At 37.8% G+C, this 72,089-nt stretch overlaps 1 protein-coding gene across 1 annotated transcript; it reads left to right on the forward strand.

Annotated features, from left to right (window-relative positions):
* Nucleotides 1–24,682: 24,682 nt before the first annotated feature.
* Nucleotides 24,683–33,503, forward strand: LOC124153248 (protein enabled homolog). The gene is made up of 5 exons (XM_046526348.1): nt 24,683–24,722; nt 27,615–27,835; nt 29,949–30,204; nt 31,190–31,333; nt 33,487–33,503. Exons 1-5 carry the CDS (start codon nt 24,683–24,685, stop codon nt 33,501–33,503), a joined length of 678 nt encoding a protein of 225 aa, XP_046382304.1.
* The last annotated feature ends 38,586 nt before the right edge of the window (nt 33,504–72,089 follow it).

Here is a 72,089-nt window from a genome sequence, read left to right on the forward strand (position 1 = left end):
ATGATCCTGGGTACGCCCTTGTCTCTTCTCGTTCTCATCTTACCCCTCCATCACTTCGCTTTTGGAAGACTCCTTGACTTGAACTGTTCTCACATGTGCCAGTTATATAATTGGCCTCTCTTTTTTGAACCAGGAAAGAGTCGAATACTTTTGTCACATAGGCGCGATTTAAGCATACCTGAATAGAGCACTTAAATTCCCTTTTATGTAGCCTCTTGAAGGAATTCTTTTCAGTTTCTCCACCAGTTCAGATTCTGCATTGCTGACGTTTCAATTTTCGACTCGGGCATCGTCCTCAGGAGCGATGAGAGTCAAACTGAGGATTCCAATCGCCTTATACACCGTTGCCCGGAGGTCAGTTGCCACGCCAATGGTCGCCACAGTGGACTGGCTTCTTGACAGCCAATCCGTGATCCGTAGATTTTTTTAAATTCCAAAACGAGTTTCCAGGAACTGCTAATAATAGCCTGTGTCACGATTAAAATGTTGACCATCCATTTGAATTTCAATAACTGCCATTATTTATTCTGCAGATCGCGTCAAGATCTTGGCATCATCGTGCCGGCTGGCGTGGTCGTGTTGGATGCTGTGTTCAGCAGCAGCCGATTTTTCTGGTTGTCCCAACGTTAGGTGCTTTTTATGCTACTCCAATGGTGCACCCTGAATCCACTTTGTAGACTTCGCCACATTCACATGGGACTGAAAATACCAGTGGTATTTTTAATCCAGCTAGGTCTCTCAACTGGGAAGGTCTAAGATGATTTATGCAGCTCTTCTTATCGACTCTATCTCAACCACTTTCCCTTAGTAGAGACTAATTGATTTCAATCTATCGCCCTCGTTTCACTTTATTCCTTCGAATATGTTTTGATAGAGTGTCAAAGGACCAGTTGCACGCAAAGAAGATTATTCTGTGCCTTTTTACTGCATTCAGTGCAGATTTCTTAATCACACTAGTCCTTTTCTCGCCTCTTTCCCAACCTCAATCCCGTCCAAGGAGACCGTGGATTCATATCATTCTCACTCCGAAACGTGTTTGTAATCATAAGAAATATGGTTTCTAATTTTGTAAGAAATTTTACACGGCTAGAAGGAAATCCTGGAATCGTATGTACAGGATAGAAATTAGCAAGTACATAGCACCAATTGTACATTACCTTGTCTATCTCTTTCTCGTCCTCCCCCTGTTGCCGGCATCACAACCACCAACTCGATTAAAAGTAACCTTGACTGAAGAGGGGTTTCGGTGCCGAGTCATGTTGCATGTCCTTGGCTTATTTTATTTGGTTTTTAAAGGAGCTTGTGAAAGGATCGTTATGTAAGACTTAAAAGAAAAGGATATTGAAGAGTCTGATCTGGAGTGTAGCTCTTTAGACTGTGGAATGGGATGTCCATAAAGGGAGGATAGACTGCCAGAATACTTCTTGAGTGGTCCATGGAAACCAACCTTAATCGGTTGAATACTTTTATAACAATAATAATTCAACACCCGACTTACCTCGGGAAATATGCTGTTTTACTACAGACTTGACAGGTTGTGAGGAGATTCCTAGGCCGGGTGAGATCGGTCAATGCATGGTAGGGTGAATTATTTTCCTCATCAACCGAGCCTTATCCTAATTTACCTTTACGTTAGGTGAATATTTTCAGTTGTACACCGACTGAAAAAGTTCATTATTACTGCGAATAGACCCACATTTTTTTAACCTCTTAATCATTTCATAATCATATTTTTCCTCCGTGCCAACCGAGAAATGAAATTGGCGTCCGCAACAATACCTCATAACTTCCGCCCACCCTTCATATCGTCCCGCATCTACTCGATTAAAATATATCGTGTGTGTTGACTTGTTTTCCCCCTTCGCCTACTCACTATCCAACTCCACACGTTCTCATCTTGCCTCTCCTTCCTTCATTTCAAGGCTTTCAGGAGACCCCATGACTTTAACCATTTTTACTTCACCGCCTTTTGAGGCAATTTTTTTCTTTGCCAGCAGCTGCGTAGAAGGATTTCTGGGAATAATGGCATCGTGATTAAGCAAGATTTTAATTAAGGATTTCTCTATCCATGTCTTCGCCGTCTTGTCTCAATCTCAACCACAAACCCATTTGAGGCTACTCAATTTAAACCGATCTCGATTTTTCTCCCCGTATTACTAGTCAGAGTTTTTAATTTTTCAAGAAATGCGTATCACTACTCGGCAAGGAAACAATTACTGCCGAAAATTTTTGGTCCAGTAATTATTGGTAAAAAAAATTGGTTTTCCTTGAATGTGTCGTTTTCTTTTCCTGTTTCAATAAATACCTGAAATTTTCCATGATTTAAAAATTTATTACGACCTAGGTTTCAATCTTACTACGTTGTATTCAGTTTACAACTTTACATTGCAAGTATTACGAGTATTTATGGAAATATGGAAAAATTTCAATCCATTACGCTTGATTCATCGGATTTTGTTCCTCTTTTTCCTCTATCATAACAACTCCCCTTTCTGAAGAACATTTTATTCTAAATAGGACGGATACCCTCTCGATATGTCTTCTTTGGTGACGCATCACTAGTCAAAAATGTATGCAATCATCTTGAAATTTTCGGAGCGTATAAATTAAACCGTGTCCTATTCTTTCCAGTATCTGAAATTTTGTAAATTTTCATTTTCATTTTTTCTTGGATATAAATTTTTTAATATTTAAGGTAATCGGATAGGTTGAAAATGGCAATTGTATAGGCTCAAATCAGTTCTAAGAATCGAACGTGATAAAACAGAAATTAATAAATTATGCCTGAAATTATTGTCAGCAATAGTTAACGCATACAATTTTAAAAACGATAGTCAATGAAATAATTGGTGATTATCATTCCTTGGCTTCCCGACATCGTGATTACATGACCATTCCTTTCACTTTCGAATCCATAAATTTTCTCTTTCATTCTCTCCATACCCCATGGGTACCTACTTCTTTTCCTTGACCCCTATTCATTCCCCTGCCTATTCTCACTGCTCTCTCTCCAATCAGCGTTTTCCCACGAGGACAATGAATCATGTCGTAGACGCGCAAATAAGCGCTGTGCACAGTCACGCTGGAGCACCTAGAAGATCTGTCTGGAAGAAATTATGTTCTCTGCACTCCGTAACTTGGTCGAAGATATCGTATATTTTCTGTTGCACGACCTGTATTTGTTTGCTTCTGGTTTTCATTATCACTGCTAAGAATCTCCAACATCAAATTCTGGATTCCAAATCACCTCAATCATATCTTTTTTCAAGATGATAAAATCTCAAGAGGAAATGGGCTGTAGTGTCACTTTTTTCAGACATATTGGCCTCTGAGAGCTATTTCAAGAAATATTTCCCATATTTTGTCATTATTTTGTTACTTAATGACTTTTATTTCTCATGAAAAACACTGAATATTTAGTTTTTTAACTTCGGGAATAATATCCAAAGATTGTAGTCTATTTCATTAACATTTTGAAAATAGCATACATTTTATTACTTTTTATCGCCCTAGGATTTGATTAGTAATTGTATAACTGCTTCCTCTATACTTAATCCATTTACAGAACAGACTGAGGTAACTAATTCCAGTCCCCTATATTTGCATTATAATTTAAGTTCTTATAGAATGTCAACTTTATTCCGCAAGGTTCCATTGGCTAGAAACACCATTTTAAGAGGTAAAGCACTAATGAAAATGCAATTTAAACCCATTTTTTCCCTCAGCAGCATTATGAAAGCCTATCCCATCTGATTAAAGGGGACTTTGGGGAGCATAAACTATAAGTGGAAGGAATAATAAAACAGGAATGCATAACTGGCCAAATGCAATGCATAAAATAACAAAATTTAACGTTGACTTCTCATAACCAAGTTACTACTAATTTTTAATAAAGCTACAATCTGTATGCAAATCAACTATGAACAATCAAAGTGACACAAGGCTGATGTTAATGAATTAATAGTGAAGTAAGTTGTGGTAATAGTTATTGCATATTGTTGTAAACATTTTGGGAATATAAATTTATAATGCATGATATTAAGTTTGAAATATTTGTGGCTAAAGATATTTATAAGGATATAATTATTATATACATTATAGGGAAGGGTAATTAAAATACAGGTATATTAACGACTCGTCATGAGAAATAATTATATTTCATCTTGATAATTACAGGAGGGTGTCTTCAATATATTAACCACGAACTCAGAGTTTCACAAAGTAAACTCGAAAACCACTGGAATGCGTAGTTTTTTTATTACATTTTATCCTTCTTTTATGTGGGTTATTTTTTTATTTTTAATATCATTTCACATATCCTATGGTATATTTTTCATTTGTTTTTTGAATCATCATTTAAAATCGTAGAATACATTTTATTTGTTCATTCGTGCGATAATAGCATTAACAGCCCCTTTGAATTTTCCCTGTGAGTGACATTCACTTTTGCAGGCTTTTCATTTCTCCGATATTTGACCCTTTTGCCCCCATCCTTATAGCAAAACCGACTCCTGTTATTTTTTTCCTCCCACTCCTGTCTCCTTACATAATCCGCTCTATCACCCTCTTCCGTATTTTGACAACCCTTTGTCATGGAAAAGTCGAAAGTGTAACAATCCTTACGTTTTATTAGACGAGTTCTTGTGTCGAACACGCTCGTATTCGTCAATTTTCTGGAGAGTAAGACACGCTCTCTTCCCCAATTACGGAACACGTTGAAAAAAACTCATATCGCTCATGGCAGCCTGTTATGGCCCTTATTCGACGGCTTTTCCCCTTGCTTTCGTGTGCACGAAGTTTTGAATTCCCCGTTGTCGTTCCATTTATAGGATGGTGAGGGCACTCATGAACGACAAACCTTTTTTTGAGGGATCCGTTTGTAGATACTTGTGCCGGAATATCTTCCCCTCAGCACTGCTGCTTTCTGTAGGTCTCTGCGAATATTTTTACAGTCAAATCCAAATTCCCACTACTTTGACTCGTTGTGAAAAATGTCTACCGTTGAATACATGCTAAAATTTCTTTTTCCTTGACACCTTTAATTATAAGTTCCTGTCTTTCCGTCGCGAATTGTTTTTATTATCGTTAGGTACTCTTATTTTTACTTCGTCAAAGTGAATAACACCTTACGTTTTTAACCAATTCAATTTTTAACCAGCTTTCGGAGCTGATCATGTTTATAAATAAAAATTCGGATATTTAACAAGCGAAAAATGCAAAATATGCATTCCCTAAGACAAGTTAAAATAAAATGAAATCATTCCTGTTGAGGAAATTATCTTCTTTAAAGATGCAGAATGGTGCAAATTTTCTCAAAAATGTGACTCGGAAGCGATGAAGAGCACTAAAGATTGCGTACCTAATTTAATTTGGAAGAATATCTGAAATTTTGTCGATTTTTTCGTGGCTACCATCCTTTTTATTGTAAGACGCATTTTTCTCGAGTTATACAGGCTGGGATTTTTAGAACGAAAAAAAAGGTAGTGCGTCACAAGTAAGCAAACGGGTGAATGCGTCGTGGTGTTTTCGAAATTACAGCAAATATTTTTGGCAGGAAAATACTGTTTTGAATCTCTAATTGATGTACAGATCAGTCAACTTTTCTATTAATCATGGATAGCAAGACGTAAAACCATAGGGATAATTTAAGCATCGTTCATCGTGAGTTAAGCAGTATTACAAAGAGATGTTTAAGTGTGATCCATTCATCAAGGAATTCATTGGATAGAAAGGCTACAGGGAAGCCACACCCGACAGACTAAATGCAGTTCTGGTGTTTAAGCCGCGATAGGCTGTACTTATGTAAATTAGGGTGCGAATATTGACATGGCATAATGCAGTTGCCAAAATGCAGTTATCTGCGCTGCGGTTATGTACCGCACAAGATATTAATTTTATCCACAGCCAAGGTTTCTCCTTTTATTGGATCGATCTATGTAAGAACACAGTAAACTCGGAGTGTAATCGGAATGTAACTCGGAATGTAAATCGGAATGTAAATCGCAGAGTAAACGATGTTGCTGATTTAAAATTTAAGCTATCTGTATAATATTTTAAGCGTTCACTAGCATTGTAAAGAATTTTTCAGTAAGTTCATTTGGGTATTTTGAAATGTAATAGAATTTTACGTAGTTTCTAATACGAACTTTGAGTATGTTTGGTCGGGTCCACTCTCACAAAATGTGAATCGATTTTATCCCTTCTATTTTTCTCTAAGGGGGTCTTTTCTCTGACACCAACAACAGGCCGTTCTGTTACGTTCGAAAGGTTTTAATTTCAATCAGTTATGAACGTAGTATCTTATTATTGGAAATGCTGACATTGCTATAAAATACTGGTATATTGTTCACTATTATAAAGAGTGTCTTTGTTAAAATTTTGCCTCATACATCCTTGTGGCTGATTCCTCTTACGGAGCCCTCTTATCGCTTGTTTCAAATAGAATACCGAGTCGGAAACATCAATGACGTGAACTACTTTTGAGTTCTTTGAATTATTATATTCAATTTATATTGGTACCGCTTCGTGGAGAAATTAGGGTCAACCTTTACCTCTTCAAATATCTATTATTGCTTCCATCAGCCTAATTCATGATTTAATGGTCAATGGAGGTCAGAGTTTTCTGATTGGAGATGAATATATCAGAAAATCAAAAAAGAAAAGGAAAAAAACGTGGTTATTATCTTCCATAGCTGTACGTACCGTTATCTATTGGGAAGTCAAATGATGCAAAATGAAGTACGATAAAAATAATTGAGGCCATTGGTCTTCATTGCGTATTTATCTGATGATTTAAAAAAAAAACTTTTAAATTTCACATTAATGATTTTAATGTCGATCAGTTTCGCCGCTGTGCGATATCTTCAGGTGCAAATACAGGATATAGGAAGAGTATGATCTATACACAGAGTCAGTGCGGGTGGAATACTCGTGGTGGGGAAGGTACAAAGGAATGTATGGTGGTATTTCAGCCATACAAGTTTCAAAATGGGAGGGGCACAATTGTACACAACCGGAGGAAAGCAATGTTAAAAAATGGTACGTGAGGGTTGACATGCACGGCTGTGGAGGGGTGGCCGTATAGGTCACCCTAATCCTCCACCTCCCATATCGTAACATTGAGTGCCTCCCATTTTGTATTGGTATCCTAAACTGGCCGAAATTAAAATCATTAATGTGAAATTTACAAGGTTTTGAATTCAACATGAAGCAATTTCACAAAGTCATGCCTCAACGTATTTATTTTGTCAACTGTCAACGTATTTATTTTGTTGTCACTGCTCAATTTCATGGTTATACGTGGCGTACGGTCTTCAATTTCCTATTATATGCGGTATATCTTATAACAAATAAATGATCCACCAAATCTAAGATCTTTCTATTTCCAATGAGTGTAAAAATCATTTCGTAAGTTGAAGGCCCGTGCATGCCTTTATGCATTTTAAGTCTGTTTTCAAATATTCTGTGTTTCTGCGTGTCCAGCGATTTCTATCAGTTTGCATTCAGCGTACTATCTTGCATTTTTCGCCGTGCACGGGCAGCATTTCCTGGTTGCTTTTCCCCTGTTTTCTTTTGCCACGTAGATTGGTGTTCTGCATGATGATCTCAAAGTTTTCTGCGTGGAAAGACCTTGGCTGATCCTTAATTGCCAGTTAAGAGTTTTAGATATTTTCCCCCTCATTAAACCCTTGACTGTTCAAGTACACGCCCATTCGGTCCGAGGTCCCTGTAGCTGGAGCGAAGGCCTAAGAATTTCCTTGAAGTGGCAATGTGCACCGCATATACTACTTCATGTTGGCTCGAGCGTGTTATACATCATATCAAACTTCTTCATCTACGCTTCGTCGTAACGCGCGTGTCCGGCGCCTTGCAATAAATGCTCTGGTAAAAAGCGCACTGCGCCGCAATACAGGATATGTATGCATAACAAAATTTAGATTTATAATCAAATTCCAAAAATTGCGGCGAGGAAGTCGTAAAGTACTTCCTGTCGCGAAGGGCGCCATTGAAATAATTAGCGTCGCACTGCGTACTGCCAATAAGGAAGAGAGTGCTTATTATGCATGAATAAAAAATTCTCACGTGCAGCGAAATTTAATTTGTGGATTGCCCTGTGAACAATAATTTTAATAATATTCGCCCGCGAGGGAGAAGGTTCAGTAATTACAAAAACCGTGCGTGCCATGAGATTATTTATTCCACATAAATACATTGTCGGCCGATGAATTTCTGCGTATTGGTGTTTGCAGCTTGGCAGTGCGAAGGAAACGAAGTTTCAATTTCCACTTCTTTATTCTAAGGAACCTTCGACAGAAAATTATTTTTAAAGCCCTTGCGAGCATTCTCGAGCCGAGGCTTAGAAGCTTCTTTCTCTTCTTCGATATGCAGCGCCAATCTCCTCCACTGGTTGACCTAATGGCGCTACACCCTTTAACCATACTTGCATCGAGACAGCGGATGAGCTATGAATTTATCCCACCACTTTCATCACCTTATAAAAGTGTACACAAATCATGGATCAGCTCAAGAATCTTAGACGCTAAATTAAAATTATCCGTATATTTTCACCAGAAATATAAATTTGTTTTTGATTTTGTCTGGGCTTAATTTTTATATCGATGAAAGGTAACAAATTGTGACATTTTCTTCAAGATATTCCATGACCATTAGGAATGACCTGATTTTTTTTCTTTATTCAAGGGTACCCAACAATGGAAAGTCACTTCATGTACGTTCAATTCTCATCCTGAAAAATAAATAATCACTGTGCCAAGAAAATTTGACGATTATTTTAACATAAGTGTGGCAAAGTCCAATTGAAGATTTTGGATTTATTGCTTCGGCAAGTGAACGGATAATTAATTTTCACTTGATATATCTTTTGCGAAGTTAGGAAGGAATTCTGAGGTGCATTAAGTTATGAAAGACGATAAACCCGCAGAGGAAAAACCATTAGGTTTTCAGAAAAGATTGATAAAGGACCGTAAACGATATTAAATACCTGCGAAGTTATGAGTAGGTCAATAATGTCTTTAACAATTTGTTAATTGTTGATTTATCCCTAAATTATGCTCTTGGTTTATGAAATAAAAAATCGATTTCTATGCTCATTCCTGGACACCATGTTCTTGAACTCTTAATGTATATGGGTACTTATTGATTTAAAAAGATTGAGATTTTCAGAAAAAAATATATTCATAAGACCTAATTATGTTGATAAAGCCTCTTAATCGGATTAAGATCGTCAATGCAGTGTTTAGTCATAAGAGAACGTGATTCTGGTGGAGAATGAATAAGGTTTGTAGCTGGGATAATGTGACTGAGGATACGATTCTCATCCTCCAATTTCATCGGCATCACATGATTGCCCCGCGCTTGATTTGTAATTCCGTGAATGCCTATCAATTACCATGCATGCTTAAAGGCCCAGGTACGCTCGATCTTCCATTGTCCCAAGCATATTGAATCAGTCCACTGTTATGACTGGTATTAAATTGCGGTCCACAATGTCCTCCCGCCTTGCTAAGGACCCAATTTCATTCTGATGTTTGCCGTAACCACTCGATCTAATTGCAGCCATCCAGCCGGATCGCTAATTACGCCCTCATGGGCACCCGTCCTGGATAGTCGTGCTTCATTGCCCTGCGTCGGGCCCCTGGACAGGAGGATGGGTATTTTGCCGGGTAATCTGTTACAATCCGGGGACCCAGGCCTGCGCAATCACTTGGCCAAGGCAAACCCTCTATGAACACAAAGCCAACCATACAATCTCCCTCCCTACCCAGGCCCTGAATCAACGCCACCACACACTCCTATGTGCCCCAATCTCAGGAGTCAGCCCTACTCTCCGTGAAATTGTTATGCATAAAGATACTTCTTTTAATTATTCAAATACCATCAATTTCAAATGAAGGATAGTCTTATTTTACGACTTCTTATTTGCTAATTCATACAGGATTGCAAGTGTTGGAAAGAAAACCAATCTTCTCTGAAGAACAGAACCCCGTAGGTCAAGACAGGAATGACAATCATGATCATTTTGATGTGCATGTATTATAAATATGCGTATTCTAAAAAAATGATGTTAGCATATTTGTTTTTTATTTTGAACAGATAAACTAAGCAAGCTTTCATAAAATTTAAGTTAATAGTAAGGTAACTGATTTAAGTATTCATCAGTGCCGTCATGGCAAAATTAGCAGTGCCGGAACGCACTTTCCTTAACTTTCTTTAAAGAGTGAAATATTACTCTGGGCGTATGTCTATCCAGCCCATATGTTTTGCTAGCATAAAATGAAAATTTCTCTCGATGGTATTAATCTCAGTAACTATCGCATTTGAACAACATTTTTGAAGCTGTAACTGCAGCAATTTATTTCTTTAGAAATTTTTTCCAGTCTCCAAATTTATTTCATCCCATTATGTTATTCCTTTATTTCCCCGATTATTCGATTCGTTTTATTTTTTTCATTACATTTCTTAATATTCACAAATTAAGGTGCATCAACTCTTTAAGCAATTTTAATCAGTGGAATTACATTTATTCTTATTTTTACATAAAAGTAATTTAATGGCTGACTAACGAAAGCTGAGAACTATTTTCATATTTAGACTTTTGGAAGGATAAATTTATCTTTTGGTGATGGAACAAATTATTATTAGAGGAATTATACGACAATAAAACATTGTATGATGTCATGATTTATTACTATGCCAACTTTTATTCGCAATTCTTTCCTGAGATTCGATAAATTGTCCCATCAACATTGAATTTATGCTGTTATTAAAATTTTAAATGTTGTTGGCCATTCATAGCTGCCTGTGGATGGGATAAGACGGCTAGGAGAGATATAGTTCGATCATAAGGTATGGGGGTTTTCGATCCGTACTTTGCCAAAACAATCCCGCGGATTCCTCACCTGAACGAGCAGTCGTCCAAGATGAGTTCGCGTCACGTCTTCAGCGAGCATCCTTATGCATGAGTACGCGCATGCGCAGTGGATTGTCATTCGTATATATTTCGTGGAGCACCCACGGTGCAGATGTGTGAAAGGGAATCTCTCTCATGGTTTGGAACGGGAGGCTGCTTATCATGCGCATTTTTTCCCTCACCGCCGCTGTCGCGAAATTTCTTCCGGAGATAATGGCAGGATGCTTACGAGTGGGGCTTTACGAGTTGAAAAGTGACGGCGGTGATAATGCCATCTCCCCTCGCGATGCAAATCCTTCAAGATAACCGAGGAAGCCTTTTTTTCGCCTTCACAATCCCCTCATCCACCAAACGTACCATCCTTCTCCAGCTGTACACATCACATCAACGAAGAAGAAATCTATCTGTGCTTCTGTTTTCTTTTTTTCGGATTCTGTGGAAATCTCTCGTAGTGAATTCACCGATCCAATACCAATTGTTTCTGAGTCAGTTATTCTTCATGAGAAACAAAATATCTCAGGGAAATATAATTTTTTATTGTAATATAAGTGAATTATCTTATTCAGTTGTTATGCTACTCATCCAAGGTGTTCAACATAAGATCACTGCATGCTAATTTTGTCTGCATTTTGCGATATCATTTTGTCTTCCCTTCCCCAGTCTTTTAGCGAGTATGATTGCCAACTACATTTTGTTGCAAGAACAGTATTTGTTCATATTGTTTTATCCTCACCTCGATCTGTCTTGATTGTGTAACTGGTACAACGCCAGGCTGGTGCTGAGGAGATCCCAGTTCGAATCTCTTTTGAGCCAAAAGATTTTCTCATTTCGAATTTCATAATTGGAGTAAATAACTTCGAACGTAAGCGCGTAACTCTTTGGGCGCACCCACAACTTGCTAAATACGGTTAGCAAAGGTAAAGATCTTTGCTCTTACTTTTCACGAGTCTCTGTATTTTTTACGGTTCTTCAATAGCAATTGTTTTTATATGTTTTTCGATTAATATGTATTTTATTTGTAATTTCATTCATTGAATGTTGACGGATTATCTTAAAGACGGCAATACAAAAATGAAAATACTTAATTTTGGAGAGGTTGAAAGTGACTCTTGGTATACACATATCTCGGTAGAATGAATTTGAATCATTGCACATTTACTGATTCCATTCGCACTGAATTTTTTATGGAATTCCAAGATGCATTTGGTAATTTTGCGCGTAGCTACGATCGATGCGCAGGAAGACGATTCTAAAATGCAATTGAAACAATCACTATTCGATCCACTTTCTATTTTTGATTAGTATTTCAAGGTACGTATCATTATGAGTCCAGTATTCTGCATCGAACCCTAACACTATTCCGAAGATACACTTTGTATTCTCTGGCACGTGGAACTGCAGCTTCTTAGCATTCAAGACCAACTCTTCCTTCACATGGAATATATTTTCGTAAACACGGCATTGCCGTCGAATTCAAATGAACATTGACGGTTTAGTTCTCATTGAATTTATGGGGACGAGGATTTAGGCAAGTAGAAAGATTATTCAGATTCATCTACATCTACGTATTTCCACGCAAGCAGTCTCAAGAGACGTGAGTCGGGTGGTACGAATCCCAGCAAAAAAACAAATAAAAAAAGAAACTCTCTAGCAAAATCTCGCCTGACATATATTCGGAGTTCTCTATAGTTCATAAAAACCTTCCATCATTTAGGTTAAAAACGAAAGAACGACAGTTTCACTGCTAATTCGGGAAAAGAGGTGATTTATATACGTAATGAGCAAAAGAGGACCTACTACGCTTCTTTGTGGGACACCTAATAACACTTAAACTACAACAGAGCTAATTCCGTAAAGAACCACTTTTTGCCTCCGATGACTCAGTAACTCGCGCGTAACTGTTTTGTTTGACCCGCATGACTGTAATGTGCATAAAAAATTTTGGATTAGTATCGTGTCCAAAGCTATCTTTAAATCTAGAAAAAAACGTGTCAACTTTTCTTGCCCAGATTTCAGAACGTCATTCCGGTTGCTGGAGGAGAGAGGGGGTGCTAGTCGGGTTTATACTGTCTATTGGGTAGGAGGAATGAGTGAAAATATTCCATGCATAGAGTGGAATCCGTGCTAACCACTTTAACGAGAAATACTTTTTCGGTTCACTATTTTCATTCTGGGCAATCCATGAGCCTCGAATTGCGTAGTCCAAAAAAGATTTGAAAGGGATATGGACTATGGACGACATCTGTAGGCCCCTATTCGTATATTTTTGAACTTGTACGATAATACGAATAAATACGAATAAATACGAGGAAAGAAATGGTGAATTGTTTGTGTAGATTTCTGTGATTATAATACATACCTAACATCATACCTGTAAATTGTTATTTAAACTTTGAAGGGAAACTTGGAACATTTTTGTTGTAACTTATCGAGCGTTTTTCATGCAGTAATTGAGTGGCTTGTGGCGCTATGTTTTCAATGGAATGGGATCAGCAGGCTTTACTCTTTCCATTACAAGTCTGAAGTAAACCTGGAAGGAATAAAAAACTTTTGCACTTTGTTACATACTTGCGATCTGTAAAAATGCGCTCCTTGGCCTAAAGATGATGAATTTCTATCAGAAATTAGAATTCGTGTACTTAAAAAAAATTTAGGAGACAGTATCCTTGTCATTAAATAAATTGGTTAGGTTTTTTTTAGCATAAAATTTCGAATTCATTCCTGGCTTGGACCACTTTCTGCTTTATTTCATTATCTTATCGTCGCTTGCTTTTTGTGTCACGAGATACGAGGGGTGAGTTTTGAAGACTTAAACCCACTTTTCTACTTACCCACTCCAGCCATTCCCGACATATAAGCCCCCTTATCAAGATGCGGTGGGTGCCATCTCCCTATAGTGCTATAAGCCACCCATCTATTCAAGATGTAAATTTGACATTATCTCGTATCTTATTATAAAACATATTGTTCATGAATATCGTACCCACTTTGAAAAACAATTCGGTTCTTTGATATCCGGTTTTTGGTTTCTATGCTTCATTACCATTTGAATGTTTCTGTAACAAAAGAAGAGCAATATTTACAGTGGTGTATATCCCCAAGATATTTTTCAATATTAAAAAATATAAAATACTGCAATATATTTACTTCTGATTGCAATTTTTTTAAACGAGCAATGAAGTTTGCATTTTGCGGATTCAACGGCATCGTCGTTAAGGAGCGGACAACGGGTTATTCAGCTGGGAAATGAAAACATTCCAATGGCCGTAACTGAGGACCTCATCGAAGGCATAAACAAAACACTGTGTTGGTATGCTGGAACGGGAAGATTTCAGTGACCAGCAATGACCAACCCCAGCCTCTCTACCGGAAATCCTTCACAAACACTCGTTCAACCATGAAGGAAACTTTCAAGAGGGTTTTGGGGGCCTCGCTAAGGCTGCTTCCGTTGAATAAACTCACACCCAATCACTCGCTTAACTCCGAAAGAACCTTCGCGAGGGTTTTGGGGGGGCCTCGCCATTTATTCAGCATTTTAGCTGGAATATTAAGGCCGAAGCAACATTTATGTATTTATTTTCAACTTTCCCGTAAACAGCACATAGAGGCCTTTTACAACGGAGGAATCAGCAATGCATGACACAAACATCCATGATCTGGATAGGGACCTCCTACCCAGGAGGGATTCGAACCTCAGGCCTACGGTTTAGAAGGCAAGGGCTTTACCCCACCGCCACCGAGGCCGGCAACACAACAGGAAGGTCACGTGAACCAGAAGACACTGAAGACCAGAAGAAACATTTTATCTCATCAGCGACGTAACGGTGCGGTCTATAGAAGGTAACGGTTATTTCTTTTTCATTTAATTCAATTTACAAATTTACGATTATGCGATTTCCTTTCTTTCGGATAATAATAAAGACGGTGTATCCCAGAAACGATTGACGAGGAGCGACATTTTATGAATATTCAGTTTTTTTCCTTTTACTCGTGAACTTAAAAAATACAACCATAGTAAAATAAATGATATCATAAAACTTCTCACTGACGGGAAACAATTTCCGAGGAATTTATTTCTCATAGAAATTCTTCCTTTGTAGAAGATAATATTATCGTTCACTTATATATTTTAAGCACTCAAGTTGAACTGGTTAGAATATTCTGGCAACATTATTTTTTCTAGTACCTACCATCGACTCATAATTCCGTTTACTGCGATGAAACACACGTTACAGATTACGATGGAAAAGTCAACCTGGGTCTGGATTCTACTCATGGTCTTTTAAGATCCCGAATTAACCCTGTCTAACCCAGAGCTGCTTCTGAGAGAAATCTAATGTCAAGATTTTTCATCTTGAAAATTTGAAAATTTTGTATCCAATTATAATTATCGTGGCAGTTAATGTTTTCGTCATTAAAATTTACATCACAAAACAATGCGTAGTTTAAATAAATCCTAAATAGAGCTGAAAATGTAAAACATTTTTACGATCCCCAGAAGAAAAATTGAGTTATAATAGGTTTATATGAGGTGTTGCATGCTACTCATTAATGTGTGCGACATTTGTATTAATGAAATAAGCATTGTGGTCTGTGCATTGGACTTGCAAGAATAAAGGTGTAGTTCCATTTCGTCATTAGCTTTTCTTGTCGTAATATTATTGTGATTTGAAAGCTGAAATTTTTATCTCTTTACTATAGGCTCTGCTATCTTTGCTACATTTCGGTACAGAGTATGTGCATACATATGTTCCATTTCGTCATCAGCTTTTCTTGTCGTAATATTATTGTGATTTGAAATCTGTACATTTTATCTCTTTAATATAGATACTGTTACCTTTGCTGCATTTCGGTACAGAGTATGTGCATACATATGCGTAAAAAATAGGGGATAATGGAGGATTAATTTGAAAAATCTTCGCTAGTACTATTTATATTAGAGTAAGATAGTGTTCAGCGTTACAAAAAAAAATTAACTCTTTAAATAGCTATTATTTATCAAGAAAAGATGCAAGGCAGCACCTGTAGCTTAATGATAAACCAGCGTCAGGCAAATAAAAACTTTCAAGAAGAAAATCGCGCAAGAATTTTGTATCATTAATTATATCCCGTCTTAAATGTAAAGAAACAAATCTCCTCTTTAAGCGAAGCGATCATGATGGCAAAACATTTTCCATTAATCATGGTGAAATTTTCCACCAAACCCAGATCTGCTAGTGTATCTACGTAATTACTGTGGTATGGCGGTAATCCATAGGCGTGGACCTTCCTATATACCCCTAATTTAGACCATGGAAATGGAATTTAATTCTGAATTTTTTTCAATATATTTTATATGATTACTAGGTATGCCCGGCGAATGTCATCCCGCCTAATTATAAATTAACGGTTTAGTTACACTATTTAATAAATCAAGAGAGTCTCTACTGATTTTAATAATTTTTTACTCATAATAATAAATTAAGAAAAAATCAGGGAAGCTACAAAAATAACATTATAATGGATTGTTAGAAACTGATTTTCTTTATTCAATCTACATAGGGTAGAACGGGGCACGCATGCGCGGAATTTTTTTCCATGAATTTTATAATTTTTACTTCTTAAATTAGATTGAGTTTCATAAAGTAGTTAATTAAGTCAATATTTTATGCATTAGGTTGTCAAAATATGTTTTTCCGACAAGTTGGTGCGACGAAGATTCTGTAGTCACAATACGCTAGCTAAAAAATCCATTATGCCGTCGAAAAATTAGATTATTTTTACTACACGCGTTGTTAATATCATTCCTCAAAATTAACAATTGGCTTGAGTTATTTTCATATCCCATGTATTGGTACGCCTACACCGCATGGGTTGGTTTGAATTGGTGAGGGTGCATCTTATTTTGGACTAACTGGCAGGCTTGTAGATTCCACAAGTTCATCTCGGGGGCTGGTTCATTTTCCTTACATCGAGTGACTTTCATTTTCGAGGATATTTAACCTAGGAATTCGACGGCCCAACTTTTAAATCAACCAGGATATATGTTTCATTCATTCATTTAATAATATGCTAAGATTGGTAATCTACAGCCCTCTATTTCTACCTTTCGTTAGCCATTTCAGTAACTTCAACGTCCTTCCTTTTTCTGTCCGTTTTGATCCCCTCTCCGTAACTATCTCTTTGCCTTCCTTGGGAGGCTTTTCCTTCAAATAGTTCCTCCATCATGTTTCTGACGTATTCCTTATGCCTCATGACATAGATAATTTACCGTGTACCTCTTTTGATTACAGCGATAATAATATTTATTGATCCTTACTTATTTTATTACAACACAGATACAAAACCAGTTTCAAGCTTAAGGTGACTCCACAGACTTTTGCCTGTTGTTGGGTTAATCTTCAGAAAAATATCGTAACACGTGTACATTACTTAATAACAAAAATATCTTCTATATGAACTTTAAATACATAATTAATACTCAGTAATGATACAATTAAGAAAAATATGATACTGAAATATCAAAACTTAAAAAAAGTATATGGTTTTATTATACCTCTATGGGATATTCCCTATAATATTTTTGTCGGTAAATAGCTACAGTTTCACATGCTTTTGGAAGGAATATATACTGTTACTCTCTTTGATTGTTTTTGGCAAGCATTTTTTTTTTTTTTGTTCCAAGTGTTCCGATTTTCTTTTATTTTTAGCAGATCTTTATCTTTCTCACTCTATCTTTTTACTTGGTCTTCGGTATGAGCTTCCGTATTTACATGTAACCTGAAAAACTTGTATTTGTAGGTACTATGCTTCAACCTTTTATAGGCCGCTGCCGTCACCTAGTAAGACCTTCAGTCTCGCCACTCTCAAACTGCCCTCAACTTCAGACACTCCTCTAGCCTTAACGCTATGCTTGTACTTTTAACACACCCATCCCACACTACTACCACTCCACCTCCCACTTCTAAGTACCGCTATATTTTCTCTTCTTTGTCCGTCGACTCGCTCAATATTCTTTCGTCACTTTCGTTGCAAACGGTTTTTTTATTTCCTTCATCGGTCCACATAGGCTTTATTTTCTCCTATTGAGGAATTTTAGAAGAACAGCACATTACGGAGGAAGGAAAATTCGTCTTATTTGACCCTACGAGAGATTTCCCTTTATAGCAGTTGCTGAATGGGTTCTGATATTTTTTCTAATGACATCTCTGCTAAAGATTAATAGTTTGAGGCGTGACTTCGTGAAATAGCTTCATAAGGAATAAAAACTATGTAAATTTAATATATGATACAATATATAATAATGTACAATTTCTCATATGATATCACATGTGAAATTTACAAAGATTTTCATTTGATATTTCTGCTCTCATATTGTGCTTCACCCTTTTTCCTAGTCATCATTCTGTTCACAAGCTTTGCTCAATTCGTATCTACTCTTCCCTACCCTGGCTATACATATAACCTCATCCCTCGTCACCCGTACCCACTCTACTCCTCAGTTTTTAAGAAGGCTTTTTTCCATTTTCCCCACTATATATAGAGATTGATTTCCGGGGGTAGGATATTGTGCTTGAATCGTTCCAGATTAATTCCTGTGCGAAACCAAGGACTCATCCACTGATGAAGTTAGTGGCGTTTGGGATGACTCCGTGACGGAATCCAATCAAATCCTATCCAGTACAGCAAAGGGGCTTGTCGCTGGGAGACAGATTCATCAAAGTCTAAAACCTATCCCGCTAGACGCCTCAGTAGATGCACCGTTAGAATGTTTTTTGTGTGAATTTTTTGGACACCGACTCAGTCGTTTGTAAAACAACCAGTGCGCGTTGGGGTGATTTGAGTTCCACCTATACGTATGCTCTTTCCATTACCGCTAAAAAAATGAAATAGCTTGGCAATAAATCATTAAATTTGCAAGGGATACAACCCATGTATTCCGATGTAACCCGTGACTGTGTGAAAGTCCACTCGCAAAAGTAGTGCTTTTTTATTTCTCTAAGTCTTAACGATTCCCATCTGGAATTCCTTTTCTATCTAGGCTTCTCGTATTATTATGAAAGACAGTTGTCCTCCGTCCAAAAACAAACTTCATTATTCTATCGTGTTACAACCTCATTTCCTTTGACCGCCTATTTCAGTTTGCTGCACACAAGCTGTCCTCAAACTCCAAACCCTCCTCCCACACTCCGAAAGCCCTTTTCCGCCAGTCCTCTCCTTCAGCATCTCTGCATCCACACCCCACTGCTACCTCCTTCGTATCTCTCCCAAACCCTTAAATTGACGTATCTGTCATTCGTCCGTCACACATGTTTCAGACCGTCTCTGGCGTCCTAGAGAAGCTTATCTCCATTTCATTTCCTGTAATTTTTACTGGAGCAGAATAGATTTCTAAGGTTTCTTGTTGTCATACTCATTTCTTTCTATTTTAAAACGTTTTATAGTTATAAAAGTAATTTTTCTAGTAATCCTCTTGATGAAGCGTGATGATTGTAAGTTAACTATCTAATATTAACCTCAAAAGGAGAAAGTCGCTTCGAAAAATATTATTCCCAACTATAAGTCCTTTTCTGTTTACGCTTCCGATATTATTATGAAAGATTCCTTCGTTCGTTCTCATTCCAAAAAAATCTTCGTTCTTTTACCGTGTTCCATCCTTATTTTCTCCTACCACCGCTCTAACTCGTTCTGCTCACAAGCTGTCCTCAAACTCCAAACACTCCTTCCGCGCCCAGCATGCACTTTTCCCAACCTCTCCTTCCGCGCCTCCACTTCGCCGCACCCTCTCCCCAAGTGTCCCCCCAAACCCCTCTGCACCCTCTGCTCACTTCCCGCGCCCTCTCCGGAATGCGCCACCGCCGCTTGCTTCTCTGCTCCTCCAGCTGTGTGTCGATAAGTCCGCCGGATTGGCGTTTTTTCCTCTTTTCTCCCATCCGTGAGCTCCTGCTCCGCTGACTTGAAATGTCGCCGACCACGCCGAAAGAGAGGGGCCCTGCTCATTATGGCCTTTCTCAGTTTCGGGGGCCCGCCCGCGGCTGCACAAGTTGCGATATCGGTGAGCCAGAGGAAGTGGAAGGAAAATAAAGAACCAAATATCTTCTTTTTAAAAATAAAAAGCAAGGCAAAGCAAACGTTTACTCAGAGCTGTGTGTGTGTGTGTGTGAGAGAGTGTAGCTTCCAACTTTGCATGCAGGGGGCTTCGGTGAAGTCCCTTCTCTTCAAATGTCGCAATCGTTGGCTTTTTATTCCTTTCCTTACATCTAAGATGGTTTTAGCTCGCGAAGAGCACGGTCATTTTTTCGCGCAGCCCTTGGATGCAGCTGGGATTGGCCCGATTCCGCGGAAGTGATTCAAACTTTGTTTCCAGAGCACATGCACGCCTTTAAAAAAATCTCTTCGGCCCTTTATTGATTTATTTATAGCTCCAGTAGACTCTGCAAAACTAAAAAGCACTGGCAGAATTTCATCTTGATAGGGGCATGCCTACATATAATACTGCAATTATTTCTTAATTTTTCCGTCGATAAAATGGTGTGAGATTTTCTACATAGTTTAATTATAGCTGATAGTTACTTATTAGGCATACTAACAGATAACAGCTAAACTAGGACATGAATCCTTAGTTACTGCCTCTATTAGTCGATTATCCATCAATCTCAAGGTTTCCTTACTGTAATGAACAACGTTCTTGAAATTTCATGTGCAATGATGGATTGAAATTGTAGAACATGAGTCTATTTTTTTGACGGATAAGATTCATCATTTTTATTACTGCCAAGCTATTGAAATGGTAAACGATAAGCAGGTACCTATGCGAGAAATCCGATTCTGATACTCGAAGAACTTTTTCAGTGGTGGGGTGTCTGCTTTTATAAAATCTGAAATAACCCTCTTGTACGAAGGAAATGCGAAATTTATTGCTGTTCGAACTTCTGCCATTCCTTGTACAGCATTCCCTTCTCGTCTGGTGTTCTATCTAGGATTTATGAGTGAGACTCTTTTCCATTCAAATCTAGTATTTTCCCTTTATATGCATTCTTGTCGTTCTTCTCCGTACTCCGTGTATTTTCCGGAAAAAGCTTTATTGAAAAATGATATCGAATCTTAACAGATTTCCAATGGCTTTCTTCTTTCGAATAAAAAGGGCTGATGTGATCTATACAGGATTCTTGCGATGAATAAAGGAAATTCTTTCGTCCCAATAATCTGGAGTGCCTAATTTTTTTGTTGATTTTTTTATTTCTTTTTTTCCTCGCATGCTTCCACGCTTTCCAGGGCCAAGGGCAAAAAGTGCATTGTCAGTTTTTTGTCCGCCTTGTCTCAAGTCACGTTGCACGTACCATTATTACAGCCGGCTCATTCCGCTTCCCTTCCGTCACATTTTTTCCCACCCTGCACCCCATTCAGCCCGTCCTCTTTCAATTCAGCTGCACCCTTGGACTCTCTGCGCGGTCTCCTACCGAGGCCGCGTGGCCATGTGAACGGACGACGACGCTTTTTCGCATCTCCCATGGGTCCAGCGCTGCCTCGCCCAGCTTCCCAACAACAATCCCTTATGTACTCCGGGAAATAGTGTGACGCCGTTCAATTGGAAGCGCTGCTGTCATTAATTTTGTTGCGACGGTCCACGCCGTGGCAGCTCCGTGGGTCCAGTACTATGTGGATGCCCGCTCCAGTTGCGAGATTGCGCTGCGAAACGAATAATGGCGCGATGCAATTTTTCTTGGCAAGGGATCCGCCTCGCTGATGATAATTTATTTAACCAGAATAGCCATTGTGCCTGTTGACTTTGAAGAATGCACGGGACTTTCGATAATTGTCGGGAAACGGAGATTTGCTCCTCATGAAAAACCATGTAGGACAGAATAGAATAAAAATTTATTGTATGTATATTATGGGACTTATGCCCCTTGAACGCTAAATATATTCATACAAATGAAAATTAAAGTCGTAGCAATATTATCAAGGAAGACATGTATCAAATAATAGACATTATGATGTTACACATTTTACCATTGATTCTACCGATATTTTAGGTAAGAATTCGTAAGTAATAGGAAAAATGTGCCTCTAACAACTAAGATTTAGTTTTATAGATATGACTGAATTACATAGATACGACTATGAGAAATACTATGCTGCAGAGTAAAGTAAAATGAAATAAATTTGACAAACTTTTTTTTCTATGGTTTTCGAGCAAGGATAAGTTTGGGTATGAGAGTTCAAGAGAATAAGTGGTAATTTATAATGCATAACATTCGAAGTGCGTGGTAACCAAGTTTTCAAGATGTAGTCCCGTAGTTGAAGAATTCTGGATTCAAATCTGTATGAAACCCCTGAAATAGTCAATCAAAATTCCCCGCGGTAAGTATCGTTCCATAGAGAGAAATCAGCTCGCTCCTACACAGTGACTCAAAGTTAAGTTGAATAAGAAGGGAAGAGGTTCTAGCTGATTCCAGATTATGCGAATTTTTGCTCATTCAGGATAATTGAGGGCTAGTCATTTTCCCTGAAACACCTTGCAACTTGAAGATTTTTGTTTAGGATGTCCAAATGCTTCACCCAGGGTTTGAACTCAGGGTACTGCCATCAATGTCCTGTATTATCAGGACAGGTAAAGCATCAGGTCTGGCGCTGTACTCACTTAGCTACCGTTCTTCCTTCAACTCACTTGAATGTAATGAAAATGAAAAAGCAGGAGCAATTTCCACAATTTTAAAATTTATTAATACTACCGGTTTTGAACTGATGATGCTGAAAAGCTTAACCGGTAGTATTAATAAATTTTAAAATTGTGGAAATTGCTCCTACTTTTTCATTTTCATTATGTCACGTTTCCACTCCATCTCGCCTGAAACCTCAGACTATATTCACTTGAATGTGTTAAGTACCGACGGCTTTCATTTATGTATTCTGGGAGAGCTCAATGCTCACTATCCATTCCCAAATTTGCGTTGAAATATTGAGTAAAGTAAATATCAACAAGAAATTATGCCTGAATGAGGAAAATACGAAATAAGGCGTTAATAAAGCCTCTAATTCTGAAGAAAAACTTCATGTTCAGCGTTTCGTTAGTGGCAGCTTAAGTCTTGCCGAAGAAAGTCCTCGCGATGAGTTTAAAAAAATACAGCACATCACTGCATTATTCCTGGGGAGGAGGTAGCCATTAATTTCCTTAATAAATTAATAGAAATGAAACTTATTCATTTATCTCCAATGTGAACTTTTTTGTGATGATCAGAGTTTCAAGATATTTCATTGCACAATGGCAAAATTGTGATGCTTTATCGTCAGTCCATTTTTTCGGTGGTACTTAAGGTAGTATAAGAAAAATAATTATAAATGATTGCCTATAAAAATAGGGATATGAATGCCTCTAACTTTACGCTCAACTACTCGAGTGAATAATTAGTAATTTGTTTGAAATATAAAAGCCGAAGATTGAAGCGTGGTGGAGTGGAATTTTTCCAATAATGAAATAGCTACTTGCAATATTCCCATTATTATGAATTAGTTGTCAATGTCACTATATCATCTTCACCTTAAACACCATATTGAAGATGCTGAAGTAATATTGAACCCAGGGTGTAATAAATTTTATAAGCGTGGAAAACTGCAAGTGTTTATCTCAATATGCTTGAAATATATTTTCTTAACTCATCATAGCAGCCCCATTATCATTTTCATAAAGCACTTGGAGCACACAAAATGGTTACCGAGACCAAAACATATCTTTTCAGCTTCAGTAACATTCGGGTTTCCGGAAAATCATGTTGAACGTTTTCTTTTTATTCCTAAAGGCCTGTTATTATTCATACCGTGGGTTATTTACACGATCTCCGTGCGTGCGTTTTTTCCTTTCGTGATCCATTATCAACAACTCGACTCGGCTCGACTGTTCGACGTGCCGTGACCCGTGCCCTCGGCTGAACTCTCCGATTTGAATAAAAGCGTTCCCTCTCCAACACCCTTCCCTCCACTTCATCTCATTTCATTTCCCTCAATTTTTCCGATTCCTTCCCCACCTTATATACTCCCTCATTTCGAATCTAGATTCCACATCAGACCCCCCTGATTTCCTTAGTAAACTTCCTCTATAATGTAGCATTCGTTTCAATTCTTTCACATTTTCCTGCTTTTTAATATTCATAGTGATTTCTTTTTTTTCGGAGACAATCGTTGGAGAGAAAGTATGATTCCAAGCTTGGCATTATATCTGTCTCATGAGGGGGTGTTTCCGAAAATATTGCCCTCCACGTCGATTTCTGAGTCTCAGTCAAGACTACTTTATTTCCATTTGCGCTGATAAAACCGTCTTTAATATGTCTAAACCACCGCCTTAAAGGCTTGGGAGAGTAAGATTTAGCGTGGTACATATTCAGTGCAAAATTCTACCTAGCAGTAATCGTAGATTCACATTTTGTGAACCGGAGATCACGGAACAAATCTGCCACGGTGTTGACATGTTCAATGAAACGTGTTAATGTTTCAAATGATTGCTATGAAGAACCCAGGCCTTTTTTGTCAGTATATTACGTATCCGCAACAGCCTAAGCATTTTTTTATCCCGGAGGTTTTTTAAATTGGTTTATTCTTTTCGGAGCACAGTATTTTCGGATCGATTGACTCCTATTGATATTACCAATTTCTGATCAATTCTGGGATAACAGCGTCAATTTTGTTTTTAACCAGGCAACACGTTGAATACGTCTTCGTCGCTGCCAGACGACTCCCTTACGTAGCGACCAGGATTGACCGTGAATAAAAATAGTTATGCCATTGGTTAACCTGCATCACCGCAGGGCCCTTGCTGGTAGGTGATTTTAAGTAGTCTGGAAAATACCATCAGGGAAAGCAGATGCCTAAGATCACATTGCCATAAAGTGCCATTATTGTTTTTGCTGAATATTTATGAGAATAAACTGGCTAGCATGGCATTGATACTAAAACCACCCAGATAATTTTCATGATAACAATTTAAAATTTGTCTTCAATATGTGAGCGTGAATTTCTATGAGATAAAAGTGAAAAAAAAGTCTATATAAGGTTACTGACGTGAATTATCAGCAACAGACCTCAATTTAAACCGTCTTCCTCGGATACTCTGGCGGTAATACTTCCGAAAAAAGAGAATTTTAGTTGAAAAAATTGACTTAATTTAACCTTAAAAATTAAAAATCTTGAATTCATTTTATTCAAAGTCTAGGCTGTGCTTTTTTTCCTTGGTCGAAAAAGCCAATAAAAATAAGCACACAAAGCTCAGTAACTAAAAGCTAAAATTCAAGCAAGACAGACAACAGTATCAAACAATCACGTCTTACTCAAAAAATGCCATAAGTGGGAGTAGGGTTTTTTTATTTGGACAGTTTTTCGATTTTTCTGCAGTAACCAATTATAGCTCGTTTCTTTTTTTCGCTCTGAGTTATCTACTCACCATTACGCCCCAATATGATCGTCGTTCTTAAAACAGATTTAATGGAGTCAAGCGAACTCAGCGGATTTGTCCTTAGCCATGAGCGATCGTTTTCTCAATTCCCTGCGGGTGTCTCCTGGGCATTACAGCCGGGAACCTTGGGTCAAGGAAGTGCAGGAGGATAGCGGGATGGATAGAAGGGACGTCCCTTTGAATGGGACTCCATTAACTTGGCGAACATCTAGGGCTCGACGTTGGACCGTCGGGAGCTGAGGTCGAATTGGTTTTTTTTTCGTCCCATATCCCTTGTTCCTCCTAGTCCTCTTGCGCCTTGTATCATGCGCTGCAGTGCGGAGGGGTAAGAAATGGGCTGAGAAAAGTAAGTAAGGGAACAATTCACCAGAGTAGGTGAACCAAATAGCCAGTTACTTTGCGTGCAGCTGAGCACACTAGTTCAAAGTTTCCATAAGATTCCGGAAGGAAAACTTCGTTGCGAGAAAACCATTTGCTTTGACCGAGGTTCGAACTCCAATCTCCCCGCTGACCCATCCATACAATTTGCATCAGTGTTCAGTGGCACCAAATCTGGAAAGTATCCACCAATGTATATATATGCTGCAAACGTCATTGCTCACAATAAATAAATACCCTCTAGATTCATATGCTGATACATTATACTACAAAGGAGGTTATTTCCCGGAATTATATATGCACGAATACTAACAACGAATGCAGGATGTATGACAACCCCTTATGAATCAAATCCATCAGTAGCCGAAGCAAATTTCCGTGGATATTCAAACCGAACAAGCTGCTAGCTTCTCCAGGCCATATTACTGCGCAGGCTCCTAGAGCTTGCTTAAAGTAAGCGTATGTCAAAGACTTTAACATGATTACTTATCCACTGTGTAAATTTCAGTTAATTTTAATTGGCTTATTGCGGTTAATGTAATAACTTGTTGCTCAGTTCTTCAGTACCTGGTTTGGGAACATATTTATCTAAGGAAGCCAGTTATGGGCGATGAATGTGCAGTAAAGTCAAGGTTAGAGGAGTTCGACATTTGGTGGTATTGACGGTGAAGAAAGATGAAATGGATCGCCTTAATGAGTGAGGAAAGAATACCAATAAAAGCGAGAGAATTGAGAAATTCTGAAAATAAAACGGCCATCTCAAGAGAAATGATTCGCTCAGGAAAGATGATTGTCAAAATGTGAGGTCGGGAATAACGGCAAGGAAGGACTCATGAATAATACGTAATCACCTCATCACATTCGTGATCACTTGATCAAGTGATTTAGAATGTGAGGGAAAATTATGATAGGGGTATTAAATTGTTTGCGGATGGGAGCCGTGGAAAACATGTCTCAGAAAATTTGACTGATAGCAATGGTTCTGCCACAGCTTAGCTGGATGTAAACAGAAAATATAGGACAGAAGATCAGTTCTTTCGTCACTCAAATGTGGAAATTCGATGACTTATCCGGTTTAATTCGAATTTTAACAAAAATTTTAGCCTCGCAAATTTAGAATCCCAGTGTATATAGGCGGTTTTCGACAAAAGTCGACCTAGATCTTCCAATTCCTTAAAGAGCAGCAGGTATGCTCAGTGAAGTCGAACTCCATTCACAGGTTTAATACCTAGGGATTGACGTAAGGTCGACTTGGTATTTATCGCCTAATGTTTTTTTCCTTAGTTTCTTTCGACTTGTATCGCGGACTGAATACGAGAAAGATAAGGGGATGAATAAGAGAAAGTAGTAAATCACTCAATCTCTCCTACCTATCCTGAGTCTCCGAGGGGAAAAGTGTGTCCATATATTTCGTCTCACACCTCCACTAATCCCCTATTCTTGGCATCTGGTCCAGGGAGAGTGAGATTATAAATAACTGAGAGGGCGATCCCTTCAGAAACAGGCCACGATAAGACACAATAGGATACTTTGTATGCCGTGCCTGCGCTCCGATGCGAGCCGATGAGATTTCAGGGGTGATGAATGCTGCTAGGTGTCCGATGGATACGACGTAGGTACATACGTAGCTGCGAGTCCCGTCCGCTCTTTCTTCTTTCTATTTTAGTTCGGTAATGTCACAGCGAGAAAGAGCGATGCTCGCCTTTATTGTTTCCCGCGTCCATTTTTTTCCATACACTCCCATGTGTCACTCTGTTTAGCAAAAAAAACGAAGAAATAGAAATTTTGGGTGGGTGTGTGAGGAGACCTTGGTAAACTTTTTTTTATGATTTTATTTTTTTACCTCTTTTTTCTCGCCAATCCCGTCTAATGTGCTCCTAGATCCCCTTTCCAACTTTCCCTCCCCCAACGGTAGTAATAATCCCCGATGGTATCCTCAACAACTCCCCACTCCCGCCATCCCAAACTCCTTTGCGTGCGGTGGAGTAGGGGGGAGAGAAACGGTTGGGGGTGGTGTGTTTGAGGAGGGTGCAGGGGGAGAAGGTGAAAGGGGTGGGGGAGAGCAGCAGTCCGTGAAGGGTGGAGGTATGGGGGTGGGGTCGGTAGGTGGTGTGGCGAATTGGCTAAAGGGGGGTTGGGAGGAGAGGGGAATTTTAAGAGTCGCTGTGGGGAGGAGTGGAAGGGGTAGGTTCATTGCTGGGTGGGTTGGTGGGTGTGGCGCGAGCGGTGATAGGGGAAATAGGGGAGGCGGAGGGTGGGGATGGGGTCACCACACACACGGACTGCACTCTTTCCCGCACCCGTTCAAACTCCCGACAGCCAGCGCCCCGGCGGGCGGCAGTTGTTTGCCGAGTTGACTTTAGGCCGGTTCCATCTCCCGAGGACCCGGGTAGCGCGGCGAGAGGACGGGAAAGGGTGGAGTGCGGGGTGGTTTCCGCCCCGGGAGTTGAACTCTGGACCCTTTTCCCCAGCTTGAAACCTCACCCTCATTCTCTCCTCCCTCCAGTGTCTCCACCCATTTTTCCAATAACCACCCCCTTAGCCTTACACCCCTGTTCTCTAGGATCGACTCACCCTTCGCTACATTCTTTTCCGTCTTCGTTTCCACTTTTCTAGCCCATCCCTGCAGCCGTATCAGTGTCACCCTCATCGAAGGCCTTGGGAACTCTTCAACTCCTCTATTTCTTCTTATTCCAGCTGTCTTCAGCCTTTCTTCGCTTCCCTACATACCTTCACCAGTGCTCCAGAAACTGGTGATCCTAATTCCGCACGTTTCTTATTCTGATTTATCCTCCATCATTCAAGCCCTTGACGCTATTTGCCTTCTATTTTTTGTTATTCTTAGTATATAAGCAGTTTTAAAATTAAGCTCTCGACTTTTTCCTCTGTCTCCAAATACCATCTATCCTCTCCCTTAAGAAAAATAACCTTTCTTTTTCTTTTGCTACATCGACCAAGCACTTGCCACCATGTGCATAGTCTTTGTCCTACTCTAACGCCTTTTCAAATCATTCCGTAGTAATTTCAACTTCTTATCCTAATAATAACCCCAGAATTATGCTCTCCGCGTTTCAATACTTTATATCCTACCCATTGGCCAACCTCTTGCAAATTTCTGTCTCTTACTCTCTTTATTAATTCTGTCTCCATCTAGATCTTATTTTTCCTCTGAGTTATACCTTCACCCTTAAGTATTAAGCCAGTTACATTTTCTGCATATTTGTTTTTACTTCTTCCTCAATTTTTCAGCCCATGAAACGGTCTGTCACCCATTCCAGACATCTTCTCCCCTGGAGCCTACTTCTCTCACAGGCACCTCCATATTTCTCTTCGACTCTCTCAGATACTTCAAAAATCCTTCCTATTATCTCCGACTCTCTCTCATTCTTTAACAGGGCACCCAAGTCCTCCCAGTCTCCTAGATTCTCCGTCCTTTCCGCCTTGTGTTCTAACCCCTTAGATTCTTCAACGATTGTCTTCTCTGGAGCTCTCGTAGGTTCTGTTTTCATCTCTATATTCGTACTTTCCATTTTCATTATTTCTTCTTCGTGCCTATTTTTTATTTCTATCTTCCACCCTTATTTTGTCTTTTTATTTTCTCAAAAAAACTCTCATATTTCTCCCAGACTCCTAGATTATTCTATGATTTTATTTATCTGAATCTCGTAGATTCTGCAACATCTCGTCCCCTTTCAAGCTCTAGTAATTTCTGTTTTCATTTCTATTTCCGCAATTTTTCATCCTTATGTTTTCTTCTATTTCATGTTGTGTTATCGTCCACACTCTCATTTCCTCTCGCTGTCTCTTTACCGTCGTATCCTAATTCTTGCACGATTCCTAGATTACGTAGCATTTGTCTGTATTTTCCTTCGACTATCTTTTAAGTCTTCAACTCTTGCGTGTCTTCTAGTTCTGTCCTCCACTTTCTCATTCTGTCGTAGTTTCTTCATCGCTGTACCCTATATAACTCTGGCCACTAAAGCCTTCATCTCATCCCATCATAATTTGAACTCCCTTCCCGGGGATAGAGAAGAACTACCCTCGCAATTTCAACTCCTTGCCCTAAGAACTACCCGAGATTCGTCTTCTGTACGTTTATATGCTTTATAACCGCTCCATTTGCCAACCTCTCACCAATTTCTGTGCCTCCTAGACTCCCTTATTTTTCTTCAATTTCCTTAAGAGTCTTCATCTCCCCACCCTCTTTCTCCTTAGACTCTTCTCTTAGATTCTCTTTTCAACTCCTCCGCCAGATTCTACTCTCCCTCTGTGTCGCCTCATCTACGGCCACACCTCCTGCATCTTCCACCTCCCACCAGCGCCACCATCACACCTCCTCCTCCTCCACCCCCTGCGCCACTAGTCTCTCTCTCACCACCCCCTCGCCCCCCCCCCACACCCCCTCCCCTTCATCCTTCGCCCGGCGCTCTCAGCAGTCCGCACCACACCATATCTCCACGGCCCGACGACGGTGAGGACTGCCGCTCGCCGCCGTCGCGATTGCACACAGGGGCACATTCACACGTGAACATTTATATCTACGTACATTTATATATGCATCCATTTATAGACATATATGTATATGCATATATATATATTAGACAGTTAGCAAGGCAGTCCATCAGTGTGAGGATCGACCGCGGGACGGAGCAGAAGTGTCTCTCTCTCTCTGCCTATCTGTCTACCTTTTTCAAAACGTTCCTCCTGAATCGTGGGTTTCAAAAAACTCAGTGCTCCTCGCGCGTGATATAAGGAGAAGAAGACTGTGCGTCATAGGGAGTGAGGTGGGGTGGGGTCTTTGTGATATCCTTCGGTTTACCTCACGTCATCTGCGTCGCAACAATCGCCCTCCTAAAGCCATCCTCCTCGCAACGTCCTCGACTCTTTTTTTGTCTCCGGAGGAAAGCAGCGCAGCGCGCCGATTAAGAGGTGAAAAAAAGACACTTTTTTCTCTCTCCTCTCTTGTGTGTTTTTTTCCTTCCTTTTGCTCGCGCTTGTTTATTGTTTTCTCTTTTTTTTCTTCCCGGATTCTCGTTCACCCTCTTAGCTTTGGAGGAGTTTTCGAGGCTCCCACAGTTTTAGGAGTCCTTCTCTCGGCACCCAAGGGCTCCCGGAGTTCGTTCATTCGTTTCAGTGTGTGTCCCTTTGGAAGAGAGGGAGTGAGTTTTTTTGTTTGTTTGTGTGTGTGTGTGTGTGTGTGTGCGAGCGTTTGGGAATGTGTGAGAGAGAGATTTTTGCATTTTGAGTTTTCTGGTCCTCGAGGTTTGCACGATCGTTCTGTTTTTTGGAGTGGGTGGGGACACCTTCCCATAATTCCACCAACACCCCGTAGTACTTACTCTTCTTTCTGCCTTCCCTAAAGACGTAATCGTGCTCGCAATTGTCCGTGATATGTAATGCCTGCCTCTCCGTACGTGTGTGGATGTGTGGGTGCATCCGAGTATGTGTGTCAATAGACCTCTGGAAGCGAAGAAACGAGGCTGAGTTCGGATCGTGGCAGGAGTTGAGACGGTCGGAGTCGAGCGTAGCTCCGGTTCTCATTCGGTGCGGAGCTTACCGTCGGTTGTACTCCTCGGCCCCCAGGGCGAAGTTCCCGAGAGGTGAGTGTTTTCGATCGTAAACGTTTCGACTAATAGTTTCCCCCTTTCTTTTCTCTCAGTTATTTTTAAAGCTTAAAATGGGATAAAAACAGATGGAAACGATAAGCTCTCGCTTATCGTTTCCATCTGTTTTTATCCCATCCCTCTGATTTCGAAATTCGTCGCGGGAAACTGATGGTGCTGCGTTCATGACTTCGGGGAAAAAGCATTTTATTTTCCCCTCTTCGAAATCTGTACGTTCCTTGATGCTTTTCCATTCAAAGTCGTCAGGCGAAAGTCAAGTGTTTTCTTTTTTCCTCCCGACATCTCTCTTTGTCATTTCGCATCTTTTTTTTCGATGTTTTTTTGTGTGCATCCCAGGTGATGGATACTTTTTCGGCGAGCGTTTTTCTTTTTTTGTAAAATTGTCGGAATTATTTTTAACCTCCCCCCCCTCTCCTCACTCCCAATAAACGATCAATACATTTCGGAGTTAAGTTTCGGGATGAAAATAATTTTTGCGTGTTTTCGTCACCCCGGTGAGTTCAACTCCTCTCGTGCTCCGTGTTTATTTTTTTAAAGCATTCAGTTCCGCTCTCTCTTTAGCGCTTTTTTTCCTTCATTTGTTTCATTGAATGAGGGTATTTTTTTTCGAGAGTGGCGGTGAGAAGACCTTCGGCGATCGATTTCTCGATTCCTAAGTTTCCTTTTCGGCGCGAAAGCGATCAAGACGCGGCCTCTCCTCCTCCTCCCTTTCGTTTTAGTAATAATATCAAGGTCTCATTCGCCGTTCCTCATCGAGTTGGACTATCGTCGCCTCTCCATTCTTTCCTCACGCGAGACGCCAAAAGTTTTCGATTTTCTTTCCTTTTTTTACAAATCGGAGAAATTCAGCACTTTTTGGCCACGTAGCGATTTCCGAAAAGCTGAATGCCCTATCTTCGATTAGGAGTTCAGCACACTTGGGATATTTTTGCCTTCCCAAGCTTCTGCACTGAGATCCGCACGTTTGAATCGTTCTCTCTGAGTCGATTTTTGTTTCCCCAGTGAGCTTTGGAATGTTGGAAGTCGTTATTATTGAATAAGTTTTCATTTTTTTGCAATGATCATGTCTTCTCTCCGTTCAATATGGGATTTCCACGGGGTAATTTTAAATATAATTTCTTTTTGTTCAAATTCAGTCTCCAACGCTTCAACGTATCCTTTTTCATTGGTTATTTCTGAGAAGAATGCATGGAATTACCTTTCATTGTTCTAAAAAATACAATGAAAATGATTTCACTGAACATGCAGGGATAAGATAAGGGCGAAGCGCTGAAATTATTCGATATTTTATAATAATAATTTATTTGTCGGTTTTTGTGTGCCACCATATTTTTAAAGGTTTGTGGCATCAGTTTTCCAGCAAGTAGTGGTGAAATATCTTCGTTGCCTTAAAAAACTACTTGTAATTTATATAGTTACTTACAATTTTATACCTATCCTAAGATTTCATTTTTCATAGACAGATAATAAGAGTAATAATCATTAATGGAGAAGAATTTAAAAATAATAGACTATTTGAGGTTAAGTGATTCTCTCAATGCCTTTTCATTTATTTTTCGAAAGTATAAGTTGTTTTTTGTTGCTTTATATGCTTGCAGATATCTCGTATTTCCATTAAGAAACATATTGAATATTACTTCATCATGGAAATGTGTGTCATATTGGGGGGGGGGGGGGGGCTTTTGAGTTCTAATTTTCACCTCACAGACAAGAATAGATATGAGTACGTCATCTTCTTGTCTTTTTACACGCCTCGGGATTTTGAAAAATATTTTTGTTTCCTTTTTTTGCTTCTATTAATCAGTTTACAGCTAATAATAATAATTTATGGCCATCTATTTCAGCTGTTCTATTTCTTAATGTTGACTTTTTTCCACAAATTGTTAAAACTGTCGTTGAAAAAATGGCAGAATTATTAGTTGGAGTTTTTCTGCCCCTTTCATATAAATGCCCATTGCCAATGGAAAAATTTAATAAAATATGTAAGGTAAAAATAAATAATGCACTTAATATGTGTGATTGTATTTGTTAATACAACAAAAACTTACGATTTACCTTATAAATTGCCGTAATACATAAAGAATGCTTGTGGTGATTCTGATTCTTTTTTTTTTTCTTTTAATTTCCAGAAGCCTCATCTACATGACTCTAGACATTATTTTAATATACTTTATCGTTTTAAATGCTATATTATTTTATCAGGAATAATTAGCTAATTTGAAATAAAAGCCCGAAAGTAACAGAATTTTTTACCTAGCATGTGTCATCTTTTGCGCGATTTTGAATTTTTTTAAATGCGTGAAAATGTTTCGGTATCAGATTTTTCCCCTTTAAGCCGTTAAATTTTCATCAAATACCTAATGATAAACTCCTTTCCCAACACTTAATCGTTGGAGGGACAAAGAATTAGCGTTTATTTTTTCGAAGAGCCGCTAATTTCTGTGGATTCCAATTGCTTTGATCTCTCCGGCGAATAATTTGTAGCGAAGTGCGCAGACGGAGAGAGAGAGGGATGATTTTTTTCCATCACTGAAGGGGACGAATTTTGAAGAGACGTCGGTCGGCACGGCTAAAAGCTTCGCGAGAACATTTGAATATAAATTTATTAAGTCGTGAATCCGAAACCTGATGCTTGTACGTTTACTCTTGCATCCCTGTTCCACCTTAACTTTCAAAAGAAATACGGGTGGGGGCGGGGGGTTGGGAAATCGCAGCCATCCGTCATGCCAAAGGGGTTTCATTTACGCTCGAGATGGGATGAGCATTCTTACACAATGAAAAATGGGTCATGCTGGAGGGCTTGAAATTCGTTTCGGAAATAGAAATGGCGGTGGTAAAAGGGGGAGAAGGAAAGCTGTATAAGACCTTGGAGAATTATTATTATTTTTTCTGGAGGGCTCATAAAATGTTTATGGGGTGAAATATTGAGCAGTGACCGCAACAACTCTCACATCCATATATATAGGTTTTTTTTCATTCGAACGGCGGCGCAATTCATTCTCCATGCCTATGAGGGGAAAGATCTCGTATCCGTGTAATGGAGGACATTAGGGTATGGGAAAAAAGGGGAGGGGGAAAGAATAGCGACGGAAATCGACGCCAATGATCGCAGATGAAACGACTCATGTATGGCCAATGAGCAAACGGATTTGTCCATTTTTTATTTATCCCTCCACGTGCTTCCCGAGGCCAGGCCGACAATTAATGAGACTCGTCGCTACAGCGAGTAGCCCGCCTAGTCGTCCGGAGAATATCTGCTAGCTGGCGTTCCATCGACTAATGCGAGATCAGGTCTGCTCCATTGTGCATTCTTCCCCGTTCTCCTTTACTGTAAGAGACGCATTAGTTGAGAATTATTATGCGGTAGCTGCCATACTGTTTCCGAGGAGAAGGAAAGTATGTTAGAAGCTGGAAAATTAGCTGAAATTGACTATGACTTTTTGTCACATGTCTCACATTTTTAAACATAGTAATAGTATATGACTTTATTTCAGTCGCTTATACGACTAGTAGCATACAATTAGTATCAGCTATAAACAAACGAAATTAGGCACTACAGAAGAGCACTCTTTTGGCTGGGATTGCCATCCAATGCATATGACGGCACAGACAAACAAAAATATCCAGGTATCAAGGCAAGTTCTTGCAAAAAAAGGAGTTTACTATTTCAAAAATATCTGGATTAGAGCATATAAATAACCAAAAAGAGAGAAATCATTGTAACATAAAAATTTATGGATACTTGAATTGCTTATTTGAACTTTCAGTTATTGGTATCCGACTTATGTCTCTTCTTATTATCACAGCCGCATAATTTTACTCCGCTGGTAATATGTTCCTTTGCTTGCCTGTCTTTTTTTGAATTCCGAATTGGTACCCCTTTTTTAGCTTACCTACACCTTATGACGTAGGTAATTATGATTTCAGAGTTGAATGATTCAAATTTCTAGGAAAATATAAATTTGATCATTTACTCAAGACATTTTGGGCCGTGAACTGCTATGGTATGGGTTTCTGCATCGGGCTAATTATGTGCAATAAAAGAGAAGTGTGTACAAAAATCATAGCCTACGCATAAAATTTAAAAATCGCAATAAATATACATGTTTAATTATGCTCCAAAAATACTTTTAATATTGAATACCTCGTATTTTTCATCGGATATCCAATAAATGGGGTTTCGAAATTATATTTCTTCCTGGAATAAAAACCCAGTTGTGTGCAAAATTTTGACTAATCATTTAATAGAAATTCTTTTAGGTTTTATACTTGCCTAATGGAGCGCAAACGAATAAATGGTATTTGTTTGTTTCCATTTTCGCTCACTAAGTGCGCTCACTAAGTGATTTTAATTATCTTAGTTTTTATTGGAGAATTCGTTTGGAGAGGGCTTTCGCCATTGCAGGGAAAGGTTCTAATGCTAATTGAAAAACCTCTTTGAGTCACGGAGCTCCAGTATGTTTTGAATTCGAGGATACCAAGTCAATACTAGGATGAAATTTAGTAAGAGTATAATTTTACTACATTTACCAAGGGCGGGTGTGCAAGTGAAGCTTATTTCAGATGATGGCGGTTAAAGTCTATTAATTTATTTGAGTAACAACGTGTGATTCTCCACAAAACTTTTAGGCACTGAATAGTGAAGTTATTTTCAAATTACTTTTGTTTAACTATTAAGTTGCCATATTTTGATTATTATTTCATCTGCAACCAGATAGGATTTTATGTAGGTAACGTTAGACTGATGTAGCAATTTTCGTTGAAAATGTCCCATGTTATTTCAATATGGAAAAATTCCACTCCATCTTATTATAGTCCTGTAATTTTATTTGTGTGAATTCCATTTTTACAATGTTAATATGCTTCATGCACCGTCTAATTGACGGCATTGACTTAGTTGGTCCATGCAAAGCAAAGGATTGATTCAAATGACCCGGGTTTCCAAATAAGAGTCGTTTAAATATAGCTTTTCGTGTGGAACAACGGAGTGAGCTTCATCATTTGTATTAAGAATCGGATCCATGATGTCACAGCTGAAGCCGTCCATTGTTTCATCCGCGCTGTGTGAAAAAAAAAGATCATGCTGAATGGCGAGTTAACTGTCACCATTTTCACACGTTCTTTGGTTGCTGATGATTTAATGCCAAAAATTAGCAACTGAATGGTTAAGCTACCTACTGTGATGTGAAAATGCCTTCCCTAATATGTATCATAAATTTGCACTCCTGCTTTCCCAATCCCACTGTTGGTGTAAGTCTCTTCACACCTATGATAACTTGAAATGAATTTTTTTAGCATCGATTGGGCGTAGCACAACAATGTTTTATTAGTTTCATTCCGAGGTTTTTTTAAAATGTCATTCGTTGGTTTGTTGGTATTATTTTCGTTTCATTTGCTCCCGTAGCATACAAGTTCAATGAAGCCCAATGTGTGTCCTAGAAAAATTAAGTAATGTTTTAGCGAATGCGGTCGCAGCGAACCCAATTTTTCTTCTGCGTCTAAAATAAATGGTGGCAATTTTTTTCGAAAGTAAATGAGTGCAAAAAGTATTGCTTTTGCGTTGGACCTCATGACACTATTTGACCAACCCCATCATCAATATAAAACGATATCTCGGCGGAAGTATACCAGCGAACGCAAAAAAAGTCACCAATGCATTCGGTATGTTTAACATACATCACTGGAATAGCAGCTTTTCGTCACTTTTTTGGTATACCACTTCAGATATCCATTACTAAGATATGAGTGATACATGTTTGAAATATGCTCCCCAATGTGCCTGTTGAAATAAGCACGGTATTCATTTTCCGAATGGGAGGCCAAAAATTTCGTTTTTACATTGAAAGGGAAGCAAATGCACCGAATATGCATGCCCCATCAGAGCAGAATATTTTTACGTTGCTATTTCAGAACGTATTATATAAATTCTTTGAAATGGGTAACATTGATTACTGTAGGTTTTTAGACGTATTTGGATGACTTATAACCGAAGTTATTTCCGGATTTTCCTTTGATTGAAGCGTCAGTACATGCCTATATATTCCTTAAAACTCTCCTTACAATGAACATCTCAAAGCTCTAACGTTTCTTAAAAATACTTATGCTTTATGAATTACCATCAATCAAGTTATTATAATGACTGAGAAAAGCGTATTGATCCGTGGAGATGTTATTTTTCTTTTTTGTAGTATGAAAAAAAAACCTTTTTGCCATAATAACCTCAATGTAGGTGGAGAAAACTTAGTTCAAAACTGTTATTCCCGGAGACCATGAGGCGCAAAATTTTGAAATTTTCGTCTTGTTGCTCCGTGTACCTTATTTCATTTGTGATATGTGGCTATTATATGAACTTTGGGCAGTAGGTTTTAACTGACACTATCTTTCAAGTAATTCCCAGATGCATTTATTTAGTACCGGCATGGAATATATTGTGAATCACCGTGAACAGCGCTTTGTAATGTGGCAATTAAAGCTTAATTTCCACTTAACTAGGTACATTTTTCTTGTAAGTTAAAGTTTTTTAGCGCTGTGTAAATATTCAATTTATTTTAATTTCATCTCATAATAAGACATGCTTTTGCTTCTGTCTACTCGGCCTTCTGATTTTAAATTATTTCTGCCTAATTTGAGTTATGAAAAATCGTTCTTGACCCAGGATCGAATTAGAATCTGTTTAGGTACTTCGCCCAAGTTGCTCTCTCCAATTAAGCCACCTGAATTAAGACCTCAGTTGAGAATCTGGGAAACTTTTATCCTCATTCGAATTCAGTTGAAGGTAACTGGTCAAAGAAACAAAGGGGAACGATTCCACATGCAATATTTGTCTTTTGTTTGCAATTTTAGTTGACTTCGTAAAGGCAGACTGCTGGCTTGCCCCTGTTTGGATATCTTGATCACCTCGGCTACAATTTTTTCCTTCATTGGTGCTTCTTCCGCAATTTTTTCCGGTAAATTTCTAAGTAAAACTACTCATTATGGCCATTATTACGGGAAGAGTGTATTTACACAGTTAACTAAATGCCAAGAATTTTTTTTTTATATGATAACCACCATAATTTTTCACCTATTGCATTAAAACTCACCCGAAAATCAAATACCCTACTGAAAAATCCTGGACACGTTCGTTATTGTGCAAAACCAGGCCATTGGGGTGGATATTTCCATGTTTAAAAAAACTACCATTCCCATAGTCTACCTATCTACGTAAAATGTGACGCCATAATATATATCTTAACGTCCTCCTCTAAATTCGAAAGGCTATTCTTATTTTTCTGTACCCTTTTCATTCTCATTTTCTTGTACGCTTTTCCTTATGAGTCAGGGGATTGGAAAAGGTTCTATTGTATCTCTATTTTTCTCGAAATCGGATAGATCTTAATCGTATGTATCCTTTTTTTTACGTCCTATGCATCTAGGAAAAGTTTTTTCCTTATACATCGGTCTCAGTGGCAACCTCGTAAATCTTTAGGTCTTTTGTCCTTTTTATGGCCCCCTTCTGGTGTGCATCCTTTTCTATTTTAAGCGGAGAGTCTATTTTATTTGCTTCTCTGAATACCTCTTTACCTTCGATAATATTTATTGAGGTCCCTTTTCTGGTGAAACGCATTATGTAGTTATTTACGATACTCGGAGCCTCTTCCTTAATTGAGATACTCTTTTTTTCCCCGCATCTTCGTTGCAGTTATACATAGTCTATGTTCTGCATATTGATATCATAATGCGGTCAACACTTGACATTGGTGTGTCTTTCTGAGATGCGTAGTATTCAGTTACTGTTAACAAAAATATACGTATTCCTGTCTTTCTATAATTTTATGACAGCTTTTTCTTCAATTTTATAATGTTTCCTTGTGTATTTTTTTCTAAACGAATTTGTGAAACACATTTTCTGCCTTAAATGATAACTCAAATACGACAACTTTTTCGCCAACACTCATGGAAATTCAATTCCTATTTCTTTCTAGTTAAAATTTTAATATCTTGGCCACATATCAGTCATTCATATTATTTTGATGAAAATAAGTGCCATACGACAGAGATTGATGCACTCAAAACTAAGATATCTTCTGTTTCTTCGCGAACACTCTTCGATAGAAATCATAAGCCTTCAACTTTTTCAGCTCTATTAAAAGATTCTTAACCTGCGTACGTATTTCTAAATTATAAAATTGAAATAATTAAGTAAATGCATACTAATAAATTTCTAAGCAAGATTCAAAGGGTAATTTACTGTTGTTGATTGCCATATAACATAACAGAAATGATTACAGATCGAAATAATAATCTTTGGTATCTGCCATATTTTTGGTGACAAACATAAGTTCTTGATTTATTCACTTGCTTTCTCCCCAGCCACGAACGCGTTCATGCAATATTCGCTCTGCCGTGTACTCTCCGCATAATCTCCTCTGACTTCACAATTAGCGCCCGCACACTTTAACGTGGCAAGTAATTCATTCAGTGCAAGGAATGGCCGTCTGTCCTTTGCCTGTCTCTTTACATCCAATTGGTTCCCACTTGTGTGTCCCGTTTAACTAACGAGTGAAACTTAAAATGACCCAACCATTTGTTCTCTTCCCACATTACTCTCCTCCAAGTTAATTACATCTCCGTGCATGACCAATTCAGCTGGAGAGTCCAGTCCTTTGAAAACCTGAGGTGGTGGTCCTCAACCCTCCCTCGCATACCCTAGCCGTCATTTTTTATTCAAGTTACGTCGACGGTCGGTTACGGATTTTCAAAGCTTCTTGTCCTTTGCGTTAGGCCCCTGATTAGTTGGGTATTCGGAGCATAGTGTATGGACCATAAGTCAAGGCTGCAGACAGACAAAGAATCGGGGGAGGAATGCATTTACGGTGAATTTATCAGAAGTCTATTTCTATGGCCTTTAGTCACCATTGCTTATTCTTCCTGCAAATTGCGTGGGGGGGATGACGGTTTCATTTCACGACCTTCCCTCCCTTATGACTACAACCATTGTGTAGTAAGTGTGTAGAATATAAATAAAAATAAAAACACTCAAATATGAAATAAATATTACCGGGCGTTAACATTTAAATTACGTATTATTTATTTGTTGTCATCCAAATCGAATAAATAGTAAGAAGGAAGATGTCAAGGCATATTTATTTTAATATGTTTGTGCCAGCATTGTCGCTTGAGCATAACTTTTATAGCGAAATAGTGAGCAATTCTACTTCACCTACTTCCACTATACAATAACTTTATATCGATCATTAATGAGCAGTCCGTCCTGTAACCTCGAGCTAAAAACATTTCGTGATATTTTGTAATGAAGAGTGGATCCCATTATCTATCTTCTCCCTCGCATAAGCATTAAAACTGTTCGTGTCACAACTTGCATGAAATCTAGCCCGGAAACGCCTGTCTAAGTGATTTCAGGGTGCGGTTCAAACTTTTTCTCGCACGCCTTTCAAACACTTGCTGAATGCTCCTAATCTAATTTTGTGCAACAAAATTTTCCTACACTCCCTTTTATCGTAAAATTCGTTTTTCGTTTTTGAAAATGAAAGATGATTTACGAGAATTTTACCAGATTACTTGAAGTTACTTAAACTAGAGAACAAAAAAAACTTGTAATTAGGTCACGCAAAAAAAGATTTATACGGTGGGAAAGTAAAAGTACTTATCAGATAAAAAGAGCAATAATTCCCGGCCTCGGATGACAGGATTTTAATTGCTCTCCAATAAAAAGTAGGGCCACATTGATAAGGAAGCAGGCAATGCGGGAAAGTGAATGCAGACAATATTCCCTCTTCAGTCTCGTGCAAAAAAGCACCGCCCTTAATTTGCTCGGAGAGACATGGGCGGAAGTCTGACCGGAAGAGAGAATAACTGCGAGAAAAATTGAGAGAGTGAGAGAGAAAGACATAAAAAAGAAAATAAGGAATGAATTTTGGCATTTAAATGGATTAATTTTGCCTAAAAATACCAGTGTCGCGAAAAGTGCCTCGCCCTTTGAAAAAAAAAAATGTTGCCGCATTATCAAGTATAGCTTCACCCATCTCATTAAAGTCTCTGTGATTATCTCATTCATTTAAAACGTGGTCTTTAATCAGGTAGCCCTCCTGCTGGTTTTTTGGCAAACCATCTGATGATTCCCTTCCAATGCACCCTTTTAATAGGTACATGTGAATATGATTGCTAATATTCCTCGCTTATTCATTTTTTTCTGCGTATATTTTATTTTGACTCTACTCACCATAAATGGTGACCTCTCTCGACGCGACGGTATCCTTTCTTGAAATTTGCATGATAGCAACATTTCGCCCTCTTTCATGACAGGCTGCGTTTCAATAGAAGCAAATACTACCACTAGAGAATTGTATCACTTCTTTTGAAATCATTTAAATTTTAGACAAGCTCTCTGCGATAACGCCTATTGGTTACAAATTTTTTTGCCGTACGTCCGAAACCCATTTTCTTCCCTGCTAATGTCACCAAGAATTCAAAGTGATAATCTACAGTTTATGAGCGAAACGTTTTATTATCAAAGTGTAAATTAAGTTCCATTTTTTGTATTAGTTTTTTCCTCGATCTGTTCATATGTAAATAAATGGGCTTATGTCCGAAGTACTCCTTTGGTAATGGTCCGAGAGGAAGTGAGATTAGGCATTAGAGGTGGAAAACTATGTTCATTTAGTTAGAGATATCGAGTAACTACACCGTAGGTCCCTATTCAGTGACCAAAGTAAGGTTCACCTTCTTACTTGATGACCTGAGGTGACACTGAAAGTACGGTGGTATTGAAAGCCTACTTCCATTTCCTCCAAATGCGAGATGTGTCTTTCTCCTAGTTTCCTCATGCTATCAGTAAAAATCAACAGCAATAATTTTGTTTTGATATCATTGATACATTTAGTTGAAGAACTTATAGATTTGCAATTACCAAATATAGCTGTGGCAAAAATGTGGGCAGCATATCAGTGCCTTTTACCTTCAAGTGCTCTGTCATCATGAATATTCATCACAATGACCTGGTGGCTAGTGTCAACGAGGCAGATTTTGATAAGTTCTTACCATGTTAGAAGGACCTTTTGAAAAAGTAACTTTCACTGCATCTAACTTGTAACAATATGAAATTTAAATTTTCCACGATATTGAAAGCCTACTTCAATTTACCTCAAAGCCCATGTGAGCTTTCTTCTAGTTCTCTATGCTCGCAGTAAAAATTAATGCAAACTTTTAGTATTAAAGTCGTTGATATATTTTGCTAAAGGACTTATAGATACACACTTATCAAATATATATACGTTGGTATCAGATCCGAGCCTTTTACTTACTTTTTCAAAATTTTCAAGTTTTTTTGTGAAGATTCTTACTAATAAACAGGTGGCTAAAAGTTAATGAATTCATACCATGTTACAATGACCCTGTGAAAGTGTAACTTTCTCTACATCTAACTGGTAACAATAACTTGGGTCTTTCACCATTGCCTTTGTCTTAAGCATTGTATTATCCCTATCACTTGAGACAGTAATAAAATGGTATTGCAATAGTGTTTTTGCACAGCACATAACTTCTTCTCCCAACGTTATTTCTGATAAAGGCTGTTCGCTATTTCTATTGATCCAGCCTAATGCAGATCCAACATATCGCGGCTTCGACAGGGAGACCACGGTGTTGCCCTTGAAAATGATGGATTTATCTCGAGTATCACGGCTGCTTTCCTGTTCGGAACAGGGTCGCCGAATAAAAATATACTGTTGATCAATATGAATGGCGGTCTTTATATTTTTGTCTTTCACCAACACCACCCTTAGCACTGAACTCCCTGAATTTCATTCCATATTTGAGGTGCAACGTACCGGTATATGAAGCATTTGTGGTCACTAAAACTGAAAAGAGGGGTGAATTATATTTGAATTGTATTGATAAATAAGGAAATATCTGATAATTTTCGGACGAATGGAATGAATAAGGCTTTCTTGGGTTTCCAGCCGGGTGAAAGTTTTATTTTCTCCAATGTCCGAGATCCGTTATGCCCTGATGACGAGGAACGTGTTGGGTATCGAAACATTGGAGAAAATGGAAAACCCTCCTTAATCTATTCCTCGGGATAGCACCTTATTTTTACCTTATCCTTATTTACGTACTCGGAATATACACTGAGATATAAAAATTATTTCCGTGTATATTTTGATATACTTAAGAGAAGTAGTCGGGCATTGATTATCTTAATAAATGTACCACGATAATTAGCTTAGGGTAAAATAATTTTATTTGAAAGGAAATGATTTCAAAATTTGAAGCCAACACCCTAAATATATCATAAGCCTGAATCACACGAATATTTTTACGTCCCTCAGAGGACGGAATTAATAGACGGAAATTAATTAATGAAGAAATACTACAAAATTTAAATTTTCAGCTAATATTGTTAGATTAAATTTTCAAAAAAATCACAAATATCCTCCCAATAGTAATTTCCCATATTATCCTATCATTTTTATGTTACAAATTATATGTTTACATGTTTTCAATACATGTATTGGGGAATATTTGGTGACACTAATGACCGATTATACTAAAGCTGATAAGTAATTTCACATGACGTGGAAGGAAGAGGCAGTTTTTTTGCATTTTTATTTGAATAAATTACCGGCAGCTGTTGAAATTTTACTTGCGCAAACTAGTTATGGATATCAAAAGGTTTCCGGGTAACTCAACTTGAGTACTTGAATGTTTCTTACCCTTGCTCGTATTTAAATAAGTCCTTTAATGTATTATTTGCACAGGAGCGCCAAGTGTGTGGAATCAGGATTTTTTTGCCAAATTGAACATCGCAATTTGTAAATTGGATGCAGGTGCATTTCTTTTATACTTTTCTATACTATGCCCGAAGTATATAGCGTATTTACATTTGATTGATTAAGCGTTATTTATCATTATTTTATATTCAAAAGTAATGCAGTAAATGTGATAAAATAATTATGCCATGGAATTGTGTAGAAGTGTTTTAGTTTGGGGAAATTTTATTTTTCTTAGTGTCGTAGAAAAGTGTAAAGAGTAGTTCTTAAAATTAGAATTAAAGGTAGCCCATCTACCGGAAACTCCAACAAACATGTTCAGAAAAAAATCATGAGAAATTATTTGTGTTTTTTTTAAATTTAATTTCGTAGGAGACTGCTCTACACTTTGGAAATGTGCTGCAAAGGACTTTCCTTACTCGCGTGGTTAACCGGACTCCCGCAACGGCGCTCACTTTGCGCGGGAACAAAAAAAAATAACAGGCGGACGTCGTCGTTTAATGCTCAACTCCGTGGGCATTTAATTGTTTTGTGCCCCAATGAATAAAGTGGCATTCCACTCCCCCAAGAATACGACCGCGTTCTCCATGAATGGCTTCTATGAAGCGTTCGGGAGTAACTTTTTTGCTCAGCGGGCGTGAGGAAAACGATATCGCGTGAAACAATCGAAAGTCAATACGCGTTCTGTTCGTCGTAGCGTGAAACAAGATACAATTGGATGGCGAAGGTGTCGATTCGGGCAATTCCTCCTATTCCCTGGACTGTTCACTGAGCTCACGTCATCCCAACCGCAATTTATCGTACATCGAGAAATATTTATATGCGACCCATGCAGGCTTAGCATATTTCGATCAATTTATTGCACTCCGGTAGTGTGAAGGAACCATCATTGTTCTACTTAGAATTGGTTCTGCCTTGCTGTCCATTCAATCTATCTACCAATCAAGTGATGGCCCTTTGTCTCTTCAATGTTTTTATTGAAATTTTCTTGAAAAAAATGAATTCCTATTTTAGCGATTAAATTCGTAGGATTAGCATTTTTTCACATTTTTAGCTAAGTATCAAAACAATGAAATAATATAAAATATGTTTGGAAATTCATGAAATTAAGTTGTTACTTCATTTTTAGACTAATAGAGACGTTAGTAAAATGAAATTGAATGAAATAAGTTTTCCATTCTTTAACTCACTTTTAACTCAACTCACTCAAATTCTTTAACTTCCTTTTAGTGGCACTCATTCCTAGGATTTGCTTGATTTGTCCCCTCGTTCAAACAAAATTTCAATTTGGAGAAAATTTCTAATTCAAATTTATATCATTCCTTTTCGACAATTGGCATTTTGATAATCATTTATCATACAAAGCATACCGTTACAGCAGGGAGATTGTATTTTATTATTCTCTAATCTACGGAAATGACTATCTAGCCGTGGTCTTTTTATGCAAAATAATTATAGTAATAAATTCTTATGCCTAGAAGCAAGCGTGGGGATGACGTGTTTTCCATGTGTGAAATTTTAAAAGTAATTCCAGTCGAACCATCTCCACGCCTGGGAACTAACGAATAAAAACATTTCTGGGAATAATTACTGTCCAAGTAATAAATTTAGTGCCTCTGTGCCCTTGGCCGTGTCCGCAGCGTCAGATGGAATAAATGATTCACATTAAGGTGCGGAATGTATTCTTTTTTGTTTTTAAATGGCCGCCACTTTATTTTAACCAGGAGAGAGAGAAAAATAAAGTTTCTTCGCCTTCGTTTCGTGAATTACCTGCATTATAAACGTATTTGTTTACTCTGAATATATGTATGCCTCGGTCGGCTTCCTCGTGAAATATTTCACCTCATATCTTATTCGGTGAATGGCTTTTGTATTCTCTCCTTCCGTTTATCAGGGCCACGCCAACCCTTCACCCATTACTTAAAATGCGGAGTCGAAAAAACTGCGTCCATTGTAAAATCAGCACATAAGCTCCCGAGGTTCATTGCAGCCAATTTGAAAGCGGTGGCGTCGAACAGAAGGAAACAAATTTTAGGAGGAGGGGGTTGAAAGTTTAGTTATTCGAAAGGAGAAGGCAGGCGATTTATTCTCCTAGCTTTACCTCGCTCAAAAAAAAAATGCGAAACGAAAGCAATTTATGGGGATGAAGGGTCACGTTCGCTTTTGGGAAATCTGTTTTAAAATCTGGATCACGTGAACTTGTAATAACTCATGTTTCTCAAATGGGCCGCGAGAAGGCAGCCAATCACGAGGAAGTGGATAGGCAGTGGAGAGATTCGAATCCTTCCCATTACCTACACTCAGATGGAAAATACGTGGTAATAGCTTACAAATGATAGTAAATGTACTAAAATTAAATACCTTTTACTGTGTTAATCCGTGCATCTTTGGTACACGACTCTCAGAACTTGTGATGCCTAATTAGTGTAATATGAATTTAAATTTGTAAGCAGTGTGGGTTACATGATTTCGAATATTGGGAGGGTCTTAAGTCATTCAGGAATGGCATTTATTTATTCAAGGACGTGGGAAACGCTATTACTCCTTACGATTACAACCTAAGGTGTATTGAAACAACTTCGGTCATAAATAACATTGAACAAAAGCCTGAACTAATTGATGCTTGCTGCTGATTTTCATTGAATCGTTTAAGCCCTCGTTTTAGAAAATAAAGTAGGCATCCTAGCAGAGACCCAATCTACCAGGTGCTAAAATTTACACTCAAGGTCATAAAAGAAACCTCAGCAGCTTTTTAATATCTACTGAAACGTAGAAATCCAGGTTTTACAGTGTTAAGAGTCCAGCTACCGCTTTACACAATTGATTTTAAAATTGAACGTGTTTTTTGTCATTATTTTATCTGTTATGCCTAAGGTGTAAACATCCCAATTGCCAGGAACGCAAAATATATTGGTAATTACTTTAACCCTTAGAGTGCCGCGGAGCGCTATCACCCTCTTCCTATCTCTCGCGAAAAGTACCAGGAGCGCTATCGCGCTTCTCTTGCAATGTCACTCTTAGATGATGATAATTGACTACTCATACAATTGTCAATATTCATTTTATTTTAACATTAACTATTTCTTCAAATTATACAAATAAACTCATATTACCAAAAATTCGTCAAATAATAAGGTGTAACCACAGATAATAAAGATTTCCTAAAGTTTTTTTCCCTAACCTACTACAAAATCAGCAAAAATGCCTCGGCACTTTTTGCATAGTATACCTAGAAAATCGGTTACGGAATCAGTTTTAAACCATAGATTTTGAAACGTATTCGCCAAAATATGGTCTCTGCGATCTTCGTGACCGATTTATCTTAACGCTAGATGCCCGCAAGATCATCTGAAATGCATTTTCAGTGAGCACTGTTTTTCTACCAATTAAGGTAGACATCCATGGAGTACTTAAGATGTATTCTGGCAGTATCTCCTACTTTCTTGGGCTCTCCTTCACAATGAATCCTACTCCCATTCATCATTTTTTTTAAAAGCCCCCACGCTTGTCCGACATTCTACTCTATACCGCAGTTTTCAACATCCCCTGCGCGCTCTTTACTCGCTCCATCCATACCTTATATCTTCTCCGTATCTCTTCTAGAATCAGTAAGTATTAAAACGCAAAATATTTAAATATTAAATATCAATCAGTTAATGTTTGGTCAACTTTGAGTTACTGAAGTTACAATACAGATGCTTTAACATAAGAATTGGGATTTGTTTTCTGATTCATAATAAGAGCGAGTACTCAGCAAGTTATATTTATAATTTCGATGCCCCTTTTTCACGTCAATTGGATCATACAATTCGGCGCAACTAGCATTTCATCTCGGGTAACTATATCACCAGTATCCTTTCTCAATCAATTGTCCCACTCGTTATGCGCGCCGTATCCTTTTTTCCGCCGAATAAGCCCAATTTATTCGACAGCAACCGCCGTCGGCAGCGTTTAAAAACAATAAAATATTCTCCCAAACCCTTTATTTTTTTCCTCCGTGCGTTACCGAGTGCTAATTGGGATTTCCCTCCCCTCCATCACTCGAAGCGCCACCGATTCATTTGGCGCGGAAACACGCATCACCTCTCCGGTCGAAACTTTCAAATGGCTTCCCCGCCAATGACGGACTCTTTCACTTCCGTGGCTCACATTTCAACTGATTTCCCCTCTCTCGATAACCAATGGATCCGTCGCGATACCTCTTCCTCTTTCTCCCCAACTCCTGTCCCCCTTCAACCCATCTTCCCTTTCAATTACGAGGTGACCCTAAGCTGTTTTATTTATCTTCGCTTCCATTAAAATAGCGCATTTTAGGCCTTTACAACCAGGAATATAAGGGTTAGCAACTCTGGATTAATAAAAATACCAATGCCCAGGATAGGGGTACTCGAACCCGCGACCTTCGGTTTAGCAAGCGAGGTCTTTACCCCACCGTCACAAGGCGACTGACGTTATTAGATGATTATTTATTTTGTTGGGAATTGTATGGTTTAAGCTAAGCCAAATATTTTTTCATGGCGAATTTTCTTGGCGATTTAATTTTCATAGAGAATGATGAGGTTGTTGAATTTTTATTCTTTGGTGCATATATTATACGTTAAAGCTCATCAAGACTGATGGTAGATTCCTATGACGAAATACATGCTCAATTATCTAAAGTGTTATTTTTATTATTCACATGCTCAATTGTTGCAAATCTCCTGTATTGTCGCTACGGGTTCATTATAATGGCATCGGATAAAAAAAATACTTTTGGCTTTGGATTTATTACGCATAAATATTACACAAATTACAATTATTGTGCCGTTGTTTAGCTCATCTTCTGTCGTTATTTTATGCTATATATAATTCAACAACCCCATAACATGAGGCACCTCGGAAATCCTTCAAGTGCTGCCACTAATTACGAGTGGCCGTTGTTGTTCTTCCTTCAGTATTTCTCCATCTCGTTTATATATTTTTAATGCAACAAATGCGTAGCTTGTAACTTTTTAATGACGAAATAGGTCACTAGGAACGATCTACTCATGCCTCGTTCATATTACGATTGTCCGAGCGATCGTCCGAACGATAGTTGGCCGAACTAGCCATGTGAATGACAATAGTTCAGGTAGTTCCGAACGTTGCCACTTTACGATGGTTAGGCGCTGGGAGACCGGAAGAAGAAGCGACAAGAGAAAGACGAAAAATTCGTGAAGCTCACTTTTTTTCATGGATTTGTCCAAGCAAGGAAAATTATGGGCGGAAGAAAAATTATTCGTTAAATACACGTTGAATACAGTAATTTCTTGACCCTGCATACTTCAACAGCTTTGCTAACCGTCAATTTGTCGTTCACTTTTGATGTCAGCACTAGAAGGGAAGCACTAGGGAAGCACAGGTTTTAACCATCGTTGTGTGAATGCGCGATAGTCCCAACGATTGCTGGAACAATCGTAATCTGAACGAGGAATCACTTGGACGAACCATTTCATGTTTAATTTTTTCCATTGCTCTAATCTTACATGGATTTACTATGGGAATTACTAATCACTGGCAAGTTTAACCAATGCATTAATGTGCACGTATTTTTACTAATGAGCGTAACATTTTAATGGCCAAGGCACATCTATTCAACAATAGCGTTACCCCTGTAAACACCTCAAATAAAGAGAGCGGTTTCAATACCCTTTGTATTATTTTCAGATTCTATGACAACATTTTCTGCAATAATAATGGGTTTACAAACTTAAAATTTCCAGATTGAATTTGAAATAGAATCGAATTCTTAAAAAAATGGCGTTTTGTATTAGCTAAAGAACTAGCCTGAGATGGAGAAATAATATGTGTTTGCAAGATTATTGGTAGGTTTCAATACCATAGTTTACCTTCTATTTAACGGGAACGTTGACGAAGATGATCGATGAATGATATTCAGTGATTCTGGAATAGATATTTTATTATAGATTCTTTCTACGGGAGACTTTCCACAAAAAAGTTTTAAAAATAAAATAAACTTTTTTTTAGCGCTAAAGAAGTGGAATTATCCGTAAATTAAAGGTTTCGATCGGTTTAAGGCATTGTGTTTGTTCCCTTCTTGTGCGCATTGCGCAATGCATCAGATGATTGCTGTATCGAACTGAATAACGGAAAGAGTTCTGACAATAGAGCAGAAGGAAAAAAATCGAGAGACGATCAATCAAGGTGGCCAGTTGGGCACAAAAGGAAGAAAAAAAACTCTGCATAGGGGAAAAGTATCTTAAATTCATGTGCTACACTGTAAGGTAGCTTATTCTTCTCCGTATTCTCTGCCAGCTTCTTCCCACCTGCCGCATAACATGCTATCGATTGGCTAGGAACCCCTTATCCCTCACCGTAGCCATCTATGATCAGAACGGAGGCTCTATGAAGCGGAAAAAATGGATACAGAGAGCACTCTTGATATATACAGAATATTATTGGATTTTAGTTACGTGTGCGCAAATTTAACGTGTGCTTATTGATATCTTAATATTACCGTAATTTATCTTTGAAAATGAATGGCAAAATATGAAAATATTACAAATTTCACGAAGAATTTCGATGGAGAGTATTGGTAGAAATAACGTGTGGACAAAATAGCTTTGAATACCTATCAGGATAATTTTAAGTACACACATTTAAAGGGTGACGTTTGCCATTCTCATTAATTGCCATTAGAAAAAAAAACCCTGGACCGGAATTCGAAACATATAATATTAATCACCTTGAATCTCAGTAAAAATTTGCGTGACAATTATGGAACATGTATGGCGTAGTGGTCTGCATGTCCGTGGTTCGATTCCCGGACCAGGAGAATTTTTCCATTGTCATTAGGTGCTGTGAGGAACTTAATGTTTCAATAAATTGCGAACGACTATGAAGCGGAATGAAGTGCGTTCATTGAGTGAAGTAAAGGGAGATAGGGATGATAATTTTTTCACTGAGCAACTTCTGTGTCATACGTCGTGTAGTCGAAGTAGTTGTAGTAAAACAATATTGCACGAAAAAAATTATTTTCATCGCTAGAGGAGCTACAAGATTCTGTTCATTTTTCAGAATGTTTTCCCGGACAGATTCTTGCACATTGACATGGGCATCCGGATCCGGATAAGTTCTCGAGCATTTTTAAATGCGCATCAAGCGTTTTCGTTTTCTTTCCTCATTATGCCAATTTTGGGCTCGCTATATAAACCAATTTAAACGCAGGAGAGCCGTCGACTTTTATTAAGAAGACCTCAACTGCTTAATCACCTTATTATTTCCACCTGGTGGCAGGAATTGGAAATGACCCATTCAGTTGTCATCTTGCTTGTGTTGGTGGTTTCCTTAATAATAATCAATTGTTTTTTTTTATTTTGTTCTCTTGCTTGTCTTTGATTTATTCTCTACCACTTCGACCTTTGTTTTTTATCAGCCCTTAACTCTCCTGATTTCACCCCTATGCTTCTTTGGACCACCTGGAATAAAACTATTAAAACAGCGATCATTAGACCACACTCTCCCAAATTTAACCCTCGCACTGCTTGGACTATTCTCTATGCCCACATATTCAGCGTCTTCCATTAGAATTAATTTTTTTCTGAAGGACTTCCCGAGATCGTGGCGATAGGAAGTATGAAATGGAGACATTTTTCAACCTTCCGCATTAGATTTTCCATCTGGTCATATAAATTGGCACTCTTAGAACACAAGAACTGCTGAAGTAATTGCAAATTAGGAATTTCATTTTCGTTTTCGTGCTTACGGCTAATGCAGTAATTCAATATTTTTACGATTCGGTAATTCCGAGAAAATGATCGTAAAGACATTTCACGAAAAATTCGAGAATATACAATTCCTACCTAGCTCATTGACGCATCGCGAATGGTAATCTCCTGTTGAAAGGCAGGTATCTCGAGGTGAATATTATGTATACGGTAAGTTCATGTTATAGTACCTGCTTCTCACAATGTCAAATTGACTTTTTCATCAAAATTAAATTTCAAATTCTAGTTATTTCACTGCATTTTACAACAGGTAATTTCATTTCATTCAAGCACAACACTATTATGTTATACGAACTTTTATGACTTTGCTAGTGATTTATTTTCTTTTATTGTACCCTTATTCAGAGATAAGGACACCGGAAATCAGATAATAACAATATCTAATTCATGTAAAATTATACTCTGCTCGCTAAAAGCAACTTGGAAATTCAGCGGACTTTTACGTATCGTTGTTAACAGAATCGCAAAAGGTTTCTTCATAAAGGCGGTATAGCAACTGGCGGAATATAACACCTTCTAATTACAACAAATCTTCCTTCAAATGTGGAAATTGCCAAGTTGCAATTTCCCCAGCCGCTACTCTGAGGGCTTTCTGCGAAGTACACCCACAACGATTACTTATGTTACTTACTGAATTATTTGTTGAATAAGCTTGAAATTTCTTCATATGTACTTCATTTGACTGGTCGAGTATTATGTAATGTCATACTTTCTTTTGAGCATTAGCTTTCTAATATAATGACGTACCGCCACGGTTGATGTAAGTAAAATAATTATGAATATTTATTGACCTTTTTAGTAATCAAAGTATCTTATTATTTTTGAATATTCGGTGTATTTTTATAATCGAAAATCCAACAAAACGCTTCCCATTTTATTTTATAAATATAGGGTTTAAGAATTTTTTTAAATTACTTAATGTATAGGTGAGCTAAACTTTTATAAAAATCCGTTGATATTGTACATTTATCATCTTGTGCACTATCGTTACAAATTAAGGATAATTCTAATTTTCGATCGGCTTCAGTCAGATGTGTGTATATTCATAGAAATAACGAAAAGCGTGAAGGTGCCAAAAATAAATATTGCGAAACTTTGGCAAGAGAATTGATTAAAAATATATATAGGTTCCGAATTTAATTTCAATTTTATTTTATTTACATTGTTTATGTTTTGGGTAGAATTTTTACATGTATTATTTTAAAGTCTATTCTACTTTTTACTTTTTACGACATTGACCGTGTTTTCTATTGTAATTACAGTTTACTGTGAAGTTTAATCTGTACCTTAACTCATTTTCCACTTAGATTATTCAAGTAACTTAACATTCAAGCATTAGATTATTTGATTTCTGATAATAAAATGTAATGTCACACCTATAAATGATAGCCCCTTTCTAAGGATCAATGATTAGCAGTGTTTTGGGATGATATATCATATAGATCATGGGTAGCACTTTAACTATGGTCTAGGTGGAAAAAAGATTAGGAAGTTGACTCTAGCTTTATGGAGAAAAAGAGATAATCGCGAATATAATTTAGCAAAGGCTATTCATATTCTTTAAAACTGATTGGAGAGTTTGAAATGAAATCAATTTAAAATGATAGGGTAGGGTAGGGTAGGATTTATAGGGTAGATATTGCATGCACCATTGCATTACTACACCTCTCTAAGCTAGTAAACAAAAATCCCTTAAGAAAGCTGTAGCATCAGGTAGGAAAGTCGGTTTTTCTGGATTTACTGGTGAAAGTACGCGAAAAATTTCTTCGCGAATTTCATGCCGTGTGTCTGCGGGCGTGTTTTTGACCCTGCTACCTCTGCAGCTGTGCTTTGCAGGTCGCTAACCCAAACTCCACGTTCGTTAAATATATCATGCACGCTTTTGCGTGTCCCCCGAAAAATGAAATTCATTTCGATTTTGTTGCATGATATCCTTATCGTCCCTTTTGTGCGACACTGCATATTCATTTTAAAAGGGACTAGAGGCTATAAATTTGAACGAGTGAGGTAATATTAGCATTTTCCTCCATTAAGCCCACAAATGTGAAGTTACAATTTATCCTTGGACGCTTTCCAAACAGCAGAAATAACTTTTAATATTGCTCTCGAAAGGTTATAAAATCATGAAGTCTTTTTTTATTATTTTAATTACTGCGCAATATTTATGTTTGAATCCAATGCATGGTGTTAATTAGGCGATAGGTATATTAATTTTTGAATATTTTGTGATTATATCTCAATTTTATCGGGCGTTTAAACACATATTTTAAGCTATAATTAGGGCTCTTGATCTTTTTTATATTAAAGCTTCTAAAATTTATTGTTATTACGTTACAGTTAGTTTTGGAATTAATGTGAGATAAACCTATTCTATTTATTTACATATTTATCTGTATGCGCTATTCCAGCAATCCATTCTTTAACTGCGAATATTAAAATTTATTTATTGTACTGTGGGAATTTATATTGACCGTCTTGTCCATAATTATATTTTGATTACATCGTGTCATTTTTTTTCGTCTTTTCGCTTATGGAAAATAAGCGAGGCGACGCTATACAATGTAATCTTTGATAACGCCCGTCAATGTCATTGCTATGGAATTTATGGTAGTGATAAGGATAAGTTGCTCCTACACTCAGAAGTCATTAAAAGGCACTGCTGTCAGAGACTATTTTACGGGTTTCATTTCTTTGTAACCTCGGAGCAGGTAATGGGCCAATTAAGGTTAATCCCTTGTGGAATTGCACATTCATTATTTATTGATTTATATTCTTCCGCTGTGACTCTTGTAAGTTTTTTGTAATAATGGCACTCAAAGGTCCTTCCATTAATATTATATGTGAGCTTTTTATTATTTTTCTTTGAAGGATAGCCCGTTAATTACTCAACCTTCAATACACAGTGCATACCCTCAATCCAAGTAAGGGCCTATGATATCATGTTTACCTTCAGAAATTGTCTTAAAAAAACGCTTAAAATTTCAGGATATAGGTAAGTTTAAAAATTGAAGACTTTATCTTGCAGAGGTTTTAATCCTACGGAATTGTATGCCAAAATCCTTCAAAATTAGCTTCTTATTTGCAAACCTCTTAGTTGAATCCGAATTCTGCCTCTCCGAACCCACGAGGAAATCTTTCGGCGCAGGGCTCCATGCGCTAATCGTTGTTCATTAGGTTATCTTCCATTTATTCAAGCTCAAGGTCGTAATTTTCCCATAATGCCGTTGATTCTCATACCTTGTTTACCAATATATTTGTGTGAACAAACTTGACAGCTTAAATAGGACCTCATCCCTTTCCAGTTAATAATGTGGGTCAAACCTTTCCGGATCTTCGCCTTGGATTTAGATGTTTCGATGACTGTCTCTGTAGTGATCAGCATGGTTCATAAAGTTATGTATTCGTTAATTTATTAGTCTTAGAAAGAGGGGGAGCGTGATAGGATAGAGAGTAGAGTTTTTGGCTGCTAATCAAGGGTACCAGGTCCTGGTTGAATCATTCAACACCGCAAATCAAAACTCATCGTAGCGCGTGGTGGTCCAGGTAAAGAAACTGGGCCCCCTACTCTGAATGTGTGAAGTTAATACGCCTCTGGTTTAGTCCGGGGTGAGATCTACCCTCACCTAACCAAACCAACCTTCGGATTGAATGGAATAGAAAAAGTCAAATTCGAGAATACCTCTTAGCAAAAACCACTGCAATATTTAATACGAATCGGAAAGTTGGCGGTGGTATCCCTGCGTGTATCAGAGATTGTGTCAAATCCAATTTCTTACAGATCATATGGTGCTGTGATCGTATTATTATTAGATGTTTTGTTTTCAATATAAGGCGCAAATGGCAGTCGTAAGTGCAGTGATACTTATTTTAATACAGGGGTGGTAATGTCCATTGGCTGTAGAACTGCAATGAGGGGATAAGGGAACTTCATGAGGAGATGTAACTTATTCAGTGTTTTAATCCTTCTGTTGGGATAATTAGGTGGAGAGATGGGTCAAATCAGTCCAGATATTCTTGAATTTTTTAAAATATTGCTCGTTAAAATCCCAGTTCAAGTTTACAATTGCTCATTGCTTTCTTTTCAAAATGTTTAACAAGGATTAAAATCCAATTTCATAAAATTTCACATCCCACCGATTCAAAATGTCATTTAAATCCTGTTGGAAAATTGCCGAGTGTGTTAACTATTGCATTTGAAAATTTGCAAAATTTTTCCTGGACGGACGTAAATCCTACAAAATTTTTCAGGATTTTTACTTAGGATTGTTCTTACGTGAATTTCATGTTCTATATTATTCAAACGTTTGTGAGATATATTTCTATAGCATTCATTATGGTGAAATACATTAATCAATAATCACCTTCCTAACTTTTTTTGCTATATTTCGACGAAAAACAGGGATTTTATCTTTATTATAATTTATACATGAAATTTTACCTATGAAATTTTTATGAATGAAAACAGGCATACAGGTAATAGCAAGATTTCAAAGTGAATATCACGCGAAATTTTTGCGAATTATTTAAACGTGGTTTTGTTGCATTAGCTTACTTAAAATGTCCTATACTTTATTAAGGATCAGTTAACAATGACCATCATTATATCAGTACATTCTAGGTTGGTTTACAAACATATAAAACTTTGTTTTACTATGAAATCTAACTTTTTACTAACCATGGTTAATTGTGCTGGATCTTACCCGACTCGTAACCCCTAGTAATAATGGCACTATTTTTATCTTTACTAATTCAAGTATTTGAAACGACTAAAATCTATTTTTTGAGATTATAACAGGTTTAAATTGAGATAGTTTTGATGGGTAAGACGGAGAGGAAGTAATTACACTAGATCATAACTTATCAACTTCAATTATCTGCTTTTCGCATTCATCAAATAAGTTCATGCCAGCTCTGAAGGAGCATTATTCATTGACTCGAACTCGTTTGATTGCGCAATCTTGAACGCGAAATTAAGCCACAATTTAATTCTACGCCCAACTTCTCCAGACTTCGCAAGTTACCCCTTCGGATTATTCAGTCTATCCGCGAGGGACGCAGGAAGTTTTTCGACCAGCCGATCCAGACAAGCGTTAAATGATGAAAGAACTTTCTCGTCACCGCATTCCCTCTAAAAAGAGTCACGCAAGTTCGCAGAAAGAGGGAGTGCCCAACAGCATCATAACTTATTTCAGCTATTTTAACTAAGCCGTATTTATATAGTACGTATTGCTACAAGTAGGTTATCGCCTAGTGGTAACAAGAGGATTAAAATTAATGTATAAAAAGCCTAACTTAAGAGCCAAGTAAAGAAACAGATAATACACTTGTAGGATACAAATAATATACAAAATGTGAATAACATACTACTAAAAACTGAAATGTCAACCAAATAACCCAATTTACTACGCTCTCTATTGAACCAAGAATTAGTTACATCAGCCAAGAATCGAGGAAAACTTACTCGTAAAACTTTAATATTTTCCGGGAAGATTAAAAATTTTTTTGGGTAGGTCATTCCACTCCTGTATTCATTTATACAGGTAATATTCCTTCATAATGTCCGGTTCCTACATCTTAGACTTAATTTTGAATTTGTGATCAACCCTTCCTATGTAGCAGGGTGATTCTAGCTTTTGTCATATTTCCTTCCAAGCGTGCTCTTTTTTGAAACCTTTTTTTTACAAGCTTAGCATAACCTATTTATGGTCCCCTTGAAGAAATATAATAATGTGTCATCCAAGATGGTAACAGTCGTTTGAATTTGATGAAATGCCATGTCTCCAACAACGGTTGCAAGTCTCAACAACATTATCGATGAGTATTATTGTAAGATTGCGAATGAGACTTTCTCGGGTATTGGTCTGGGTTGATGGAACGCTATTTTCCGGAGTGTTGGTTCACGACCAGGGCGCCGCCAGCAAAACATGAGTCTCGAGGTCACATTTTGACCGCAATGTTCTCTTCCTGACCTGGTATCTCAAGTCTGGCTGATAGTTACGTCGCAGTTCTTCTGTAAGTCTGCCTTTCAATGGTGTTCCTATTATTATGGCAACATGTCCAAGACATGTTTTTGGGAAACGGTTAAGGAAAACTTTCAAGTTGCGGTTAAGATTTCTCTCCTCCATGGTTATCTCGGAGTGGCCCTTGACCTAGTAGTCTAAAGCTTCAAGGGAGCGCCAAGTACCTAAGTGTCATCTAATTTAGTTCGGTGAACTAATTCATGGCTGCGTCGTTCCACGTTTCCTCATTTTTCATCTTTTCCCAGACGCCCGCTTGTGCTCCTTCCAGTATTCTGCATGTCGGCTCTCCAATCTGAGCAGCTAATCTTACAGTATAAAAAGGAAGGTGGAGAGTAGAACAAATAGAAGAAGCAAATGGAGACCTCGAATGAGTTATGAGCATTTGATAAAGAATTTAAAACGGAATAATTACAAATGCTAATAGATTAGCACATATTATGATTGACTAGAAAGTTACGTAATAATAAATATTTGAATTGCTAACTCTTGATGATGATGAATCCTAATGTTGATTCGGCGTAGTTATCTGATTTATTATCCATTTGCATCAGTTAATTCACCCATTAGCTAATTCACTTTATTCTCGACCTTGTAGTTGTAAAATTTTCTCTTACATCCTTAGGCACTTGATTAATAAACACACCTAAATCGCGCCTTAGCCATTCGTCACCTCCACTATCTATTCTTTTACGGCAATCTTCTTCGGACAATCATGACTTATGATGCATGGAATGGGTTGTCCCGCCTTCATCTCAAGATGCAACGTGTTCCATTTTTCCCGGTCTAATTTTTGTATGTATTGATTATTTTTAGAGAAAAATTTCTAAGACTATAAGCAAATTTTACTTATGTCCGCTAGTGCTCGTTTCGGCCTTGTGGAATCTTTCATATCAGGATATACAACTCTAGCTCTTACCAATAGATCTATTATACAATCAATAAATTGAATAAGCTGTTAACGCTTAAGATAATGACTTGCTGGATGACTTAATAATGAAAACTCTAGCTCAACGATATACTGTTATTGTTCTGTAAAGTTACTAGCAATTTATTTTTGGAAAAATAAACTCTATCGAAGTGAATCGAAGAAATATTATCAGATTGTGGGCCGAAGTCCTGTATGTATTTAGCACAGGAAGCAGGCCAATGGCAGAAAAACAACGACATGACATCAATCACCCATTATATACATAAATTAAATTTATGCATACTCATTGAAAACTTCTCATCGGCGCCCAAACCTTCACTAATTACTTTCTTTCAAAGATAACATAATTATACTGATTACTCTAGAGATGGCTTGGGAAAATCTTCAGGTTGTCATGCGGAAAGATGACTTCCTTTTACACAATGATAAACTGATCACCTATAACCCCTACTGACTACTTCGAGAACCTCATAGTGTAGTATGATCTTAGTTTTTCCCGGCGTATCGGCTGCAGAAAAGTTTCTCTGGTTTTCCACCGGTTGATGTCTTCAATATTTCCCGACAAAAACACAACACTCGTAGGTTACACCTGACCATGGATTGGGTGTAAATATACTCGTCAAATTTTGAAGAACGGCATTCGGAAGATCCCCTGAGGATAAACAGTAAGTCGCTACTCGAAAAGTCGGGAGACATGGAAGACATCAACCGGTGGAATACCCGAGAAACTTTTCTGCGCATAGTGTAGCGGCGGTGTGTATCATAATCGATACACCATGCTTAAGAGAGGAAGATTTGTGCCCTTCAGAAATAAACGGCGCTGAGAGTAGTGTATCATATATGTTACAAAAAGCAGAGAAAGGCTGAGAACTCATCCTACTACCACTTACTTACATAAAAAACCGCATGTTCATTTTTCAGTCATATTTCAGGAGTGAGACCGGGCAAGAGATTCTCCTAACACTCGCCATGCGATTTTTATATCTCTGTGCACATGTATGCTGAGAGTGGTGTCAGTTCTCTAAGTAATAATGGAATGCTTTTTGGAAGGATGAAAGACCTTTAATCTTGGTGCAAACTTGATTATTTTACCATTTAAAGTTGGAAGGTTCTTATGAATTCAATCAGGACGGAGTAGTCGAAATCAACCAAACTTTCTGTTTGGGGCAAACCTAAGATTGAGGAATTCGCTTCGTATATCATTTTGCATCGGCTTGGATGCACTGGAATTTCTTGAATCTATTCCTCTGTCAAACCTTCGTCATAGGTAGCAGGTCATCGATTATCGACGTGGACATCTACGGCGTTTAAAATCAGGTCGACTATGATGTACTTGGACGCGAGCTTGATGTAGCGTTTGATTAATTTCAGCCGTAGAACTTGATACCTGACGGCGTAATCGCATTGGATGTTACTTTGGTAAATTTAGAATGCGACTGCGATAATAATGATCTTGTGCTGTATATCTCTACAGGTTTCTATCCTACCAAATAGAAAAAAATATTTCGTCACTATGGTTTGTGGCACTATGTTGTTAATCCAAGATAACTAAACCTGGCTCAGAGTCAGGTAGTCACTAAGCCTTCGTCATTTTGACGACGCTATTTCCTATATTTTTTACTCGTATTTATCTTCCAATGAAGCTATTTCGGTGCTTTAACTTAACTTTCCTTTAACAAAAAAGTGTTTTAACTTTTTATTATTTTTAATGCATATTTTCAGGTTTGTAAGCAATAAATGTATATTTTAAAGAGTCATATTTCATTGAAAATTTGTAACAAATCTTTTTAATTCTATTTATAACAATTTTTTATGTAAGCTTCGGGGGAAAAAGTTTTAGAATACTATTACATACGTATTTTTTTAAAAATGCATTTTTCATAACTGGAGTTTTAACTTGGCGCGTCGTAAAAATTACGAAGGCCTAGTGATCCAGGGTTAAATTTAGAAATTTAACTGCACCACCACTACTCAGCTCAGTTTTCGTTCAGTATCTGTGTTTTCAGAAAAGTTTTTGTATTATGTCATGTTGATGGCCATCTCTCTGTATCCTGTTTTTATGTCATATCGTTAGAAAGTCAATGAAATTATTTATGTAAAAGGTATCTTTCACAACCAAAGAGATTTTTTATTCAATGCAAGCCTATATTAATTTAGGTCAAATATTAGTGACGCTCGGGTTTTCATCGAAAAGCTCACTTTAATTGCCTGATAAAGACAAAAATGATTTTACTTTTCACGAATGCCTGAATATATTTTCAGTCAGTTAATGCCCCATTACGGCTTGGCGGCAGGATTTTATTGAGTGGTACATCGTAAAATTTGCGATTTTACGAGCGTAAATGGAAGATTATTCGGATTTTTATACCGATGGCTTGTAGGAGAAATATATTTCTTGTAGCCGCTGGAATTGATAAAACCTAATCAATCTGTCTAGCATTAAAGATGAGTAGTTTTCCCGTACAGAATTTTGCTAATGATTCAGGATTTCATGGCATTGGATGTAATTGAAATATCCATATATCCCATGCAAGCCTAGCAAGTAGCATGAATTTTTGCTCTCCATGGGATAAAACGATCAGTCAAAGAATAAGAGGCAGTTTTGGTGGCAGTTTTTTTCGTTTTTTTAATTGCAAAAATAGAGGCCTCAATCTCAAGCATTCATCAGCCTCTACATCCTGTACCTATCTCTTTCCCCTTTCACTCTGAACAATTGTAAACCAGATCAGCTACGAAGCTAGGGAGTTACGGAGCTGATCTCGTAGCTATCCACTGGCCCTCGATTTTTCGATAAAGATGCATTTTATGATGCATGTCACAAAATAACGTTGAGAAAAGTTTATTATAATGAGGTAGCGAAAAAGGTAGAGGATTCGGGCAGTTATGATGAGTGCAAACTGTTCCTTCGATATAAACCAAATATCATTATAAAGTTCAGCATCATGCAAAAAAATTATTAGGTAGCTTATTGAAAGAAATTAATATGTAGTATTCCGATGCGTGAGGATTGAGAACAAATTACCAGTAGGGGCAACCCAAAGCATCCCCCGAAGCAATTTTCCGGCTTCCTACCTGATGTAAACTAAGTGAAGGAAAGGATAAATCCAGTGGATGGATGACCGGCAAGTGTTTCTAGTGAAGAGATGGATATGTATAAAAGTTAAAAGTAATGATGAAAAAGGAAAGAGCTTACGTTGTTAAAGGTCACCTTCGCTTAGATTGCATATTGTCATAGATTTACGAGTAAGAAAGAAAAATATGGTCATTTGAAACAGTGCCATTAGATTGAAAATCAGACCCGACAATAACTCTTGCAGCCACTTCATTAATTTTAGCTTTCACATTGACCACAAAAATTTAACCACCATAATGAGTATCAATTTAATTAATCTGGCCACAAAATCGTAGGTTAAAACATTTTAATGCATAAATGCAAATAATTGGTTTCCGTACGATGGAGCGCAAACTTTACCTGATATTTATAATCTGCAAACTGATAGCGCGATAAAAAGGCATTAATTTGGCAGATATTAATCACTTATTTGTTGTTGCACGAAAGATGGTATGCGCGTGCATTAACAAACAGTATTCGTATACCTGCAGTGAACATGCGGCATGAAATTTAAAACCGACATTTTTATTATAAATTGAATGCATGTTGGCACAACTCATGTTAATGTCTTTGTATGATAGAAGTATAAAGAAGATATAATGGCCTTAAAATAAATATGATATTAGTAGCTTTTGATTTCACAAATGCTATTTCAGCCGGGAAATCAAATTTTTGGAAGATTCCAGCCGCAAACTGCCTTCTATGTACCAAGTGCATTGAATACGATAACATCGCGCGGAGTAAAATCATTTTGTTCTAAGCGCACGAAAAATTTAAAAACATCAATGTAATATGGAATAAGTCAAAAGAAGAGATAACATTGGGATTGCTTCTTTTAATGAAATTCAGTGAGCTAATTTTCATGCAGAATTTAAGCCAATGATGTGAGTTGGTGTTTGAGGTGCAAAAATAGGTTGAAGTCTTTTTCGAAAAATCCCTAACCATTATATTTTTAGATTTTTCTCCGAGAGCCATGCATATTACCATGCAGAGGTTGACGTCATCATGAAGCTATTCTCCTCCAGTTCTGTTAACATCCCTAAAAGCATTTTATTTAATTCACGAAGCTGTAACTCGATGAAAATTCGATCGAAGAGACCCTTGAATATTGACTGTGCGGGGAAACAAGAAGAGGCTACTCCATCGCAGCCCAACACCCGGGGAATCGTGCCATCTGAATTGAGGAGGCGAGGGCTTCAACAACGTCATTCGATGTCTAGGTAACTCCCTTTTCCCGCGTACATAGCCCGTGGGGATGGGGATGATGGAATGGACGATGTCAAAGTAATTTCTCCACAAGACGGCTTTAAAACCATTGGCAATATTTGAAGCCGAGCGAATGCTTTCAGACGAAGTTAGCAGATAAATCCTTAAGGATAACTAGCAACCGGAGATTTTTTCTCATTATTTCAATGACAACTACGATAAACGACCAATTTAGCACGATTTCCCCGTATGCATACATCAACGGACCAAAAAAAATAGTGGCCATAATCAAGCTTGAGATAGGATTTTAATTCTTCAGTTGCAAAGCTTTTCTCCTCGTGACTGTCAATAAAAGCACCTTAAATACCTAATACAGGAGATGAGAGATCGTAAACTCGCGTTATTTCTATTTCTGTTGTACTCATTAGAATTTTTAATTGGCTGATTTTTATTTTTCTGGTACTTCATTTATTGGTGCAATATTTACGTATTTCTTGTATTAAGTCACATGCAATTTTTTCAAGGACGAAACAAAAAAATTCAGCATTTGAACATCCAAGACGAGTTCACGTATCGATATGGCTAATGGAAAATAATACGGTATTCTGATTTGCCATCGACGAATACGACTTCTTGTTTTTGTCTGATAGGAAAGCTTTTTACAGAAGTAAATCCTTGTTGCATGTCAGAAATAACTTCTGGTTATTTACCTATTCGTTCAACGGTCAGAGAATAATAATTTTTCTTACATTTGAAGAGTGTCATGGACGAATAATTATTGTAAATATTCTTGACATGGTTTGGCTCGATCATAATTAGTGTTATGTGAAATGTAAGAGGAGATGGTAAGGATATGAAGTGCGGATTTTGATGACGCGTGATGAGACATTGAGGATGGGGTGGCACTTGTTAACTTATTCCAGGGCATATAAGCCATGATATTTTCTTTAATTTCAATTTTCCAATGCCAACCAGTGGCAAAACCTATCTAAAACCTAGTATATTAGTGGAGCAAGAATTAGTGCATTTAAGTTTTCTTTTGCGTAAAATTTACCAGACAAATTTTTTTCTATCATGAAGTAATTTTCTCCAAACTACCCCACAAACCATTCGTTCTAGGAGTAATAGGGATCGAACCGCATTACTATTTTGTGTTAGGAAGCTAAAGGTGTGGCATGAGTATTCCCATGTTATCAACAAAATCAGTATTACATTTGAACCTTCCACGACATTTTTGAACTTCAGTATCAGCTTTGAACGATCTTGCCTCAATATTTATCCAAAAACGTAGGAGAATTGATTTCATTTTAGACGCTTTCCTAGCTCATCACGCTGTTTATTTCTTAATTCCTTTTTTGTGTTTCGTGTTTCTTGTTCCTCACTGAGGTCAGGGATAGCAGAACTTGCTAGAACAATACCTTCACTTCCATGAATACGGCCGCGCCATTCGAATGTCAAGTGTCTTGACCAGTGGCGTACCTAGGAATTTCGTTCGGGGGTGGAGGGGGTTCCAAAAACCAGGGGAGGAAATTTGTGGAAAACAGGGTACTAAATAATGGGTTTTAAACTAACTTTAACACTTTTAATAATCGAAAAACTTAATTTCTTAAAGAAATATTTTGTAAATTCAAGATTTTTCAATATTTTGTTTTCTTTTATGAAGGAAAAAATTGTGTTTTTAAAATTCGGGTGGTTCGGAACCCCCGGACTCCCCTGGCTAAACCTGCCACTGGTCGCGGCTGCGGTCTATAAATCGGACGATGGTATTTCGTGGATCTTCCATTTTCCTCTCAATTTTTTCACTGTGGATTTAACCCATTTAAGTTGCAGGGGCGCATTAGTTTCGTTATTTTTTTGGGGGTTTAATGTTACTTACCTTGTATGTCTTGGCAATAACTCGCTGTGATAATACTGCGTCTGGAGTCAAACGTGCGTATGCATGCGGCTTTTAGGTATTCAGCTATTAATTTTAAACATTGTTTGTCAATGAACTGTTATCGGATTTGCTGCTACTTCCAACATTTCGATGTACGACTCGACCATCAAAACGTTGGAAATAATGGAGGGGAGCAGTAGAATGGATCCATAGCTACGTTAGTTATGTAACTGTCGTTGGTACCGGATTCTTTTTTAAAATTTTTGCCAGGCTGGTGAAATAGAACTCACTTTGTGGAGCCACCTTAGAATAACTATCTTTAAATATTTTCAAGCAATTTTTTTCTGATGCTCTGTTCCAAACATACAAGAATACTCCGTCTGCGAGAGATTATATGAATGAACTTTTCTGGATCTAATGTCGTTACTTAATGCTTTTTAAGGTTAAATTATCGACCACTAGGTAGTGTAAATATTTTGTTTGCTAGGGATAGGTCCGATTACATTTAGCATTTTATTCAGTCAAATAATATTATTTCAGCTGTGGTATGATTTTTAACATTCAGCTAGTAGTATATGTCGTAGTCCATTCTTTTTTTAGTTGCGTTATCTCGCCGGAGGGTACATTTTACTCAATGAACTGTGCATAGGATTTTATCATTGATCTCTTGAATGAATGACTATTAATTAGACCTGGCGTCACTTTCACTGAAAAGAATTAATTCGAGCATCAAAGTAAAACAGGCTATAAACTGATTTTGCGTTGACATGTTCGTTTACGCCTTTAAAACTTAAAATGGGTATGAATAAAACATTCAATTATTTTAGCTCCCATAATTGTTTAGTTATGCACATCTACTACGAATTCATTCGCGACAATATGAATAATTGATGTTGACAGAAGTGAATTGAATGTCGGAACGGGTGGGAGTTTTTATCTTATTGAAAATGCCATGATGTGTGCATATTGATGAGAGGAAGTTTTTTTTTACTTCAACTGGTTGATGAAACGTGAAGAATCCGATGCTTGGGAAAAGTATAAAACTAGTTTAATAATAGTTCCATGTGGTCTTACATTTTTGTCCATCCTTAAAAAATCTTGTTGCCGTAAGGTAAGATTAGTGCTTTTTTTGTCCAAAAATTATCAAAATCATTTTTTTCGTTTTCAATAAACAAAGAGTCAGTGTCAATTATTTAAGTTTAAATACTTATTAATAACAATAATTCTGTAATAGTCTATCGGCATTATTCATGACAAAAGACTCCTACTCAGTAATTCCAACCACATTCAAGCAAATAGTCCCATTTTCAATGATATGACTATAAATATATAGCTTTTTTATGTTAAGGTATAGCATTTTTCCGGAAATGCTGCCTCCGATTCATATTTCACTCAAATTTTCACTCCTTTTCCTGGAAGCATTATCAAGGATGAGTTAATTGGCTACATCTCAGCCTTACGAGGGGCCTCGGAAATAGGGGCCGTTGTGTCCGTTTCCCTATTGTTGGGCCGATTTTATTTTTGTTATTCTGCAATGGAATAAAACATTTGATGTGGCCTCTGAAAGCAATTGTAGGATTAATATCCACACATGATACGAGAAGCGATAGGAACAGCTAAAAGGCCGAATAATTAAAATAGAGAGGATGGCTATAACCTGACCCGTGTTTAAAAAGGTGTACTGGCCCCATGTAATGCGCAGCGCCTAATGTCTTCCACCCGAGTAACAAATCGGCCTAACAATGACATATGTGTGCTCCAATATAAGACTGAGATGGATTCAGTTAAACCAGTATCCTGATAAGAGAAGTAAAACGTTAAAAGAAGAAAAATAAATCGGACGCATCTTTTCCCAATAAATAAACATAAATAGATAATAAAGAAGTTACGGAAACCTTCAAACAATATATAAACAGGTACTTTGCAAACTTTTGGGAGCTAAGGCAGCATATACGTATAAAATTACTTATCTTATTTACATTCTCGGCACATTAGTGGATATTGGTATTTGGAGGAGGCGCCCGATAGCTGAGATCATTTGCGCCATGAGGGAAGGGTGTAGAAGGAAGGGTGGAGAGAAATCCGGCGTCGGCGTTAGCCTGCTCTTAACGAAAGGCGCCAAGGGGACCACGGCTTAACGTCCCATCCGACGGACGGAGTGTTGCGCTTGAAATGCCCTCCACACAACATTCAAGCAGGGATCGGGCAGTCTCTGAAAATTCTCAGCCACTGCCGGGATTTGAACCCGAGCCCGCCGGGTGGGAAACACTCTAGCCACCACACCAACCCGATCCCCCATTATTAGTGGATATTGATGAGCGAAAAGATACGCCTCGTGTCAGCGGTCACGTGATTTAAGTCCCCGTGGCAGGGAAAGAGTTCAAAGGGGAAGCGGACTGGGCCAAGTGGCAAGTGGAAGGAAGCCTTTGGAGTGGAATGGAAAGGAAACTGCTTCGTCAGTCATTTCGCTCCACGGGTCGCGTTTCCCAAAAATCAAGGCTCGTTTTTTCAGTCCTACATTTCCATTTCGACGTGTGCCACGCGCACACTCATTTGTTTCCGCTGGGAATATTGGATTGGACCGGCGCTCTTCTTATGTAAACGTGGTCTGCTCGGATTCTAACGAAAAAGTTCCTGCGGAGGAAAGAAGCGTTGAGGAGAGATACCAAGGACGAAGACTAGTGTGTCAACGTTGCCAGAAGTTTTTTCCCCAATGAACATGTGATATTCCTTGCCGCGTGGTCACGCTATCTGACGCTTTGCAGAATTTTGTCTGAGCTGGTGAGTGATCCATTGCCGTCTAGAAACACCTAAAACGTAATAATAATGACTTCACATCTTATTTTTAATCAATTTTCTTCTGGCTACGCTCGGTTGTGCAAAAGAGGACGTTGCCACAGAAATAAAAATCATATATACTTGGGGAATCCATGTGATCAGCATGTGTTTATTCGCTAATGTAGCAAAAAATATGTGGTTTTATTAATTATGCCAACTTGGACAATAGAGTTATAATCTGTTTCGAATAACCATTTAATATCCTTAAGCTTTTACCATTTCATATTGATGAGATCTTTATCATTTCATAAGGTGCTTACAAAAAGTGTCCAGAAATTTTTCATGTACCTTAAAAGTGCAAATGATGATAAATGCGTTTAAGGATTAGATGTTTTAGATATTTTGAAAGAGCATATAGTTATTATGGTAGCAACGATCACGTGATTAAGATTAAGAAAATTTAACTGCTGAACCGATATATTTAAGATGTCGTTTTTCCCGTGTGCAATATGGGACCATAATAATTTCGACGGTTTAACTTCAGAATAGTTTGACTCGGGCTAGGTAAAATAGGCTCTGCACGTATAGTTAGTGTAGCCAGTATGAGTAGTTAGTACGTATTATATTTGCAAATACTAACTATCTGCCAGAAGTTTTGTCATGTTATAACCAGTGACGTCATGGGAAAATTAGCGGTGCCAGAACGCACTTTCCATAACTTATTTTAGGATTGAAATATTGCTCTACGTGTTCTTTTTATTACAAGTTTTAATTCACAAATTTAATTACAGTTTTTTGTCTTGGTTACGAATGTAAATATTAGAAATTTTGGGGCAACAAAATTGAAAAAAGTTTTATTTGACAATTATGTCTTTTCTTAACCAGCTCCTTACGGCACCATGACACCACTGGTTATAGCTTCAGTATCAGCTTTGAACGATCTTACCTCAATATTTATCCAAAAACGTTGGAGAATTGATTTCATTTTAGACGCTTTCCCAGCTCATCACGCTGTTTATTTCTTAATTCCTTTTTTGTATTTCGTGTTTCTTGTTCCTCACTGAGGTCAGGGATAGCAGAATTTGCTAGAACAATACCTTCACTTCCATGGATACGGGCGCACCATTCGAATGTCAAGTGTCTTGACCAGTGGCGTAGCTAGGATTTTCGTTCGGGGGGGGGGGGGGTCCAAAACCAGGGAGGAAAATTTTTTAAAAACAGGCTTTTAGGTAATAATTTTTTAATTTTTTTTATCACTATTCATATTCGAAAAGCTTCATTTGTTATATAAATATGTTGTAAATTCATGATATTTATTAATAGTTCGTTTTCCTTTATGTAGGAAAATAATTTTTTTTTCATGCGGACGCCCTGGACCCCCCTGGCTACGCCACTGGTTATAACTCATGCATAATTCAATTAATACGGTAGATACTCGTTTTTCTACTACTAACTAGTAATTTTATTTGAATGGTAGCATTTTTGTGTCGTTGGGACTTCATTATTTTCTGTTATGACCACGTGCCGTTGTTCTGAGTGCTTCGCCTGTGTCGGGCGAACGAGCATGTTTCTGACTAAGGATAGGTTGAGTGCTGCACGTCTCTTGTGGAATCAATTCGTGCCACACCCCTTTCTGGTAGCCAGCACGATACACAGAACATGCAGATGAAGATGGAAAATAGGGTAGTTTCCTTCATCAAAGAAAACGAAATGCATTGATTGCGATTCCTTACCCACCAGTAGTGTATTCATAATGTACAAATTATTTGGTTTTAGAAATCCCAGTTTAGACGAATGGCAACGGTCAATGTTATCCTCATTTGAAAAAGGCCAGATTGGCGCCCATGCGATTCCACTCCACGTGACATCACAGGGACATAGTTTCTATACGAGTAGATACGAGTTTTACATTGTCTGAGATTACTAATGCATGCATGAGGCACAGAGCTCAGGGAAAACATGTCTTAATAATCACCTATTAAAACTGGCCATGGTCGGAAAGTTTTCTTCGTTTGATAAGGTATTAATAATCCATAATTAAGCCAAGCGCTACCTGCTAGCAGGGTACTCAGCTACCTGCTAGCAGCCTGCGTCGTATCAGCGCTCAAAGCTTCGCCCCAAGGTCACCTCGCAAGGCGGCAGGGGGAACTAGAAATGCGCTACACGGACTTTTCCCATCATTCCTACTTAGTCGTCGAGTTTTCGCGCGCTTGAAAATTTTCACTTTTTATTTAATCGCGAAAAATAGATATTGTCATTTAAAATCTAGTAGCGTTAAAGACGTACTCCAGGAGTAATAATCTTTCGATTTAGGCAATAAAAAAATAATGGGAAACCACCCTATTCGGAAAATGGTATCATTGCATGCGCGAAATTGGCTTTTAAATCGCTTATCACTTAGGCTTCCAGTACTCTTGTGTACTTAAATATTGTACAAGGAACGGGGCACAGAGTTATTCATTCGGTCGTTGGTTTCAATAAATGAAAAGATGTTGGAAATCCCCCAGAAGATAGCCGAGGGGTACTCAGGTGCAAAGGTCAAAGATATCCTTGGCATCATCTGCCACCAAATAAAATGTAACAGTCATAGCGGCTTAATAGATCACTCTTTCCTGAGGGAAGGTTTATAGGCTAGGATTATCAATATTTTATTACTTCTGTAGACTAGAAATAAGCATTAGGTTTGCAGTAGTACATTTAGTGCAGTTTGAGTGCACAGTATTTTGCTTGCTAAAAGATAGAAGATAGATATTAAATGAAGATAACTGTTAATCATTTATAATTTTGAAAAATGAAAAATATGTGTTATCTGTTTCCTATGAAAAATTTGTAAGTAATTTTTTCGCCAATTGCTAATAGAGTATTATGTATTCAAACATATTCCCATGCATTAAAGGTAACAAAGGCGAGCAAATGCCTGTGTTATCGGAAATGGTGATTTCGTAATTTTTTGACTAGGTCACCGCGTGGAGCAAGATTTAATGGGGCTATAATTGACTTCTAAAAAAATGACTATTCAATTTACAGGTGCACTAATGCTATCTGAACTGTACGCGACTGTTTTAGCCAATTATTGTGTCGAGGAACACATTTAAAGCCATTAAGGTCCGCGGGTTCATTTAATCCATGTCCAAAACAAGAGTATTTATTATTTTCGCTTTTGCTTTCGTATTTTCACCTCTATGCAACGAATTTCGAGTCATTAATTCTCGGCCCCAGTTTGAAACAAGGGGATGCTCAATACCCGAAAAACAAGCTAACTATTGCTCCCCATCATTTGGTTTGGTAAAACGTATTGTGTAAAATATTTCTCCGCAAATAAATCCTACTAATGGCTATTGAGTCACCATTTATGTTGACTGTTCTCGTAGTTGTGTTTTAATCGCCTTTACTCATGCTCGTGATGGAAATCATGTACATACCTAGACCGTTAAATTTCTTGCGCGCAGAAGCCATGTTTCCCTATTATTCTCTATAATTGTTAGGTACCATTTCCTGGATTTCTTATTTGCAATTAATCAACTGCAATATTACCATGCACATTCGGAAAAACTCCGAGTTGTTATTATAGTATTAATAAGAACTCTCTTAACTTTCTCATGTTTCGACTCTAGTTCTAATAATAATATACTTTTTTTATAACAGCTTGTCTAATCTTGTCGCAGGATATTTATGGGAGCTATTTTAGTGAGGCTATTGTGGGTAGGCCATTTTAATGCTAATATTTAACTGAGGAATATCGCTTATTCGGGAATTATATAAAAATACTGAAAATAAACAAAGAAGGATGGCAGTTCAATCTATTCCCGCGAGATAAAAACATCTTCGAATAATACTTTCATAATTTCCAAATTAGCATATTAAATTTCAAGTTTCATGAATAACAAATTTTTAAAATCAGAATTTTAAGTCCATTATTGATGAAGTACCTGTGTTTAATAATCAAAAAGGGGGAGAGTGGACTGTATTACACTGGATTGCCGCCGAATGGTACTCACGAAATTCGGAGGCTTCAATGCCATGGCGAGCTGGCGCGTGGTCTCCGAGGCAGCTCCTCCTCGGTGTTCGAAGCACAAGTACGCGTCTCGTATTAGTCCTTGCGAACAACTGTCCTCGTCTCGAGGATCAAAAAAAAGAGAACCTTTTGCCCTCTTACGGCGAACACAAACAAAACAAAAGAAAAACAAAATGCACCACTCGGCGGCAATACGAATGATAAGTTTACCGAACATAACCCACCCACCAAAATTGGGTGCCAATTTTAATAATAATGATA

The sequence above is a fragment of the Ischnura elegans genome, chromosome 2 (assembly GCF_921293095.1).
Source record: "Ischnura elegans chromosome 2, ioIscEleg1.1, whole genome shotgun sequence".
Lineage (NCBI taxonomy): Eukaryota > Metazoa > Arthropoda > Insecta > Odonata > Coenagrionidae > Ischnura > Ischnura elegans.

Coding starts and splice junctions, on each gene's coding strand:
- LOC124153248 (XM_046526348.1), top strand. CDS start 24,683: ATGCCATTGGTTAACCTGCATCACCGCAGGGCCCTTGCTG. Junction 27,836..29,948: donor GAGGTATGGGGGTGGGGTCG/GTAGGTGGTGTG, acceptor CTTTCTCCTTAG/ACTCTTCTCTTAGATTCTCT. Junction 30,205..31,189: donor ATCTCCACGGCCCGACGACG/GTGAGGACTGCC, acceptor GTGTGTCAATAG/ACCTCTGGAAGCGAAGAAAC.